The 72089-nt window shown below is 36.4% G+C and overlaps 1 long non-coding RNA gene across 1 annotated transcript; it reads left to right on the top strand.

The window, feature by feature from the left end:
* Window positions 1-25769: 25769 nt before the first annotated feature.
* LOC138170630 (uncharacterized) lies at window positions 25770-64911 on the top strand. Its single transcript, XR_011170692.1, has 3 exons — window positions 25770-25926; window positions 64380-64432; window positions 64634-64911. It is a non-coding gene; the product is annotated as an uncharacterized lncRNA (long non-coding RNA).
* Window positions 64912-72089: the final 7178 nt, after the last annotated feature.

Below are 72089 nucleotides of genomic sequence, written 5' to 3'. Positions count from 1 at the left end.
GCCAGGAAGAAACAATTTGAATATTGTGGAAACACAATCAGTATACCCCAGGATCTGGCAGCTTCTACACTGAGGGATCGAAGGGCTTGGAATATGATATTCCGGAGGGCAAGGGAGCTGGGATTAAAACCAAGAGTCATCTACCCAGCAAAACTGAATCTCATGTTTCAGGGGAAAATATGGTCATTCAGTGGAATAGAGGACTTTCAAGCATTCTTGCTAAAAAAATCCAGTTGAACAGAAAATTTGACATTCAGATATAAGAAGCAAGAGAAGCATGAGAAGGTAAACAGGGAAAAGAAATCATAAGGAACTTATCAAAGTTGAACTATTAACATTCCTACATGGAAAAACAATAATTGTAACTTATGAAACTTTTTTTCAGTAGTTGAAGGGAATAGAAATATATGTCTATATATGAGGGTATATGGACATATGAATACATATGTGAATGTGTGTATATATGTTTACAGGTATACATAGATAGAGGGCACAGGACCAATTTAACAGGAAGGAATGATACTTAAAAGGTGAAATTAAGAGGTGAGAGAGGAATATAATGAGAGGAGATGGGGAGAGACAGAATGGGGAAAACTGTCTCATACAAAATAGGTAAGGGGAAATGGTTACAATGGAGGGGAGGAGTGGGAGGGCAGGGGGGAATGGGTCAACCTTATTCCCATTGAATTTGGCTTGAGGAGGGAGTGAAATACACACTGAATAGGGTGTCTCATCCTAAAGGTGAATGGGGGGGAAGGGGATGAGAGGGGGGATGATGGAGGGGAGGGCAGGCTGGGGTGGGGAAGGAAGTTGGAAGCACCCACTTTTGAAGCAGGAGGGGATCAAGGTGGAGAGTGCAGCGGGTGGGAGGTGGGATGGGGGGGAGGGTGGTGTGTTCGGTCTTTTACAATGTATCTACTATGTTATTGTTTTGCATTAGCCGCACCTGTACATCCTATACTGAACTGCTTGTCTTCCCTGTGGGGGTGGGTGGTGGGTGGTGGGGTGGGGGGAGGGGAGTGAGTCTGGAATTTGGGGTTTTATAATCAAATGTTCAAATATGTTTGTATATACATATACATATATATGTGTGTGTGTGTATATGTGTATGTATGTATATACTATTGTCAATGCTGTTTTGCATGTAATTGGGAGGTGAGGTGTGCAGGCACTGCGGCATAGACAATCACTGGAAGAGTGGGGATGGTAAGGGATAGGGTGGGGGGGCATGGGAGAGGGTAGGGGGGCAGATTGGAGGAGAGGATGTCCTGTGGGACTGCTGTTTTGGGGATGGTGGGGGAGGGGCTGGGAGAAAATTTGCGGCTCAAGGGTTGGTGGAGATGGATGATGTGTATCGGGGGTTGATAAAGCATTTGAAAAAAGAAAAAACATAATAAATGTGGCTGTGTTAAAGAATTTCCAAAGTATTCACTCTACAAATCACTGTGTTAGAATCTTGAGCCCTTAGTCCAGTACCTGACACATAGTACACATTTCATAAATGCTTGAAAATTGTCTAACAGACCGCATAGGCTTTAGATCTGGAAGGAAATTTAGATGTCAGCTAGTCTAAGGTCCTCATATTATGGATGAGGATACTGAGACCCAGAGAAGTTTAGTGACTTTCTCAGTTTTACAAGTTAGTGACAAAGTAAGGATTTGAACACTGGTCCTAGGGATTCCAAACCTAGCACTCTTTCTACTACATGTATCATAGGCTTCATCATAATTTTATGCTTACAAATAGGTGTGAAGGCCAAATTAAGGTTTGTTTGTTTTTTTTTAAGTATTAAATGCCTGTTTGATGCTTTCTCAGGAATAGTTAAATAGGGTCGAGGCAGAAGGAAAAAAAAATATGCATGGAATGAGTCTATCTATAGTTATTCATTTATTTAAGTTTCTATGGAGTAAGTACTAGTAAAAAATCTTGGGACCTGAAGACTGGGTTTCCAGTTATTCCACAAGGTCTTTCGGAAAGTGTCAAATCTGCCAAGATAATTTACAGTTCGGGGGCAGTTCCCTCTCTACCAATTCCTGTTCCCCTGAAGCCCTCGTTTGATGCACTTCTTGTCTTATTTCTTACTCCATAGATTCCTCTCTGTTTGGTTTGAGGCACATTTCCAACTTCCTCCTCCTCTCTTCCTTCTACCCCAACTCTGACAGTTCTATCACACTTCTTTAGATTTTGTCATGGTTCTTATTACTAGAAATTGCAGAGGATTTGCCTGTTTTATGAAGCTGGATAGGCAGGAATTTTTTATTCATGGTTAAAATCTGTTTATCTTGAAAGAGAATTACAAATGGGCAATGAGCAGGGCCCTCAATTGAGAAGGGAGGGATAGATTAAAATGATGCCTATTTGGGGAACTGCATCTTGTTTTCAAAGATGCAAATCAATCTCCCTTGAAAAATTATTTCCTTTTACCAATTATATCTTCCCATTAATACTATATCATTTGTAAATCATAAAACATTCTGATCTCAAAGAAATAAAATTTTCAATTAGCCCTAAGTGCAGTGGAAAGACAAATGGGTAGTGATAATCAGGTTTCACTTTTTTTAAGCTTCTTTCTTGGCTATGTAATCTATCTGGAATGATAGAAAGGTAAATTTTTATTTGTGAAAGATACATATATTTGGTACTCCCCAAATGGCACCAAAATAACGTCAAAATAACTTTCAATGAATAAGGAAGTAGCTATGGGTGAATGAATATGTACAATCATACTCAAATTATAAAAATAGACATACACACTGAACCTGACTGGGGAATGGAACCATCAATTTAGAATGTTGATCCTCATTTTGAAGTCAGAAGGGACTTTAGATATCTTCTTGTCTTGTTCTACATTTAGACCATTTTTATGGTTCTATTCTATCCTCTCTTTAAAAGGTATAATAATAATACCTAAAGAGATGTTAAAACATAATGATTTTTGGAAGTATTATAAATTGTTAAGAATCAGAATAAATTATTCTTAGTTATATGTGTAAGAAATATATGGCTTATGTTTGTCTCTTCCTAAAAATCATATAATCCTTTCTTATACTCTCATTCTCAGAGAGAAATATCGATAAAAGTGGCATATTATTTATGTGGATGTAGATATATGCTTCTTTTTACATGGAATAAGGACAATAACTACAATATCTAATATTTATATAGTGCTTTAAGGTGTGCCAAATGTTTTCCTTATATTTTCTCATTTGAATTGACCCTTAAAACAACCATGGGAGGAAATAATTATTATTATCTCATTTCTACATATGAGGAAACTGAAGCTGAAAGGTTAAGTCACTTCCCCAGGATAATGAAATAAGTTAGTTAAGTCAGTATTTGAACTCAAGTCACACTGACTCCAAATCCAGCATGCCACTTACTATTTTAGCTATCTGCTTTGACCTAACAATAACATTGCTTCTACATTTTACCACATCTTTCTTCTCTAGAGCTCCAAGTGCTCACAGAAAGAAGTACAAGGAAGGACTTATTTGTCTAAAATCTAAAAATAGCTACTCTGAAAATAGGAATAAATAATGGCATCTCAGAGTGGAAGAGGAGTTTACCACTGACTTCTCTCATTCCTTTGAGAATTTCGTTCACTCTTGTCCATTTGAACCAGCAGGGTTGAGGGAAGAGAACAATGTTCGGTGATACTTCCCAACACTCATTCCTACCTTCTCTATACCTAAGAGCTCAACTGAGGTAGAAGAAACATAGCATTGTTAAGTATGGAGTATTTTCAGTTTGATAATTTGTTTTTTTTTTCTTTATAAAATGACATGAATAAGATGTAACTGAAGGAGAAAATTTTCTCCAGTAACTGAAGGAGAAAATTTTCATTATGGAATAAAATTAAAACAATATTGTAACTCTTCCTGTACTCATGGAAGAAATAAAAATTATGACATAATTTAGTCTTTCAAGTCCAAATTATTCTAGTGATTACTCAGAATATGGAATGTGACAAATTAATCATTTTCGCCTTAAAATTACATCTTTAGTTTCCATACCTATCCTCATTCTGAAAGCATATAGTGATGCTCCCATGGTTTATCAAGTAAAATGAAAATAACTTAGCCTGACAGCCTCGACAGTCTGACTAGAATATACCATTCCCGCTTGATTTCAAGAATTAAAAAAAAATTTAGGCAATTATTAAAACTTAAATATATAATGAGAAAAGAAAAATAAACATAAATTTAAAAATAAAATAGTAAAAGAAAAAAAACATGGCATGTGCACAGCAAAACATAGGAGAGGATTCATAATATATAGTAATAACTTAGCATTTCAAGAAAGCCTATATATTAAATACTGTGTGTAAGATTGAAAGCTATCCATCTTGTCTTTGCTTCTTAGTAGATTTTCTTTGTTCTCTGCTCTACACTTTTTACTTTTTTCTCCCCTCCTCCTTTTTCCCCCCTACCCACCACCCCAAGGCTACAATTGAGCATGGATATATTTATATATAGTTATTGATGTATAGATATAGATATACATGTATACATACACACACACATATATGTATATATATACATACATAAACATATACTTTCCTAAGAGATTCTACTCCTAATCATGTTTTTTATGTTTGTGTATATCTTTTTTATATCTTTTCTACTCCTCTACTTTACTTCTACCTGTTCCCTTCCCCTCATTACTTAACCTACCCCTCCTCCCTTACCCTCCAATTTCCCTGTCTAAACACAATTTACACCCCTTTTACCTATTCTGTGCTCCTCCTCTCTAAATATCCCTCCCATATGCAAGCATTCTCCTAACTTTAAACACCTTTCTATACCCCCTTTTAATTTGTTCCCTCACCCTCCTCTATAAAAATGCCTCCTTTATCCTCTCCCTCTCCCCGTAGAGTTTTATTTCTTTATTAAATTTAGAAGACCTTTATACTCTTCTAGATGTATATGTATTTTCCCAGTCTTAAACCCATTGCTGATGAAAGTAGATTTCCAGAACTAATAGCTCCCCTCCTCTAACTAATTCCCCTGTATCAGTCCTTCCTCTTGTACCTCTGTAATGGGAATGTAAATTTTTAAGATCTTCCCTGCCCCTAGGCTAAAGTGCACCTAGAGCCTGGGGCGGGAGGCTTGTTTTTCAGTAGATACTTTTTTGATTGGCCAATGGGTCCAGAAGGTTGTTACATTCTCTGACCCAGGAGAAGGCTATATAATCCCTGATGTGAGGCTTTGTTTTGGGATTCACTTTGAGAAATGTTCTGTGATATGATCAGATGAGACTCTGGGAAGCTGTTGTCCAGAGCACCCTGGCTTTGAAAAACCCAGATGTTGATTTGGTATGGATGTAATGGTTGGACAGTTTGGAAATCTGTCTACTTGATCTGTTTCTCTCTCTTGATAATTCTTTCTGTATATTCTGAATTTCGGGGTGCTGACCTTTTCCCCCTGAACTAGGTAAATGATACATATTTGACTGATTAAAGTAAGCTTGTTAACCCATTTTGAGTTGCTTTCTTTTAACAAAGCAGATCCAAGAACCTGTGTTGGCAGTCACCCTGGGGACACTGGGGTGCTTACTGCTACAACCCCATTTGTATAAATAATTCCTTTTTTAACTGTTCTTGAATGGTTTTACTTTTTTTTTTTTAAGCAATTGGGGTTAAGTAACTTGCTCAAGGTTACCTGGCCAGTTATTTCTGGGTGTGGTGCTGAGTGTCTGAGCCCGGGGATTCGATCTCCAGGTCGTCCCAACACTGGAGCCAGTGCTCTTACTCGCTGAGCCACCTGGCCACCCCTAAGCAATTGGGGTTAAGTAACTTGCTCAAGGTTACACAGCCAGGTGTTTCTGAGTGGGTGCTAAGTGTCTGAGCCCGGGATTCGATCTCCAGGTCGTCCCAACACTGGAGCCGGTGCTCTTACTCGCTGTGCTACCTGGCTGCCCCTGGTTTTACTTTTTAATGTCTTATCATACTCATGTCTACTCCAATTTTTCTTATAAACTACCTAATTTCTAGTAACAATATTAGACATAGGTTTTACATTTTCCATACATAAGAGGTTAACATTCTATCCTTAAGGAGACCTTTGTAATTGGTCATTGTTGTGTAACATATTTTTCTTGGCTCTTGTTGTAATGTCAAGCAAAGGCAACTTCCCAAGTTTCAAAATACCAGCATAGGTGCTCTCCATTTTATTCAGTGAAAAATTAAGAACAGAGAAGATCAAAATATGACATCATTCAAAATACAGCATTTACTAAATGTAATTCAATAATCTCCAAGTACTACACCCAAGCGTGATTTAATCAAGTACTACCCCACCCCTGGACATTACCTTCATTTAATCAATCACAAAGTCCCTCTTCTAAATACTACTCCACCCCTAGGCTGTACATTCATTTAGTCCATCACAAAGCCCCAGTTCTCAAATGGAGATTAGTTTCCAATCATAGGTAAAGTACATTCATTTGTTCAATCACAGAGCACATAAAATGTCAAAAGTTCCCCACCCTTGGATCACAATTGAATCTAACCCAGAGTTACAACAAGCTTAAGCACAGCATTTAATACCCAAATCAAGGTCTGTTCTTCATCTTCAAGGCAAGTTCTCAGCAATCTTTGTTCCTGGGGAGACAAAGCTTAGCAAGGTCACAAGATACATTGTCAGTGTCTTCATGAATTCATTCTCTGTCTGCAGAACAGTCCTAGGACCCCTGAAAACATTAGCAAAACCCCCTTCCAGGATTTCTGTAAACACACAACAAGAAAATCCATCTTCAGGGCTTCTGAACTAACAGCAAGGTTCCAAGAGCTCTGCAACAACAGCATTGTCCTTCACCAGCGGACAGAATTCACTCTCTGTCTGCAGAACAGTCTCAGTAGCTCTGAACCAACAGCAAGGTTCCAAAATCTCTGCAACAACAGGGCTATCTTTCACCAGTGGACAAATCCGGCAAAACAACATCAAAACGGACAGACAATGTACCAGCATAACAGGCATGTCGCCTCAGTCCTTGGCAGCTCTGGGTGGCAGCTCTCAAAAGTCCTGGGCAATTAAAAGTAGCCCTCAGCATGAGGGCTCTCCTCTCTGTCTCTCTCTTCCTCCAAGATGCTGCTTCCAAAAAGTTCTTCTGCCTCTCTCTTTTCTTGTGTCTCGCTAAATTTACATCACCAGCTCCTCCCAATTCAGCCCTCTCTTTTCACGTCAACAAGTCCATCCCACAAATGGGATTCACAAGCTCTGGGTTTTAACACAATCAATTTGAATATTTTCTCCTAAAACATGATACTCAGTGTTGCTGGGTAGGTGACTCTTGCTTTTAATCCCAGCTCTTTGACCTCCAGAATATCATATTCCAAGCCCTTAGATCCCTCAGTGTAGAAGCTGCCAGATCCTGGGTTGTCCTGATTGTATTTCCACAATATTCAAATGGTTTCTTCCTGGATGCTTGTAATATTTTCTCCTTAATCTGGGAATTCCCGAACCTGGCTATAAGATTCCTAGGAGTTTTTTTCTTTTGGGGATCTTTTTCAGGAAGTGATCAGTGGATTCTTTCAACCTCTATTTTGCCCTCTGCTTCTAAAACATCAGGGCAGTTTTTTTTTGAGAACTTCCTGGAGGATGATTTCTAGGTTCTTACTTTGATCATGGCTTTCAGGTAGTCCAATAATTTTTAAGTTATCTCTCCTGGATCTATTTTCCAGGTCAGTGGTTTTTCCCATGAAATATTTCACCTTGCCTTCTATTGTTTCATTATTTTGGATCTGTTTAATAGCATTTGATTTCTCATAAAGTCATTAGCTTTCATTTTCTCCAATCTAGTTCTGAAGAAATGATTCTCCTCATTGAGCTTTTGAGATTCTTTTTCCATCTGGCAAATTTGGCTCTTTAAGTCATTCTTCTCCTCATCACCTTTTTGATCCTTTTTTTCCATTTGAGTTATTCTATTTTTTAAGGTGTGATTTTTCCTCAGTCAGGCTGTTGACTCTCATTGTATAGTTTTCTTGCATTATTCCCATTTCTCTTCCCAATTTTTCCTCCATTTCTCTTATCTGCTTCCTAAGGTCCTCTATGGCCTGTAACCAGCTCGTATTTTCCTTTGAAGCTCTTGGTGCAGGAGTTCTGACTTCACTGTCTTCCTCCTGTTCCATGCTTTGCTCCTTTTTGTCCCCAAAATAGGAGTCCAATGTTGGAATCTATCTGCTTTGTTTCCTTTGCCTGGTCATGTTGCCCCTCAGTCACTTGATCCCTGGGCTTTTTGCCACAGTAGGACTCTGCCACCAGACAGGGGAGCTTTCATCCCAAAACCTAAGGTTTTCTCAGCTGCCAGAGGTGTTAGATGGGTGCCCTCTCTGAGGTCTCCACACACTCTGGCAGGCTGGACATACATCCCAGGACCTCCACCCTAGACTGCAATACAGATCCAAGAAGGTTAAAGCAAGAACAGTTACCTCTTAGACTGGTTCTTGATCCCCCTACACTCTGCAGGCCAGGAGCTGAAGCTGCCATGTGGCGCTGGCTGGCTTCCCTGGCTGGCTGCACTGGCATCTCAGCGGCTTCTCTCCCCAGGGGCAAAAGCCAGGCCCCTCCCACTTACTGGGTCCCAAAGTCCAGACTGCACTGGCCTCTCACTTTGTCCTTTGCATCTATGTGTTGACAAATCTGGAAAAGGCCACAGCTGCTGCTGATCTGGGGTCCCTTTGGGCAGGGGCTGGTCAGGCCTGGAGCTAAAGCCTCTGTGCTGGGCCTGGGCTCAGCGCCAAGATCGCTGTGCTGTCCGATTACTGCTGACCTCCCGGGCTGTCCTCAGCAGGAAGTTAGCTTCTCTGTTTCATTTTGTGGGTTCTGAAGCTCCAAAGGTTTTTAGAGTCCCCTTTTACATCGATTGGGGAAGGTGGAAGCAGGAGCCCAGCTGAGGTCCTGCTTCTACTCTGCCATCTTGACTCTGATCCTCAGATCCCCTTTGGCCAAATGGGGGAAATTTCAATTAGACACCCTGTTATCCAGAGCTTAGGCTCAGCAAGCAAGCTGTCCACTAAGCTTGGCATAACAACAATTCCTTGTTCTCACCCTCTGGATGATCTCAGCTACAGCAAAATCGCAGAATTGCTTCATGTAATTATTGTGTTGCTTTGATCAGTACCAGGTGTTCTCTGAGCTCTCAACTCTTGTATCAAAGTTCTCATATATATGCATATGTATTTATATGTGTATATACACATGTATGTACATGTGCATGTGTGAGTATGTGTGTATAATATACATGTATAGGAATAAAATTTGTTATATTGTTGCTGTTACCCCTCATCATCAGGGCTACAGCTCATTATGTAGCCAATGGTAAAAGTATTGATATCTCCTCACACTGTTCCTGCTCCCCCCATTAGGGGTGGGTCCCCAGAACATGTATGCTCACTTGCAAGTCATTTCCCTTTGAAATTTCACTTTGAAATTAAACTTGTGCTTGATCCCTGACTCTCATGTCTCTAGCCTGCTCTGTTTGGCTGCAGACATTCACAATTATAGGCCAGTTTGCATCCAGTTGACAATGGTCTCTATTTTTTTTCCCATCCAAAGGTCTTTCTTTATGTAAAGAAAATGAGGAAAACAAGAGTTGAATAATTTATATTTCTCACCAACATCCATTACCAACCCTGAACATTACTCTTATCCCCCTCTTGTTACCAAAATTAAAAAAAAAAATGAAAAAGCAATGTAAAATTCCACTATTTTATTGTGACTTAGCATTTATTTCCAGGCTTATCTCATTTAGCTTTCCTTGAAATTAACACTCTCAATATAATTCTTACAAGACCATCCTTCTCTATTTCTTAAAGTCTTCTTGAGATTCTTCCCCTGAATTCCATTTCTATTCTTATCTGGCTTTTACTAGTGCTGGTCAATGATTTTCCTGTGCATGTATTTCAATCTCTATTTAGTTCTCCCTCCCCTTTTTCCTCCTTACTTCATTCATTTCTGCTTGTTTTGAGAAATTCATCTTTGAGAGCTTCCCAAGTTAGGAGTCAATGTTCTTCCAAAAGAATGTTACTGTAGCATGTTAGATTGAAAACTATTATTACTCTCCAAGTGAAGGTTATTTATGCCACCTCTGAAAGAGTACAGTTGAACCTCTGCAACTTAACTGTGTAAGTAGTCAACCTTTTTAAAGTAGGGGAACCGCCCTTCCATAAAGAAATACACCAGGTAAAGGGGGACTGGGAAATGCAGGATATTGTCATTGTTGATGATTGATTTGGGGTATTCCCTGATCAGCTTGGTAGGTTACAGCTTTTGCATTATGAGTTTTGGATTGCTTCTCCTTATGGAAGTAGTGGGACTTGCCCACTAAGTTGCCCTTCACTAAAAGGATTAGTTACATGTCAGTTGAACTGAGTCTGATTTGACTGACCAGGATCCCTTGTAGATTAAAGCTATCTATTTGTTCTCAACCTATAAAGAGAGCCTTCACTGCCCAAAATTGAATGGAGAGGTAGACAAAAAAATTGCATTATAATTTCTCTTTTATAAGTATAGGATTACTTTTGATGTCATTGGTATAGAAAATTTTCAAGTAAAGAAATTTCATCTATCAATATAGGTTGACGACTTTTCAGTTTATTGTCTTGAAGAGTTCCATACAGTACTGAAAGGCTGAATGATTAGTACAGTGTTCCACAGCCAGCATTTTAACAGAGGCAAGACTTGAACCCAGATAATCCTGGGTTATAGGTAAGCACTTCATTTCTTCTGCCATGCTTCTTCACATGTGACATTAAGCATTGTTCAATGTTTGCAAATTGCTCACTCTATCCAAAGCCTATCTATTTAACAAAAATATTCTTCAGTAATTAAACATATTTGAAAATCATGGAATACCACAAACTCAGGAAAGTATAAAATTAAAGGTAGCCTAAAATAGCTAGTGACATGGTAAGCATAAATGGGCTGCAGAAAATTAGCTCATGAAGATTTGTTCCTGAGTACTGCTCTAAAGAATAGCGTGGGATATAATTTAATTTAGGATGCATTTATTAAGAAACTACTTTGTGTCAGGCATTATACTGGGCACTGGAGAAATAAGGCTAAGAAAAGCAGAAAATATGACTTGAAAAGAAAGTGGGATTAACAAAAAGCAAGAATGAGAGAAAAGGGATTTTCAACCTGACCAGTACACAGATTTGCCTGTGATATTAAAAGAACAAGGGAGGAGTTCTCTAGTCCTGGATAGGTCTTCTGTGGAAGTTGTATTAAAAAATATGAACATAAATTGCACAGCATGAGAAGGTATCTAGATGGGTTGCGGTCTTTATCAGTGAAGGAGATAATACCCATGTGGGTGAGATCATACAGTCATTGATGTACCAAATAAAGTTGCTAGCACAATATATTGAGTTATGTATCCATTGACTCAATTCAGATTTTAAGAGACTACAACAGTACAAAATTTTTCCTTTTATTGGGGCCTTTTTGAATAGCTTACAAATGTACTGTGAATAAAATACTTGCTCTAAAATATGTATTTACTAGTAATCATAACCAAATGTGATTTTTCCTAAAATATAAAAGATTGTGACATTGGCTGTTTCTTTACTATTTATGTTGGTGATAGCTCCAGTTACTCTCCTGAAGAAGAATGGTGTGACTCCTAGATGTGATTTTATGTAAGCATCTTTTTTGACACAAAGAAATAATTGGCTCAGTATTTAACAACATTCTGTCTTGGATGAGTGCATAGATATTCTGCAATTTTCCCCCAAAATGTGTATTAGATGAAATTGATATGTGAAAGATTAAAATGAGGGTACTGTGATTTTGCTAACATGAAAATGCTGCAAGTTTCCTATTGTGCCTCTCCATCTGCATTTCAAATCTACATCTGCACAAAATTCATTGTGCTCTTCCCTTGGTGGTCTTCAAAGTTGTTATTTACTGACTTTTGGAAGGCACAAACATAGCTATAACTTTGGCTGGACTTCAGTTCCTTAGTCTGTTCCTCCCCGTGGTAATAGCATTATGTCTTCAACCTCTGTTCAGACTCCCACTGCTACAATTAGATGTTAAATTTAGATCTACCAGATTGTAAAGTTATGCTACCTACTACTTGCCACCCAAGGGTAATTTACCCATTAATTTCTGGAACTGGATCAAACTCTTCTGCTACCCCTAGCAAATAAAATCTTCATAGCTCAGAAATTCTAGCTCACCTGGTAGAAAAGCTCTGTATTGCATGCCTGGTTCTTCTCAGCAAGTAATAATCAGTTGCCAAATCTTGTCATTTCTACTTTGACAAATTCCCTCACATTTGTCACCTTCTCTCCACTCAATAATCACTCCTCATCACATCTTCCTTGGATTATTTCAGTAGCCACCTAATTGGTTCAATCCATCCTTCATGTCAGATCACACCAGTGATTTCCCTAAAGTGGAGGTCTGTTGGGTCATTCAGCTAGTACTCTATCAACTCCAGTGACTACTTTACCTCTAGGATCAAATATAAACTGTCTTACATCTGAAGTTCAACAAAACCCAGTCTCTTCTTGTTTTCTTAGCCTCCTTATATAATACTTGCCTGCACACAATCCATGATCCAGGCAAACCAGACTTCTTTCTGTTCCTCTTATATGACACTCTATCTACCATCTCAGCCTTGGCATTGACTGAATGTTACCCATGCATTACATGTAATTTCACCTCACCTCTACCTATAAAATCTAGTTTTGCTATAAGAATTCCAATGTCACCTTTGGAATAAGACTTTTCTTCCATTTTGCCTCTCACCCTTACTCTGCTAATGCCTCCCAAGGTTACAATATAGTTATATCCATTTGTGTGTGTATGTGCATGTGTGTGTGCATGTGTATGTATATGTGTGTGCATGTGCATGTATGTGTATTTTCTCCATTTTTAGAATTTAAACTCCTTGAGGGCTGGGATTGTTTTTCTTTCTTTTTTCTTTTTTTGTTCAGTAGCTATAACTATGATTTGCATATAGAAGGAACTTGATGCAAACTTGTCAATTGGTTGAGTAATGAATAGCTTCTGTTTTCCTTAGAACTCACTACTTTTTGTTTATTTTACTGATGTCTTTTTTTATACTAAGATCATTTTCTCCTAACCACCTATCCATAAACTCATTTTTATTAATTAAATTATTGATTTTAATTTATGGAATAAAACAAGCATTTCTGTAACATAGTATAATAAAAATGATTGCACATGAAATTGCAAGTTTACTGTGCACAACTTGCTATTCCTTTTAAATACACAACAAAGTTATGTGAATTTCCTTTTCTCCTCCTTTTTTCTTTCCTTCACCCCAACCTGAGAGGTGGCTACCATTAGACACAAATATATAGATATAGATAGATTTGTGTGTGTGTGTGTGTGTGTGTGTGTAAAATTATTCTATACATACTTCTTTTTGTCAGTTCCTTTTCTTTATTGTAATATCTAAATATAAAATGACAGAAATCAAATGTGACAATGCAGACCTCTATTTAAATCCATATTTTCCCACCTCTCTATTAAGAAGAGAAAGGTTTATTATTAAAGCAATAGTAATGCTAAGGGAGAGACCAAAAGTCGTATGTGCTAGAGAGAAAAACCATTACTATCACCTCCAGCACCATCTATTTTTAGATAGAAGTAGAAGTCTTGGATGCTGGTACTGAGAGCCCTTGGCACAGTGGTGGCAAGAGAAGCAATTCCACCACCACCACCCTACCCAACTCCTAAAACCTCTGTCCATGTTAACAGTCCCTGTGGAGATGAACCCCACTCAACCCCTACCACTAATGCCAAATGCAAATCAGCTTCCACATGTAGGTGGACAAGCCAGTCTGCATCAATGCATCCTGAGGGAGCGACAGGAAGTGGGATACACCAGGCAGTTTAAACCACCACCCACACCTCAGTTCTGACCCTAATAGAGGCAGTCCAGTGCCCTGAGCTCAGAAGCCAAGCAATATTATGCCAGCTCCTGAAGGCATTGTCCAGGAGGGATTAACACCTGTGGAGATGAAGCAAGCAACTACCTCTGTTCTACAACTCCTTTCCTCCTCAATAGCCATAGTTACCAAAGACCTTAGCAACATCAAATGGTCTGACATCAGAAACTGATAAAGATTTATCAGTGGAAGTGACACCAAAGAAGATGCATTACCATCTGCCTTACAACTCGCTCGAGGACAGTTGGATTGACAAACCACCTACCCAGAAACTGAGCAGTCTTACACATATCTCTCTCTATTAGGACGTAAACTCCTTAACATAAGGGACGGTCTCATTGTCTATGTGAATGCTTAGCTCAGTGTTCTGCATATAGGGAAATTTTAACATTGGTATTCCCATCTAATTTCCACCATTGAACTGTGAATTCCCTGAGGGCAGAGAATATTTTTTCCCTTTTGTATTCCCAGTGCTTAACATAGTGCCCACTACAATGATTCCATCTTTTGGCATCTCTTAGGCAATTGTTTTTTTTACCAATTGTTCTGGTAAATGCCATTCTGGAGAGAGATTATAAGGAGACAATAAAGAACTATGAAATGGAACAGAACTCCTCACATTTCTAAAAATAATCTAATGTTATTATCTATGATAATGCTACAACCATTTTTGAACTCTAATACTAGTACTAGCTCTAATTTGCTTTATCAGACACTCACAGAAATTGAAGAACTCATGACCAAATGAAAAGTGGACATGAGAACAACTATAGTTGGAGACAACACAATTTTAGAGATGCACAGTCATCACTTTTCAAGATATTAATTAAATGAAAATGTTGAACTAAATTATTTCTATATCAATTTTCAACTATAAATTCTGTGATCTAATGACCTCAGAATAAGAGATATCAAATACATATGTGGGAGATTGGGGAAGAAAAATAGAGAGGGCTAGGTAAGTTGTAAATCAGAGAATCTTTCACAGAGAAGCAGCATCTCAAGGGAACTTTGAAGAAAGGAATAGATTCCAATATGGGGGAAATATGGGCAGAGATCAGTTTACAGATAGAAGACATGATGTATAAAAGGAAGAAGAAAAGGGAAGGCCAGAATGGTTTAATCTTTCACTTTCTGAAGGTCTGAAAGTATAATTTTGCCTAATTTGTCCATTAAATGGCTATTAGTTGTCACTTGTCACTTACTTAACTTTCAGGTGAAGTCTGTGAATAAAAAAGAACACTATTTTTTCCTTCATGATTTATCTGTCATGTACATTTTGCTCCTCTCCATAGTTAACAATATAAAACATGATGAAACTCCTAAGCAAATATTAGGAGAAATTCACAAATCTTTGGTGAATATTGTAAGTAAACAGCATCTAGATTTTAAGATCCCAATTTTGTCATCCCTCTGTTTAATTCTATTTTGTGAGCAAGATCAGCAGTTAAAACTGTTTTGTTTTTCTTAATAAATGCAATTATTTGCTCAGTAGTTGGGAAGTGCTAGAAAGCTATCAGAAACTTTTAAAGGTAAACAATGAAAATATTGATTAAATTAGTACTCAAATATTATACTTGCTAAAGAAATTGAACAGCCTAGTTATGGAGAAGACAAAAATAGAACCAAAATTCTTTAAATATATAAGATTTTGTAAAGAGTTATATTAAATATATTTTGGGGAGAAATGAAGTCAAGATGTGCAAGTTTCTTCTCTATAATTAAAGTCCTAATTATTTAGCACATTAGAACAAGCATAGAAGTGTCTTTGTTTTCAATGAAAATTACACTAGATTATTCAGAACTGGTGGAAAAGGAAATCTCAAGTACAGCTGAGAGTTAGGAAAAGAAATATGAAGTTGGACATAGTGTACCACATTACAAGTGAGAAAAGGACAATGGCAAGACAAACTGTCTCAATCAAAGAGATCAATACCACTCAACTATAAGTACTGAATACTTTAATATTGATGATTCAAAAATATGCCAATGTATCTGAGCCCCATAAATCTTAGCTATAACTGGGCCTTAGGATATTTTCCTCAGAGGTATGCAACAGGCTTATTTAACCAGGGGTGTTCCTGACCCTTTCCAGACAAAAGCCAAAAGCAATTCCCCTTCATTGCAGCCCATTTCTATTACAGTTTCATAAAAAAAAGGAAAGGAAGAAATGTCTATCAGAGCAGTATGAGCTAGTGGGAATGTTAAAATGAGAATTCTTTAAACATCTCTAAAAATCTAAGTACATATTTGCTCTATGTTCTGTGGTATGAAACAATTTCTTTTTCTTTTCTTTTTTTTTTCCTTTTGGAAGGCAATTGGGGTTAAGTAACTTGCACAAGGTTACAAGGCTAGTTTGTGTGTGTGTGTGTGTGTGTGTGTGTGTGTGTGTATGTGTATGGGTGTGGATGTGGGTGTGGGTGTTAAGTGTCTGGGGCCAGGACGGAACTCGGGCCAGTGCTTTACTCACTGCACCACCTAAATTCCCCAAAACAATTTCTTAACTAATACAAAAGATAAACTTTTTCTTCTGGACACCAAGATAGATAAATTCAAAGTTTGTATTTGTGCTGAATAACATAATATGTATTTATAAACAAATATGTACATTGGGGAATTGAGAAAATCAATGTGATTCTATTTTGTAATTATTTTCATTCTGTATCTCCAACATTGTGTATAGCTGCCTAAGTCATATTTCTTAGTGTTTGAACTAAGTTCAAATGGTCAGTCCTGCTGTAAAACACTGTTCTTTCTTTATGTCAAAGAAATCTGTTATCTGCATCACTAATGGTTGTTGCAGGATACCGATGGAAACAATCAAACAGCATTTCATGATGAAAAGGAAGAAACACTCATCCTTTCCACCAATAGAAGTTAGATGACTTGATCCTACATTTTGCCTATGTCTTGTTTATTTTTTTTTTATTTCCATAAGCTAAAAGAAGTCTTGCAAGCCCCACCTCTTGGTGTTTTGCTTACTGAGAGCAAAAGACCTCATTTGTATCAAATTGTAATACTTTTGCTAATAAATCAATTGGTTTGGAATTTGTTCCCGCAGTTTTTCTCAATTCTAGAGTGACAGTTGGAAACCATGTAGAGATGGAGAGAAGGAAATCAACCCCTGGAATAGCCTCTCAGAGAAACTTTCAAGAGCACTGCAAGTGGAGTTCTTTTCCTGAGGGACTTCTCTGCAGAGGACTACCTGGAGGTCAGAACCCTCCCTCAGACACAAATCTTCTAAGCCAAGGTAAAGCCCCTAAAATTGAGGAAATTGAAACTTTATTTTTCTGTCTTGGTGTATTGTTTTTGTTCAGTATGACTGTTTGGTTATTATTGGCAACAAACCCAGGAAATCACTCCAAGGGACAAAACCCTTAGAGAAAAATTTTTTTCAAGGGGGGGAGGGTCCCTGGTTCAGCGGGGGATGGGAGATCATAAGACATGTGCTATCAATCCCATTTCAAGTAAATTATTACTATACTGTTGAAGATTTTTTTTTCTCAAGGTGGGTTTCTGTTTCAAGTCATAAGGAATATTGAACAGAAAAACAAGGACATTTCTCATTCAAAAAAGGATTTTTCCCAATTGAATAGGAGCCTCACAAGTCTTCTTAATTGACTCCTACAAGACCCACACTGGAATGTCTCTGATATTGATGACTACACCAGGTTATGTCAGGTCAGAGAATCCTTAATTGGAGGCATAGAGACATGTGCTATCTGCCCAGAAAATTGGAGCAAATTCTAAGAGACATTACAAAAGCATGAAACACTTTTATGACAGATTATGCAAAGTGTGAAGCAGTTTGTATACCCAGTCCACTCAACCAATGAGATACTAGAAATCCAAATCCATACTTTATCAATAAATGTCTGCCAGTAATATGAAAGCATTTCCTTAAGAGGTGCCCTTGGATGGCATGAAAAGTCTATATGTGAATTTAGGTACATTGTCCTATATGTTTATGAAGCAAAGGACAAGGAAAAAGAGAAACTTATAGAAAAGAACAAGCCATTCTGACTTCTGTACGAGCTGTTTAGAAACTTGATTTACATGAAAGTTTCTACAGCCAAAAGAAGGGCCATATTGCCCAAGAAGATAGAAAGAAAATATGGGTCCTCAGAAATAGAAAGAAAAGGGTATCAGAGATCCTTAACTTATTCTTTTAAATTTTACAGCAGGATTTGGCTTCTATCACTTTTGAAGGTCCCCTTCAAAAACAAAGGATAAACACAAGAGCTTATTCACAGGGGTCATAAAGTCTGTAAGTCAAAAGTCCAGTTGTGCCTTCCACAAGTGTTGGGGGTTCATTTTGCCTGCCAGGACTTGTTTCCCCTAAACGTATTCAGGCAATGAAAACACTCTCTGAGCCCAGTACTAAGCAGCAGCTAGCTGCACTCCGTCATTGGAGTGACTAGAAATTGTATTCAATGGATTCCTTCATTTGGTGAGATTAGCAAACCTCTTTTTTTCTCTTACTAAAGATTGTTCCAGAACCTTTGAAGCTCAACTGTCAATACCTCTCCAACCTTGTGGACCTCAAAAGGTCTGCTCTGCTATTAGCACCCACCCTGGAGCGCCCAAATTACAGTAAGCTTTTCTCATTTTATCCATGAGCAAATGTCTAACCCAGACATTCAGGCCTGACCTGCATCCAGAAAAGTATTATTCTGTTCAACTCAATTCTGAGGCTGCTGGAGCCTCTCCTGTCCTATAGGCTATAAGTGCCATTCCCTTTTAATAGAGAATACTTGTGATTTTGTTTTGGGTGCCCCCTTAATTGTGCAATATCCCCATGAAGTTGAGGCCCTCTTACTTCACCAATGAACTCAGACCTGTCAGAGGTTTGCCAAATATGACTATATCGCTCTGAAGCACTGTGCCACTCTCAAACCTTCCAAATTGCTCCCGGATCTGCCAGTCCTCTCCATGACTGTGCCTTAGTAGTAGACATGGCTGAAAGACCTTGTTATGACCTCACGGACATCCCTTTACAAAATACTGATTATATTTTGTATACTTATGGGTCATCTTTTGTGCTCACTACATAGGCACTGCTGTGTTTTCTCTCCTCGACTCTGCCTAGCTGACTTCACTATCGCCTAATCTCGGCACCCAAGCTGCTGAGTTTGTGACACTTACTCAGGCATGTCATCTGCCCAAAAATAATAGCATCTCAATTTATACTGATTCAAAGTATGTATCTGGTGTCAGTCATGCTTTTGGACTGCCTTAGCTACAGAGCATTTTTAGATTTCTGTTGATAATATCCTTGCAAATGAGGAATTTATCAAAATTCATCAAAAATCTCTAAACTATTCCCTGAGACTTCCTGCCCACATTGGTAGTCTTATCTCTTTCTCAATTGTTCTGCCAGACTTACAGCTCTGGAAGACCTCATTTTTCATCTCTCTTGTTTTTGTGATGACAAAAATTTCTCTTTCCTGTGATCATTCTAAAACTGAGAAGTAGAAACAACCATTTAAGGCTAAACAGGGTACTGGGGTCTGGGTGACTATGGATGGCAAGCCACTCCTCCCTCAGAGTTTCTATCACCAGGTATGTGTGTTAAAAAGGGGAGCCATTTTAGTCCTCAAGGAATTGTGGATTCTTTAGGTGGCCCCTGGCATCATCTCCCATGGCTGCTCATATATGTGCCTCTTGCTCTACTTGCCAAAGATAGATCCAGCATGCCTTTTGTGACATTTATTCCTTATGGTGAGAGCCCCCTGATCTATAGACCTTTAATTCACAAATTTATTTCTTTTGCATACCTAAGTCTGGCCACTATAAAGTCTGCCTTTTTACTTTTGACAAGCTCATCTGATGGGTAGAGGACTTTCCCAGCCCTAGGGTGATAGCTGGATTTGTTGCAAAGATACTCTTGAAGGAAATAGTTCCCTGCTTGGGCCACTGACATGTATTGACTGATAAGGGGACCCACTTTATGGACTTTATTCTATCTCATATATACTCTTTTTTAGTTGTGGTCCTGAAATGTTTCAAATCTTACCACCCCTAGAGCTCAGGCCAGGTTGAGTGTAGGAATAAAGACCTCAAAACCATGATGGGAAAGTTATGTGTTGATACCCATCTGAAGTGGCCCGATGTTCTTCCTCTAACCTTGTTCTCTAACAGCAGTTCAAGGGGTAGGGGGAATTACATATAAGTCCCTTTGAAATCCTTTTGGGGTATGCTCCCCCACTCTAAGCAAGTTTCTTTTTCTCCAGTATATACATCATTACTGAGAAGAGATACCTCTGTTGATTCTTATATACAAGAAGTACAAACCCGGCTGTGTGAATTCCACAAAACGGGAGCAACAGTACAGAGTGAACCATTGGATTTTTCAAGACATGATTTTCACCCAAGATATAGGGTCTAAGTCAAGAACTTCCAACAGACCAATGGGACTCAACCTTTGTGTGTAGGAATATTCAAAGTGCTGCTGACCACTCCAACACCAATCAAGATTAGGGAAAAGGACTCCTGGAAATATTGTCCTCACATGAAGCCTGCCCCCCCATACTAAAGATTTTCATCAGTCATAACATTATCACCCTGATTTAACTCTCTGGCCCTGTACTGTCTACATTTGTTTGTCCAAGATAGCCCTGTTAATTATACTCACTATGAGGCCTGCAAAATATGAATGGCCAATGTGTAAATAGTGTATCTGGGAACAATCTAGCATCAGGTGTACCATTCATATGTGGTTATGCTATAGTATACAATGACTCTAGGCAGAATTCTATCAAAATTTCTGCTCTTCATAGTTTTCTAAAACAACATCTATATTTTGCTAACCTCACATATAACGACCTTTACTTTCAATAATAACTCTACTGAAAATACTAATGATCATCCTGACTCCTTTCCTCTTGGCTTAATTATGCCAGGACAACTTTTCATTTACAATAACAAGGCTTACTTATCTCTGTCTCCTTAGTGCATTTCTGTAGGCATGGAATCTATGGTACAGAATACTAGTTCTGTTAGTCTCTATTTAAAAATATACTACAGGATTGGTGGGGAGGAGGCCCAAGAGAAATTTATGCTCCTAGTAGCACACACATTAAACTAGGGACACTGACTCAGGGATCCCAGTAAATAAATAGGGGAATTTTGTAGAGTTCTTTTGGTCCTGCTTTACTTTCCTTGAAGTAACTGCTCTAGGGAAAAAAAAAACAGTTCAAAATCTTCCCCCCCAGAAACAAAAACTTTCTCAGGACAAAAATAAGTTCATTTCCTCCTTATTAATTAAATTAGATTCTTTAGCCCAAATGGCCTTACCAAGCTATATGATCTTGGATCTCCTTAATGCTGTTCAGGGAGGGGTCTGTACTTATTGTTCTTATATCAATAAAGTAGGGGAAACAATCACCAGGCTTCACAAAATTCCACAAGTTATAGCAAAAACATAATCACCCATTCCAAGTGACCCCTTGTGGAATACTTATTTTTGATTCACTTGATAATAGGAATATGGCCTGTTAGGCACCCTTGGTAAACAGACCTTCATTGCCTTATAATCCTGTTCAGGCTTTGGATTAGTTGCTGCGCTAAGACTGTTCAAGCCATACACCAAAAAGGCTTACACCAAAAAGTGTGCACTACTGATATTAGCTATATTAAAAATCTTACAGATTTAGTTTTTAGATAAGTGATCCATGGAGTACATGTCTTCCATTGATCAAAGGGGGAAATTGAGAAATCAAGAAAATCAAATTGGTTTTATTTTCATTCTATTGAGTCTATTCTTAATCAATTTCATTCTGTAGTCAACATTTTGTATAACTATGTCATGTTTTTTTCCTCTGAGTTAAGTTCAGAAGTTCAGTCCTCCTGTAAAACATTTTTCTAGTTTTATTTTAAGGAAACCTTTTCTCTAAGAACCACTAGCTGCCTTTGCAGGATCCAGGCAGCCACCAGGAAATATTATCTCTTTAATCTGCCATCCTTATAGGATGCAGGTGGACCAACCGATCTACATGATCTAGTCACAAGGAAGAAACTCTCATCATTTCCAGCAATAGAAATTCGAAGACTTGATTTTTTCTCCTGCCTATTTTTTGTTCTATTATTTTACTTCTCTAACACAGTCTAGTAAGCCCTACCTCTCGGTCTTTTTGCTTACTGAGGAGGTAAAGAACTGATTTCTGGCACATTGCATGCCTCTGACAATAAATCAATTTGCCACAAATTTGTTTCCTCTATTTTTAAATCTAGCACAATAATAGGATATGTAGAAACATTCATATTGGAAGTTAATTGCATATTGATTATGTAACAATGTACAAACTATAGTTTTAGAGATAGACGTGATGGAATATATACAATAATTGCAAAACAATATAGCATATGCTTAATAAATAGCTAATATTTGCATAGCACCTACTATGCACCAGTCACCATACTAAACACTTTACAAATACTATCTTATACAAATATAAGCACTTTACAAATATCATCTCATTATCTTTACAAATGTTATCTCATTATCCTTGACTATAACCCTCAGAGGTACCTGCTATCACAATCTTCATTTTACAGATAAGAGAACTTAGACAAACAGAGGTTATGTGAGTTGCCAGGGGTCATGCAACTGGGAAGTGTTTGAGGCTGGATTTGAAACCTGATCTTCCTGATTCCAAGCCAGGACTCTATACACTTTATCTCCTAGCTGCACACTTAAGACATAAAATACTATCAAAAGGATGAAGGGAACAAAAATATAATACACACAAATGCATGCATATATATGTATATATTCACATATACATACATACACATATGCACACACTCACATATAAACACACACTCACATACAAACACACACACTATATTCCTGACTCAGACACCTACTAGCTGGGTGACAGCACCATCGTTGTGAGGATCTGATGAGTTAACATGTAAAGTACTTGGCAAGTCTTAAACCACTATAGAAATCCACTATAGAAATCCATCATCATCCATCATTTTAGACCCCTTTGGCAATCTGGCAAAACCTCTGGCTTCTTCTCAGAAGAATGTTTTTAAATGCATGGGCTTGAGATAGAAATATATGATAAATGCATATGGTTATTTAAAAACAACAACCACCAAGTTCAGAGACACTAGGTCAAAAACAGTGTTTCAGGAAGAGACTCCTGGCCTCCAATGACTTTCAGTGCCTTTCTAGTCATACCAAATTCTTTATCCCTCCCTTAGTCTATGGCTCTGAGTGTACAGCCTGGCCTGATTTTTCTCTCCTTCCTCCATCTTTTGCTTCCAATAATTAGACAGAATCCGAATCTGCTGATTCTTGTAGGAAGCTGGGAGTATGGATAGGACTGCTCAGAGGCACTGTCCTCAAAAGTACACACTGAGTCCCAAATCTACCAGCTTATTTTGTTCACTGCTACAAACCCGTGGATGTGGTTAGGGCAAGATATTTTTTGGATGGGAGCAATAAGTATAGAAATTCAACAGTGAATTCATGGTAATATCACCTTTTTGAATGCTTCTCTCTTATTAGCTTGTGAATTTATCTCTTTAGTTCTTTAAACAGGGCTCATAATTCCTTTCTATTGATTGTTAGGATTTGGAAATATTTACAGCTGGCAACTTCTCAGCCATCTTACAGGTGCAGTGCTATACCCACCTTTTTCTTAGAGGTTTCTCTACATGTCATCATGTCAGAAACTTTGCCTAATAACATTTTATGCTTCAGTGATTTCTTTTGTCTTAGCAACAGCACATCTTTTTGCTATCCCTGTTCTAGCAATCAATAAGTCTTTCCATACCTAAGTTAAAAACACCAGGCTAGTGATTAATCCCATTTTGCTATTACCAAGATTTAATTGTAAATGTGTCTTCTGCATTTCAAACCCTGAACTTTTCTATATTTTTTTGTGGGGGATAAGAAAAGATAGGACTGTAAATATATATATATATATATATATATATATATATATATATATATCATGTTAGAAACTTATGAGCAACACGATATAACTCTACATTAACTTGCTGTCAGGACCACCTGAGTTTGAATCTTCCCCCACTCTCCTTAATTCTGAAGTAGGGAGACCATAAGTAAATCATTGCTACTCTCTAGGTTTTAGTCTTTGTTATAAAAATGAGAATAATTATACCTATAGATGTCACCTCATGGTGTTATTGTGAAACTAAATAAAGAATGCATGTGAAGTGCATACCATAAAGCACAGTATAAATGTCTACTATTATTGCCACTCCATCCATATTTCCTTTGATCTCTGTCATAATATAGGCTTAGTCTATGATTATATTAATTTAAGAGAATGAAAAGTAATAATCTGTGCATTGCAGAGTGCAATCACTTGCAAAGTAGTTCAAATAAGTACTATTCCCTTCAATCTTAGTACAATCTTCCAGATAAATCTATCTGCTTCTCATAAATTTGTATCAATCTCATTTCTTACTTGAATTTTAATTCTTGAAAAACATCTTCATTTACTTCCCATTGAAAGTATGATCAGGAATGACTCCCAACTTCCTCCTTTCTCCCAGTGCAGGGGTGGGAAATATGTGGCCTCAAGGTCACATGTGGCCCTCTAGGTCCTCTAGGAGCCCCCTGCCCCAGTGCAATGAAATATTCTCATTCTGGATCAGGTGAAATCATACTCTGTCTTCCCACAGCCCTCTCCTCTCTCAGAGGTAAGCTTCCTTAATTACTCTCAGTGACCTTAGGTAAGCCCCTTCAATTCTCTGGCCATTAATTGATTAGTTATAATAATAAAAGCTTACATTTACATAGCTTTTAGGGGTTTTTGTTATTGTTCAGTCATTTCAGTCATATCCAATTCTCTGTGACCCCATTTGGGGTTTTCTTGGCTAAGATACTGAAGTGGTGGTTTGCCATTTTCTTCTCCAGTTTATTTTGCAGATGAGGAAACTGAAGCAAATAGGATTAAATGACATGCCCAGAGTACTTTAAAGTTAGTGGAGTACTTTATATTCATTATCTCATTTTGACAATAATAACCCTGAAAGGAAAGCAGGGGAAAGCATTTTTGTTCTCATTTCATGGAGAAGGAAACAACCATCTTTAAAAATAATTCTTATGTGCCAAGTAGTGTACTGTGTTAGTGCTGGAGACACAAAGAAAGGCAAAAATAGCCCCTGACCTCATAAAGCTTCCACTCTTCTGGGGAGACAATACGCAAAAATTTGTACAGATGTGATATTTCAAAGGCAATGTACAAAACCTGTGTGCTCTGAGTTTGGAAAAAAACATCTCATGAGAAATAGTAGCCTTAGAGGTCAAAGAAATGTAACTAGCAAGGTTGTATCCCAGACTAATTCCATCTCAAAGGGAGGCCTCAGCTTTCTTAGACTTTTGGTCCAACATAGAAATTCAATACTCTACCAAGATTCACTACAGTACAGAGAAATACTTGTAAGCAGAATCCAGCTGACTCTTGGACAAGACCAAGGTTACTCCAAAATTAAGATATTCCCTCCTCTTCTCCCTCCCTTCCTAAATCACATGACAACCTTTCCCTATTACTTATCCTCTCAAATAAAGAGAGGCACTAAGTAGCTGTGCCAGATAGGTTACTTTTGCAGTCTGTTCTAAAGCAGTGTTAATCGCTATGTGAGTGTATTTCTTGCTGTTCCACAGAATAGCCAGTCACCTGGCAACTGCCAACAACTGTTAGTAATTAGACTACCTTCTAGCCTTGCCTCTTGATTTATTGACCTCTAGTAAAATGGACGTAGGTGGGAGGAATTACTCTCCAGGAATCTCTGGGCTGAGGAATTCCCCAACAACATACACAGTACAAATGGAAGGTAATCTGAGGAGGGAATAGTCATGAGGGGTGGAGTTGGGAAACAGAAAAAGAACACTTGGAGAATGTGGTATCTGAGCACAGTATTGAAGGAAGTCAGGGGAAGAGCCAGGAGAGGCTATTTCAGAAGCAATGGCACCGAGTCAGAAGTTGGAGTATCCTGTGAAAGAAGCAACAAGAAGGTCAGTGTGGCTGGATCTTAGAACATAGCAACCAGCAACATATAAGAAGAGTGTAATGAATGGACAGGCAAAGTTTGTGAAGGCTTTGAAAACTGAACCAAAATTAATCTAAAAAAAATGTTGGAGGCAAAATCTTTAGGAACAGCAAGGCAGATCTTTATGGACATCAAATTCTTCATTCTTATTACTACATCATACTGTTCCTCTTATAAAATGAAGGATTTACACATTATTTCAACTTCTTAAGAGTCTTCCAGGTTCAATTTGAATGACATTAGTGTCTTCTTCTTTCCTCTGTTTCTCTGTCTCTCTCTATATATAATAATAATAGTTAGACATTTATTTAGCACTTTAAGGTTTAAAATGCTTTATAAATATTATTTAATACATATGTATATACAAATAATTGTGTATGTATAGAAAAATCAGTGTAACTTATTTTCTTTTCTCTTTTTTTTTTTTTACCTGTTCTCACTTCAAGACAGGGCAGATGGTGGTTGAATGTATGCCTTAGTCAAAGGAGTGCAACTGTGAAGGGGGAACAGGGAGACTATTATTATTGGCCAGAATGGAAAGAGAAATTTTTTTGAAAGCCTAGGAAGGGGAAGAAATCTGAGACAGGATATGGACAATAGGTCAGTGGGATAACTGTAAAAATAACAGAAATTGGTAATTCTTAGAAAAAAAAATACCTTCTATAAGCTACAAATTGATGGTGTTAATATTTAAACTATCTAACTCTCAATATTCTATGAAAATTTCATTGTAACTTCATAGTACCATATAAGTATTAGTTATATTGCTGGATAGAAACATATAAAATTATTGAAGCATAAGCTTTGGGATCCAATTCATAGAGATATAAAACAGCTTTTCCCTGAATGATTTTTTTTTACCATTCCCTTGAAATCTTAGACTGCATTAAAAGAGAAAAAGTGTCCATGACTAGTGGAATACTAGGTGACTTGGTGCACAGACCACCAGACTTGGAGTCAAGAAAACTTGAATTTAAATCTGACTTTAGACACTATCTGACTCTGGACAAGACACTGAACTTCTGTTAGCCTCAGTTTCCTCAGCTATACATTGGGGATAATAATCACACCTTCCTCAGTGTTGTTGTGAGGATTAAATGAAATAATATGCTTCAAATCCTAAGTACAATATCTAGTGCATATTAAGCACTTAGTAAATGGTTTGTTCCCTTCCTTACTTTCTCCCTCCCCTTCTCCTCTCCTCTCTTTTTCCCCTCCCCTCCTCCTTTCCTCTTCTCCTCCCCCCTATACTCTGCCCATCTGTGACTACATAGCTCTAGCCTAGTATCTTGTTTAGTTAAGGGCTCCAACATGTTAAGAATTACATTAATTAGCTATATCGTGTTAGGGGGAGAAGGAACAGGACAGCCCCTCAAAGATAGGTATCATCCCCGCCCCCTCCCAAACACACACCTCTCAATATTTCTTTTAGCCCTAAAAGTGTCCAGTTCTCCAACCTTTTTTCACATGACTCACAAAACTGTTTGCACTCCACAGGCACTTCTAAAAATGTAGTGGATAACACTGAACACAATGCGATAAAGACAAGTAAGATTATCAAGTCCTATTATGTGAGATCTTCTCCCCCCCTCATTGGAGACATCATGGCTCTCTAGTGAGGAAACTTCAATACAAATCACCAACTGTTCAGAAACTTACAGTAAAAAAAAATTTGATTGGGATCCTGAGACATTAAGTGATTTGCTCAGGGTTACAATGTGTCAGAGACAGGACTTGACTTTGAGTCTTTTTGACTGCAGTTGACTCTTCAACCACTCCTCCCTAGATTTTGCCTCTCTCAATATCTCCCTTCTGTAAATTGAAGATAGACTTTTTGTTTTTGCTTTTTTTTTTGGAGGGTAGGGCAATTGAGGTTATGTGACTTGCCCAAGGTCACATGACTAGTGTTATGTGTCTGAGGCTGGATTTGAACTTTGGTCCTCCTGACTCCAGAGCAGGTAATCTGTTCACTGCACCACCTAGCCACCTCTAAATAGTGACTTTTTAAATGGTGTATGTATGTATGTGTGATGGGTGCTTAGTGATATTTCTGAAATTTTTAAATTACTTTATAAATGTTTGTTGAGTTGAATTGAATTGGCTAGGTTGATGGAGATCATTCCATATGATCAGTAGCTGAAATAACTAGCAATGTTTATCCTAGAGAAGAGAAAAGTCATGGGGGACAAAATAACCATTCTCACGTACTTATTTTTGTTGTTTGTCCTTCATTCTCGAAAGAGCACCATGTCGTCAGGAAGATGATGCCATGACTTGCAAGAGAATTGAATTTAAGTGAGTGAGGGCAGTGCAAGGTCACCAGTCTCATTTTCTCCTCCTGAACCAGTGGCATGATATAGGTCAGGACAACCAGGAATGGCCCCAGGTACTTCAAGGAATTTTCAGAAAGAGGAATTAGATTTGTTATTTCATAAATGGAAGTTGGGTCAAATAAAGCTGGCAAGGTTGGCTTAATCAAGTTTATGGAAGGTTTTGAAGGCAACTCTAAGAAGTTTGTGTTTTATTTGCCAAATCCAAATGCAAAGTATTGTTAATAATCAATATCCCTTTGCCTGACTCTATGATGCCATTATTAATATTGATAGTTTTGCTGACTCTGAGCAAAGAGATATGCATCTCTTCATTTCAGTAAATTAGATAGGTGAGGGGAAACTTTCCTAAGCAACTAGCAATAAAAAACTGATTTGTTACTTGTAACAAATATTGCTTCCTCATGCAGCTTTCGCCTTACTTTTATCCTTCTCCTCCACACCTCAGAAAAGAAAAGTAATTTCATAAGATATTACAAGATATAAAATAAAGGCTATTGTTGATTGCTCATTTTTTCTCATCTACACTGGATGTGGTACTTTATTTTCTATTTAACTCTGTTTATTAATGTTGACATTCTCCTCTATTGAGGCTTCTCTTTCCTCTCTGAATGTGATTTATAGAGTTGCAATAAGCTTGTGCAGTACTATTTATCTCCAGGAAAATGTTCTGCTTTATTTTGTAAGAGATCTAGAACTGACATTTGCTGACATTTTCTCTTACTATTGAGAGTTTTGTATTTCCTTAAGAGAGTGAACCACAATAGTATGGAGTTTAATTTGTTTTGTGCACACTTCTCTATGCCTTGTGTAAAACCCTATACAAAGATGTCACAGAATTGTAGAATTTCAGAGCTTAGGGAGCCGTGAAAGGTCATTTGTCCAGCTCTTTCCCTGATGCAAAAGTATTGTTTACAATATCCTGACAAATAGTTCCGCTTTATTCCCCATCCAAGAAAAGCATACCAGGAAGCCTTGCCCACAAAGAGGTTAGTTGCCTGCCAGAATAGGTCCAGGAGCTGAGTGATTACAGTGTCAAAGGGTATATATACATACATACATATATACATACAAACATACATTTATACATGCACCTTTGGTTTTCTTCTCAACAAATGAAAAATCTGAACATTGCTTTCAACCTGTGATGACAAAAAATAATAAATAGCCTGAGACAATAAGCCAGACTCATGAATTGAATGTTGATGAAATAAATGGTGATAAGCCCTGAACTGATTATACATTCTATGCATTATTTAGTGTATCAAAACTTTCTTTACTATGTAACTACTTTTTTTCCATAGCACCCAAAAATGAGGTTGAGAATGATAGGATGGGTATTGTAATAAAAATCATCTAGAGGTCCATTGATTAGGTACTGCTGTCAATCACCAAATCAATGATGCACATAGAGTTATCTGCATATTTTATTTATTCTCAGAATGTAGGCTCATAGGTATAATGGGAAAAAAAAGCAGACAGCCTATCATAGTCCCTATAGCATTAGTCCAGCAACCTTATGTAGGATGTGAATGGTGATAATGGAATTTAACAGAATATAGGAGTGAAATATTGGGGTATACATCTCAGAAAGGGGGGATATACGTTTTCTACATTGAAAAGGTCAGAACAGGAGCTGGTGCTTGTTTCTCTTGCATAGTTGGGGAAATGGAGGCAGTGCCCTTTTAATTATACTGGTGGTTAAAACTTCAAACTAGAATTTTTCCCGAATCATTTTTCCCTAATCATTTCCCTATCTTATCAGAGTGTCAGCAAGAGTCTTGAGTCAGAATTCTCTTACCCTAGTGTCTATATACTCCTGAACCAGGCAGGTATATATTTTTGGATCATATGAACCTCTTATGTATTTGATATTGATGATAAAAAGGACTTTTGCTTATTTACCATAATATAAAGATACAATGATTTCATTAACTCTGACTTTTTTGGTCATTAGGGCCTAGTCAGTATTTAGCTTTAAAACTACCTCTTTCAGGAATATTGATTCATCTTACCCTTTCTTATTTTTCCATTGCTTTATCCTAATATTCTTTTTTTTTTTAAAGCAATTGGGGTTAAGTAACTTGCTCAAGGTTATACGGCCAGTTATTATTTCTGGGTGTGGTATCGAGTATCTGAGCCCGGATTTGATCCAGGTCATCCCGACACTGGAGCCAGTGCTCTTACTCGCTGAGCCACCTGGCTGCCCCTAAGCAATTGGGGTTAAATAACTTGCTCAAGGTTACACGGCCAGGTGTTTCTGGGTGGGTGCTAAGTGTCTGAGCCCGGGATTCAATCTCCAGGTCTTCTCAATACTGGAGCCGGTGCTCTTACTTGCTGTGCTACCTGGCCGCCCCTATCCTAATATTCTTACAACACTTTTGGCCTCGATTCACACTATTTCATTTTTCACTAAAAATTATAGGCTCTTAGAAATAAATCTAGAATAAATAGAATCTTGGAAATAAAAGGGTCCTTTAGTTAATTTACCTCATCATCTCCAAAGGAAATTGAGGCACATTTTGGGGGAAGGGAATGACTTACTCCTAGTTATGTAATAGGTGAGAGTCAGAGACAGAATGTGAACCAAACTCTTCTGACTCTCAATTGAGGCCTTTGTCCCAATTTCATTATTTTGAAAGAAGTCAATTTCTTTGAATTCTTGAGCTAAAAATCTCCTTTCCCAGCCTCTGGATTCTGGTCTGCTATCTAAATCCACAGAGATGATGCCTAATCTGCCAATCCCATGATGACTCAAGACACTTATAAATAATTACCATATGCCCTAGATCTCTTCTCCAGGCTCAATGTCACACATCTCTTCCAGTGAAGATTACAAGGTATGGTAATGGCAGTTTGGACACTCTCTCCTGGATAAGACACTTTGCTAATGGTTTTGTCTACAGTACTGCAACTATGCTATACTACAGCTGTTGCCCATTTGTCACTAATTTGCTTTGTAACAAAGACATTTGTTTCCATTTCTGTGTAAGTATATGCCTGTCTCCCCAAAAGCCTTCAGGGAAAGAAATTGGATTTATTCCCAAGAGTGCTTGGAGGAGGAGAAAGAGAAAGAGGACAGAGCTTGTAAAATACTTTTCTAAGAACCATCCTGAGGTTTCAGGGATACAAGAATATCACCCATATATTACAAAAACAAGACAAAATAAAACAGAGCTCAGAACTTTATCCATTAAAAGCTCATTACGTGAGGCCTATGACTCATTTTTTTAAAAATGTGTGTTTTCCTTGGGATTGCATTTCTATGCCTTTGCTTAATCTGTCTCATATAATTGAATATATTCAAACTCCTACATGAAACCTTTTCCAGTCCTCCCACTCTCAACCCTCTATAATAATAATAATAACAATAACAATAATAAAAAAAATGAGTGGTAGAGCCAAGATGGCAGAATGGAAACTGTAGCTTTTCTAAACTCCTCCATGAATCCCATCACTAAACTCTAAAAAGTGAATCTGAACGGATTTTGGAGTGTCAGAAACCACTGGGAGACAGAGCGTGGTGGAATCCAGCCCAGGAAGGTGCCCATGTGGGTCTAGGCAGGGGAAGTGTGAAGCATGTTGGGGGCTGCAGGAGCTCGGACTAGAGAGCAGACTACAGCAGAGAGAGAGAAGGAGCCCCAGCCAGTGGACTCACCCACCCCATGGGCAATTCGCAGCTGTCTCACCAGCATCTCACCACTGGACAGAAGGATCCATTGGAGCTAGGCAAGAGAGCGCTTGGGGCCCCCAGCAGAGACTGCAGCTTCTCCTGGGGCTATCAACACACAGCCTGGAATTTTAGAAATCACCTGTCAGATTTTTCAGGGACCAGGATGGCAAAGTAAACTCTGACTGCTCTGATTCCCACTCCCTGACCTAGAAAACCCTGAGATAAGTGTCCCACTCAGAGTGAAACCTGAGATAGTGGAAATAGCCTTGGGCTTGGGAGACACTGAGAAGGGGTGTAACTGAGGCAGCAAGGAGTCTTAAGAGAAGAGGGGGAGGTGTCCTAACAAGCCCTACTTCCCCTGACCAGCAAAAGCCTGCCTGAGCAGTAGACCTGGGGCATAGAGGCAGAAATCTGAAGTGGCCAGACCACCCCTCCTCCACTGCGTACTCTGTGAGCATCAGCATAACTCAGGGGAAACTCTGAGACTCCTGGCCTTGGACTCAACCTAGACACCCAGGTGCTACAGCACACAAAGTCAAAAACAAGACCCCTAGCTCCAAGCCTGAGAAATTAGGAAATAGGAAATTACAATGGGAAAGAATGAAGCTGGGAAGGAGAAGGCAAGAAAATCCATTAGAGCTTATTATAGCGATCAAGAACAACCAAATACAGAGGACAACATGGACTCTATACTCACACCTGAGACCACAGAAAGAAATATGAACTGGTCTCAAGCCCAAAAAGCATTCTTGGAGGAGCTTAAGAAAGATTTTAAAGACCAAATTAGGGAAGTAAAAGACAAGTTTAAATCAACAGTAACGAAATTAGAAAAAAGTCTCACTGAAGAAAATATATCCTTAAAAATTTAAATGAGTGAACTAATTGGAAAAAATGCCTCCCTAAAAAAGGACCTTCAAAAATTAACTGAAGAGAATAATTCACTAAAAATTAGAATCAGTCAAATTGAAGCTGAGGACTAGGATGCACCAAGAGTCAGTCAAACAAAACATGAAGATTGAAAAACTGGAAGAAAGTGTAAAATATCTCACTGGAAAAACAACTGACCTAGAGAACAGATCCAGAAAAGAAAACTTAAGAATTATTGGTCTACCAGAAAGCCACGATGAAAAAAGCAGGCTGGACAACATCCTCCAAGTGACTGTCAAAGAAAACAGTCCTGAAATGCTAGAATCAGAAGGTGAAACAGTTATCAAAAGAATTCACTGGACTCCTCCTGAAAGAGATCCCAAATTGAAAACTCCAAGAAATATAGTAGCCAAATTCCAGAATTACAACATTAAGAGAAAATATTGTAAGCAGCCTAAAAGAAACAATTCAAACATCATGGAACTACAGTCAGGATCACACAGGACCTGGCAGCATCTACACATTAAAACATCAGAGGGATTGGAATTTGATTTTTCATAGGGCAAAAGAGCTAGGACTGCAATCAAGGATTTAACTACCCGGCAAAACTGAGCATAATATTTCAGGCAAGGAGATGGTCATTTAATGAAATCAGGGACTTCCAGACTTTCCTGATGAAAAAGCCAGAGCTCAGTGGAAAATTTGATCTCCAATTACAAGACTCAAGAAAGACATAAAAAGGTAAACAAGGAAAACACACACTCACACAGACACACATGCACACTTGCACATAACTTGGGATGCAATAAGAGCAAAATATTCACATCCCTATATGAGAAGCTTATGACTGTCAATATTGAAATTTATATGATTATCATGACCTTTAATAGGGTTATACATAGATACAGGGTGTGGGTATAAATGAACTAATCTGATGATAAAAGAAAGAAAAGCCTTAGTAAGGAGGTCAAAGGGACTGCAATGGTATAAAAGGAAAGGATGAGACAGAAAAAGTAAATTATGCCATAAAAGGGGGCATAAAAACACACTATAGTAGAGGGGAAGGAAAGAGGGAGAGGAAAATCATTTGAACATTATTCTCACTAATTCTGGTTCAAAGAGGAATCAACATAATCAGTTAAGTTTAAGATTCTAATGTGAAAAGACATGAATACTCATTAAATAGAGGGAAAGGAGGGAGGGAGAGGAGCACTGTATGAAATTTACTCTCATTAGTTTGGGGTCAAAGGTGGAATAACATACTCTGATAAGTATAAAAATCTATTGTGTCCTATAGGCAGTAGGAGTGGTAAGGGGTGATAAAAAGGGGTGGATTAGAGGGGAGGGAAATAATAGTGAGGGGAGAGGGTAGGTAAAGAAGGGGAAGTCACAGGGAGGGAACACTGAGGGAGGTGATCAAAAGGAAAACCCTTAAGGAGGTGAAGGGAGAATGAATAAACAAAAACATAAGCAGGGGAGGGAATTGGATGGAGGGAAAGAAACAGATAGTCATCATCACTGTGAATGTGAATGGGATGAACTCTCCCATAAAACAGAGGCAGATAGCAGAATGGATTAAAGACCATAATCCTACAATATGCTGTCCACAAGAAACACATTTGAAACAAAGGGATATCCACAGTGTAAAAGTAAAAGACTGGAGTGGAATATATCATGCCTCAGCCCACTAAAGTATAAAAAGCAGGGGTAGCAATCCTTATCACAGATAAAGCAAAAGCAAAAGTAGATCTAATTAAAAGAGATAAGGAAGGAAACTATATCCTGCTAAAAGGCACCATTGAGAATGAAGCAATATCATTTCTTAACATATATGCACCAAGGGGTATAGCATCCAGATTCCTAGAGGAGAAATTAAGGGAATTAGAGGAAGAAATAGATAGCAAAATGATACTAGTAGGGGACCTTAATCTCCCACTCTCTGAACCTGATAAATCCAACATCAAAATAAGCAAGAAAGAAGTTAAGGAGGTAAATAGAATTTTAGAGAAGCTAGATATGATAGATCTCTGGAGAAAATTGAATGGGGATAAAAAGGAATATACTTTCTTCTCAGCAGTTCATGGCACATATTCAAAAATCAACCATGTGTTAGGGCATAAAAAAGCTCAAAATTCAGTGCAGAAAGGCAGAAATATTAAATGCATCCTTCTCAGATCATGACACAATAAAAATTATATTCAATAAAGGGCCATGGAAAGATAGACTAAAAACCAATTGGAAATTAAACAATTTAATCCTAAAGAATGAGTGGGTCAAATAAGAAATTATAGAAACAATCAGTAATTTCATTGAAGAGAATGACAATAATGAGACAACATACCAAAATTAGTGGGATACATCAAAGTGGGATGCAGTTCTTAGGGGAAGTTTTATATCCCTCAGTGCATACATGAATAAATTAGACAAAAGAGAGGTCAATGAATTGAGCATGCAATTCAAAAAACTAGAAAGAGAACAAATTGAAACTCCCCAATTAAATACGAAATTAGAAATACTGAAGGGGTGGCAAGATGGTGCAGTGAAAAGAGTACCGCCCCCAAACTCAGGGGGACCTGACTTTGGATCCAGCCTCAGACACTTAACAAACACACACAGACACACACACACACACACACACACACACACACGCACAACTAGCCATGTGACCTTGGGTGAGTTACTTAACCCAAATTACCCTCCATAAAGCAAAAAAATATTTTAAAAAGGGCAGCTAGGTGGCACAATGAATAGAGCCCCTGCCCTGGAGTCAGAAAGATCTGAGTTCAAATCTGTCCTCAGCCACTTAACACATTTACTAGCCATGTGACTTTGGGCAAGTCCCTTAAGCCCAATTGCCCTCCAAAAAAAAAAAAAAGAAAAGAAAAGAAATACGGAAAATCAAACTAGAGATTAATAAAATTGAAATTAAGAAAACTATTGAATTAATAAATAAAACTAAGAGCTGGTTTTATGAAAAAAAAAACAATAAAATTGATAGACCCTTAGTCAATATGATAAAAAAGAAAGAAAGAAGAAAAACAAATTATGAGTATCAAAATGATAAGGGTGAATCTACCTCCAATGAAGAAGAAATCAAAACAATAATTAGGAATTATTTTTCCCAATTGTATGCACATAAATTTGACCATCTTAGGGAAATGGATGAATAATTTGAAAAATATAAGTTGCCCAGATTAACTGAAGAGGAAGTAAATTACTTAAATAACCCCATCTCAGAAAAAGAAATGAAACAAGCCATCAGTGAAACCCCTAGGAAAAAATCTCCAGGACCAGATGGATTTACTAGTGAATTCTATCAAACATTTAAAGAATAATTGATTCCAACTCTACAAACTATTTAGGAAAATTAATGAAGGAGTCCCACCAAATTCTTTTTATGACACAAATATGGTACTTATACTTAAATCAGGAAGAGATAATACAGAGAAAGAAAATTATAGACCAATTTCCATCATGAATATAGATGCAAAAATTTTAAATAAAATATTAGCTAAAAGATTACAGTAACTTTTCACAAGAATAATACACTTTCATCAGGTAGGATTTATTCCAAGAATGCAAGGATGGTTTAATATTAGGAAAACCATCAGTTTAATTGATCATATCAACAATAAAAGTAGCAGAAACTACATGATTATCTCAATAGATGCAGAAAAGGCTTTTTACAAAATAAAACATCCATTCCTATCAAAAACACTAGAAAGTATAGGAATAAATGGAGCCTTCTTTAAAATAATAGGTAGCATCTATATAAAGCCGTCAGTAAGTATTATATGTAATGGGGATAAGCTAGAAGCATTTCCAATAAGATCAGGGGTGAAACAAGGATGCCCACTATCACCCTTCCTTTCAATCTGGAACTAGAAATGTTAGCAGTAGCAATTAGAGAAGAAGAAGAAATCAAAAGAATCAAATTAGGCAAAGAAGTGACCAAGCTATCATTCTTTGCAGATGATATGATAATATACTTAGAGAATCCTATAGAATCAAGTAAAAAAACTACTTCAGACAAAAAATAAATTTAGCAAAGTTGCAGGATATAAAATAAACCCACATAAATCCTAGGCATTCCAGTATATTTCTAAGGTAATTCAATACCAAGAGATAGAAAGAGAAATCCAAAATTTAAAGTTATGGTAGACATTACAAAATATTTGGGAATCTACCTGCCAAAAATTACCCAGGACCTATATGATCACAACTACAAAACACTTTTCACACAAATAAAGTCAGATCTAACTAATTGGAAAAATATCAATTGCTCATGACTGGGTCGAGCTAATATAATTTTACCTAAATTAAATTATATATTTAGTGCCATACCAATCAATTTACCAAAAAACTACTTTGTAGAGCTAGAAAAAAATAGTAACAAAATTCATTTGGAAGAACAAAAGTTCTAGAATGTCAAGGGAACTGATGAAAAGAAATGCTAGGGAAGGTTTCCTCGCTCTTCCAGATTTTAATCTGTATTAAAAAGCAGCAGTATCCACACTACTTGGTACTGGCTGAGGAAGAGAGTAGTGGATCAATGGAATAGATTGGGAACAGGAGACTCAGCAGTAAATGACTATAGTAATCTCTTGTTTGATAAACCCAAAGACCCCAATTTTTGAGATGAGAACTCAGTATTTGACAAAAACTGCTGGGAAAACTGGAATATAGTATGGCAGAAACTGGGTATAGATCATTATCTAACACCATATATCAAAAACAAGTCTAAATAGGTGCATGATCTAGGTATAAAGGTTGATACTGTAAGCAATCTGGGAAAGAAAGGAATAGTTTAACTTTCAGATTTTTGGAGAGGGGAAGACTTTATGACCAAACAAGAAATAGAGAGCATTATAAAATGCAAAATGGATAATTTTAATTACATTAAATTGAAAAGCTTCTGTATAAACAAAACCAATGTAACCAATAGTAAGAGGTAGGTGGGAAATTGGGAAAGAATTATCGCAACCTATGTCTCTGATAAAGAACTCATTTCTAAAATATACAGAGAATTGTGTCAAATCTATAAGAATACAATTCATTACCCAATTGATAAATGGTCAAAGGATATGAACAGGCAGTTTTCAGAGGAAGAAATTAAAGATATCTATAAGCATGAGAAAAAATGCTCTAAATCACTATTGATTAGAGAAATGCAAATCAAAACAACTCTGAAGTACCACATCTCACCAGTCAGATTGGCTAAGATGACAAAACAGGAAAATGACAAATGCTGGACAGGATGTGGGCAAATTAGAACACTAATGCATTGCTGGTGGAGTTGTGAACTTATCCAACCTTTCTGGAGAGCAATCTGGAATTATAGCCCCAAAGGGCTATAAATAATTTCATACCCTTTGACCGAGCAATACCACTTCTAGGGTTATATCCCAAAGAGATCATGGAAGTGGGAGATAGACCCATATGTACAAAAATATTTACAGCACTTCTTTTTGTGGTGGCAAAGAATTTGAAATTAAGGGGGTGCCCATCAATTGGGGAATTGCTGACCAAGTTGTGTATATGCATGTAATGGAATACTATTGTACAATACGAAATGAGGAGCAGATGGACTTCATATTTACTTGGAGAGGCTTATAAGAACTGATGTTGAGTGAGAAGAGTAGAGCAAGGAGAAATTTGTACACAATTACAGACACAAAGTACATGTGATGACTGTGATAGTAATGGAATATAAAGATCCCCCTGTATTGGCTTGGTTTTTGGTTTGATTGTGTTAAAACCCAGAGCTTGTTAATCCCACATGTGGGATGAACTCGTTGACTTGAAAAGAGAGTCCTGAACTGGGAGGAGCTGGTGACGTAGATTTGGAGAGACACGAGAGAGAGGCAGAAGAACTTTTTGGAAGCAGCACCCTCGTGGAGGCAGAGAGAGACTGAGAGGATTGCTGAGGGCCACTTTGAATTGCCCTGGAATTTTGAGACCTGCCCCCTGAGCTGCCAAGGACTGAGGAGACATGGCTGTTTTGCTGGTACTTTGTCTGTTTTGATGTTGTTTTGCCAGATATGTCCACTGGTGAAAGACAGTCCTGTTGTTGAAGAAGTTCTGGAATCTGGCTGTTGGCTAAGAGCTCCTGAGACTGTCCTGCAGACAGAGAGTGAATTCTGTCCACTGGTGAAGGACAGTGCTGTTGTTGCAGGGTCTGGGAACCTTTCTGTTGGTTCAGAAGCTCTGAAGAAGGATTTTCTTGTTGTATGTTTACAGAAATCCTGGGAGAGGGTTTTGCTAATGTTTTAAGGGGTTCTAGTACTGTTCTGCAGACAGAGGATGAATTAATGAAGAGACTGGTAATATATCTTGTGGCCTTGCTAAGCCTTGTCTCCCCAGGAACAAAGATTGCTGAGAACTTGCCTCCTGTCAAGATGAAGAAAAGACCTCCATTTGGGTATTAAGTGCTGTGCCTAAACTTGATGTAACTCTGGGGTAGATTCAATTGTGATCCAGGGGTGGGGAACTTTTGACCTTTTTGTGTTCTATGGTTGAACAAATGAATGTACTTTACTTACAAAACCTCCATTTGAGAAGAGGGGTTTTGAGATGGACTAAATGAAGGTACAGCCTAGGGGTGGAGTAGTACTTAGAACAGGGACTTTGTAATTGATTGAATGAATGTAAGGTCCTGGGGTGGGGTAGTACTTGGAGATTATTTAATCACACTTAGTAAATGCTGTATGTGTCATGTTCTGACCTTCTCTGTTCTTAATTTGTCACTGAATAAAATGGAGAGCACCTATTCTGGTATTCTGAACCTTGGGAAGTTGCCTTTCCTTGGCATTACATTACAATGACCAACTTTGATAGACTGGATTCTAGTCTAGAACTAGATAGAACTAGAAAGAACTGAGTATGAATTCAGATTGAAGCAAACTACCTGATCTTTTTCTTTTTATTGTTTGGTTTTGTTTCCTCTTTACCATTTTTCATTCCATCTGATACAACCCATCTTTGCAACCTGACTAATATCTAATGTGAAAGTATTTGCAAATCCTATACTTGAATGTATGCTGTCATGTGGGTGGCGGGGGGAGTGGAGGGAGAGAGAGAAAATTTGAAACTCAAGGATTTGTGGAATTGAATCTTGTAAACTAAAAGTAAAAAAAAGCAAATTAAAGACAAAAAATAATAATAATAAAATAATAATAATAACACAATTTATGTGATATTCATTTCAACTTATTATATACATATATATGCTATTATTGTTGTTCATTATTCATTTTTGAAGAGGACCAAAGAAATCACAATATTGGGGTCAGTTTACAATATGTGTGACTATGGCTGATCAGTCCAGTATGAATTCAGAAGGTTCTACTACAGGTTTGGTACAAGTAGCATATTAGATTTGGAAAGGAGATGTCTCTGGATTTGCATAGCTCACATTTCCTTTGTGATACTGTGATTCTGTTTTGTTCATGGAGTACAGTGCTTTTTTGATACTGGCACACTAAGTTGGGAGGTCCTATGCCAACATCTCTCATGTCTCACAATCAATATTAAATTTCTTCAGAGAGACCTTGAGAGAATCCTTGTACAGCTTCTTCTGACCACCATGTGAGGACTTACCTTGTGCCAGTTATCCATGTAATAATCTTTTAGATAAACATGTATTTGACATTCCAGCCATGTAGCCAGCCCCATGGGTAGATGAAGTAGAGTTTGAATATTAGGCAGTTCAACTCAAGAGAGAACTTCAGAATCTGTTACTTTATCTTGCCAAGAAATCTTTAGAATCTTCCTAAGACAATTTGGATGGAAGCAATTCATTTTCTTGATATGGCACTGGTAGACTGTCCAGGTTTCACCGGCCTACAACAATGAAATTAGCACAATAGCTTTGCAGACCTTCAGTTTGTTAGGCAATCCATTACCTCTTCTCTCTCACACTTTCTTTTAGAACCTCCCAAAATCTCACCTAGCTCTGGCAATGCATGTATCAACCTTTTCACCTATAGGTACATACATCCCTGGAAAGTAAATTGCCAAGGTAAATGAACTTGTCCATAGTGTTAAAAATTTCTCCATTTGCTGTAACTGATGGTTCTACATATGGATGGTGTAATGCTGGCTAGTGGAGAATCTCTGTTTTCTTAATGTTGATTATCAAGTCAAAATTAGCATGATCAGTAAAGAATCTGCCATCTTTTGATGGCAGCAACAGTGTTTTGTTTTGTTTTTGTTTCTTTGTTTTCCCAGTGCTTAGCACAATGCCTGGCACATAGTAAGCATTTAATAAATGTCTTTTGATTTAGAAGATGGTGAGGGGGATTAAATGAATCCCTTTTTCCATTAGTCCCCTTTTCTGGACCCTGGTGGTCCCAGTGAGAGAGGAGGAGGAAGGAAAACTGAAAAGGATCAGAAGTATGTGAGAGTCTCTTAAATAAATTTGGATCAACACTAGAAAAAACATAGGCTTTCCTTTCTAATGTACCATGAGACATACTGCTGGCAGATTTCTAAGAGCTAAGGAGCCTCCCAACTCACTGATCCTCTAGCTAGATCAATGAAGGTGCTATATGGCAAGGAGGGTGGAGATTGCCGGGTCCTGTTAACAGAGGTTAGGATGGAAGACTACTATCCAAAGAAACTGAGTAACTCTGTGGAATAAAAAAGAGATAGTTACAGAGCTAAAATGTGAATGATTAAGTCTGGCCTTCACTGCTGGGGGTGGAAATTCTAGACACTAATTGGGGCACATTTTACATGGATTTATGCTGGATCTCACAAGAATTAATATAACTCCTGACAAAGCAAAAGTAGAATTACTCCCCATAGAGAGTCATGAGAATCTGTAGGCATAGCATTCTTATAAAACTTGAAAGCTTAAAACGTATAGCCAATTCATTATTCAAATACTTTCCCAAACTACAAATTTAGAAACTTCTGACTATTTGAACTAAAAGCAATCATGTATGACTTCCTTTCTTTAAGAGAAGAGCACAGACCATTAAGATATGTATAAACATACACACATGTGCATCAAATACAGATGTGATAAATAGAAATTTATCAAGAAACTAGAATCAGGATAAGTGAAGGAAAGATCAAATATATGCAAAAGAGATAAGGAGTACTTATGGTTGTTTGGTTAAATTTTCATTCTCATACTCTGTGGCCCACAATCTGTTTTTATGTATGTGCATTATCTTCCTCATATCCTAATAGTAAAGAAGTAAAAGTTCCTATTCCTCTACTATCCCCTAGGTTTATTTTTTTGTTTGCTTGTTTTATAAAAATTTGATTTGTCACTTGAAGTTAGGGATTAGTTTAAAGGCTATAGAAGCTCTATGTATTACTTACTTTTGGCATCTGTAGCTGTAATTCCATCAATTTAGAGAACTCAGTGAGGAAATTCCCCATTCCAAAATCTATTCTCAATTATTTTGAAAATTATTGTCTTAGAGGTACTGTGATGTTGAGTGCCTTATTCAAAGTCATACAGCCAGTACAGGTCAGAGGCAAGATTTATAATTCAATCTTTCTGAATGAAAGGATAGCTCTCTATTCACTAAGCCATTATGCTTCCTGTGTAAATATACACAGGCACATAATGTACACACATAAGGTTCAAGTATGCATGTGCACATGTAATTCTTAAAAAAATATATGGTAAATATCCACAAACAAATCACAGGAAATGCTAAAATTAATGCAAAAATACATATGCAACAGATTCAATAGTTCATAGGTTATAGCAGACAAATGGATATTTTAAAGAAAAAAGATTATAATTAAAACACTTTATTCATTACTCCCTATTTAAGTGTCATCACAAAGGAAAAATTAGGGAATATTTTAAAAGATTAACAGTGATATCACAATTGTTAATTAGTCAGCAGATTTTGTTTTTCAAATTGCCATAACACAGCTAAGTGTAAGTGGGTAGGAGGGATGTTCTTGAATGCTGGGCCTAAAGTTATTATTAACACAGATAACCTTAATAAGATTAGATTTTTCTTTCTCTTAGACTTTTTTAATTATTTCAAGATGTAAATTTCTTCCATTATTATTTTGTCACAAATTTTAATTCTGTGTTTTCAAAGAAATTAATTTTGAAAATAATTAATTTTGAAAGTCATATTTTACAGTCAACAAAATACCACTCCATGTTTTAAATCAAAATATTCATGTTGTATGTGTAATATAGATAGGTAGATGGATGGATAGATAGTTTTAGTCTCCCTGCTTCTGACCATCTTCATCCCACTAAAAACTTGAACTCATCCCTGGCTCACATTCTCTGCCCCCTCACCCCTTCCATAATCCTTTGTGTTCCTCTGTTACTGTGTAAGCTTCTTGAATTCAAAGACTGCCTTGTCTATTTATATTTGTACCACCTGCATTTATCACAGTCCCTGGTATATCATAGGAACTTACTGAACCTATCATTCTATCTATATCTATGAATTTATCAGTGTAGAGAACTTCCCATGTGAAAACTTCTAGTATTATAGATTGGCATCTTATCTGAAACTTATCATCTTTGAAAATTGTCTGGAAGGGCTAAGAAGTCAAATGACTTATTTATGGCCATATAACCATTTTTATGTGATACAGGTAGAACTTGAAATTGTCCTTCTGACTTAAAGGTAATCACATATACATTAGGAATGTGTGTGTTATAGTACATAACAATGGGATAAAAGTGAAAAAGAAGAAAATTCACCAAAATTTCTTCAGATAAAACTAACCAGTTTTTGATAGTCTCATTTTTTGACATTATGGTTTCCAATGATGTTTAATCTGCTATTTCATAAAGCATAGACTTCCTGATGCATTTCATGGGCAAACAGTAAGATAAAGGCATTTAAGCAGGTACAGCCACTCATTCAGAACATGATTCCTATTAGTATAGGACTGCTATATACTGTGTAAAGCTTGGCCTATTATGATTTTTCATTCTAAAACACCAATCCCTTATATTAGTATGGTTAGGAGTTTATTCTCTATGCAACTGGAGAATAAAGAACCAGAAACCAATAACCACTATAATTACAATATGGAAACAGACTTAAATGAATAAGACTTGAAGGCATATGTTAGGACCTAGCTAAGTATAATGGGAATGGGAATTTGAAGATCTTCCCTGCCCATTAATATACCTGGGGGGGAGTTTGAAGAGCTTCCCTGTTCTGAAGATAAACTCTGCCCCTTAGAGACCACAGGAAGCTTCCTGCTGGGAAGATAATCCCTGCCCCCAACAGGCTGAATGTAGTCACATGGAGCCTGTGGTAGGAGTTTGCTGAGGAGAAGCAGAGCCTACAAGACAAGCTGGTAGAGAGCTAGCCTGACAGTTGGAGACAGTTGGGGATAGAGGATGCTCAGGCAAGGAGATAGAGAGTTTTGTGAGTAAATATTGATCTTGTATTGGTGGAGATAGAGAGTTTTGTGAGTAAATATTGATCTTGTATTGGTTTGTGGGAAGGCTAAAGAATGCTGTGACTCTCAGCATTATTATGGCTTCTGAATATCTTTGGTACTATGATGACATCAGCTTACTGGTTTGGGGATTTGGTTTTCTGGTGTCTAAATAAATCCTTTCAACTTTATCTTCTATCTGGAAATTTTGACATATTTTACAATTGAACACCATGTGATAGTTATACCTATGTTCTCAATTGTGATCATGGGAGCTGCAAATATTGCATTGGTACTACAACTAGGAATATGAGAACTTTCCTTTCCTGTCTGACTTTCTGAATCATTCAACGTGTTTTAGTTTCAGAGGGAGTATGATACCACACACAAGGGATGGGAAGAGAAGGACCTTGGATCATCAGCCTATTATATAATTAGAGCTCCTTTCTCTTTCCTTACTTCTTCTTGAATACAATGATACTGAGAGGACTGAGTGGAGACTTTGTTATAATCCACAATCCTATTTCTTTAGTACATGGTAAGGCATGCTTAAAGCTGTAGAACGTACCTGGAGACTATTCCCTGGGACTGAATAAGAGAATTTAGTTGTTTTTTCTGTCCGACTAGGAAATACTCTTTCCATGGTTGTGTGCTTTCAGGCTTATGTCTACCATATCGTGAAAGAGGATTGATGTTTTCTATCAAAACTTATCAATTTATAGCTACAGTGTAGTCACAACTGGATGGTTTTTGTAAATGCTAAGTCTAAAGCAGAACGGGAAAGTATTATGAGGTTTTTTTCATTCCCTTCTATATACAAATCTGCCATGTGTTCCATGGCAAAAATGAAATTTAGGACTTTAAAATAATAATCAATTGATCAATCAGCTAGCATTTATGACATACCTACTGTGTTTCAGGCATTATATTAGATATTGGGGACATAAAGACAAATGATAAGGTGAAAAAATTATAACGTCAATGATGACAATAATAGTAAGAAGAAGAAAAGGAAGAAAAATGAGGAAGAGAAGGAATTTAAACTTGTGTCCACAAAAAAAGTACTCATTAAGTGAGCTAATTATCTCAAAAATTTAAGCCAACAGAAGACTTTTATCTCAATTATAATTTATAAAAAACTGATGTTCATCCGTATTTTGAACTATTTCAAAGAGCTTGACTCACAATAACTTTCTGAAAAAGATATTGCAAATACTAATTTTTCCATGATGGAATTTTTGATTCAATTTCTATACATGATAGAAATTTCCTAGGGAAATTTGCATATTTTTAAAATTACAAATCCCCCCAAAAATCAGTCAAGACCTTGGGAAAAGATTATTTTTAGTTTTCCAGCAAGAATAAAATGTTCAGTCAACAAAGAAACAATACTGTTTGAAGGAATCTACAGACATCAAATTAAAAGCAAGGCCAGAAAATGCTGACACTAGGAGTTAAAGGTAAGGGTCAACATTTCCAGGAATCAGAGTATATAAGGAAGAAGTGGTCAGTGCTAATCAATCACTCTTGTTTTTCACTGTTGCCATGTTAAAAGTATGTGTTCATATACATTTGACTCAATTCTCTGTATATTTTAGAGATGAGTCCTTTGTCAGAGACATAGGTTGTAAAGATTCTTTCCCAATTTCCCACCTCCCTCTTAATCTTGGTTACATTGGCTTTATTTGTACAGAAACTTTTCAATTTCATGTAGTCAAAATTATCCATTTTACATTTTATAATGTTCTCTAATTCCTGTTTCGTCATAAAGTCATTCCCTCTCCTCAAGTCTGATAGGTAAACTATTCCTTGTTTTAGCAGACTGCCTACAGTATCAACCTTTATACCTAGATCATGAACCCATTTAGACTTGATTTTGGTATATGATGTTAGATAATGGTCTATGTCCAGTTTCTGCCATACTATATTCCAGTTTTCCCAGCAGTTTTTGTCAAACAGTGAGTTCTTATCCCAAAAACCAGGGTCTGGGGGTTAATCAAACAATACATTACTGTAGTCATTGACTTCTGAATCTCATGTGCCTAATCTATTCCATTGATCCACTTCTCTTATTTCTAAGCCAGTGCCAGGTAATTTTGATGACTGCTGCTTTATAGTACAGATTGAAATCTGATAAAGCTAGTCCACCTTCCCTAGCATTTTTTTTCAATAATTCCCTTGATATTCTGGACTGTTTATTCTTCCAGATGAATTTTGTTACTATTTTTTCTAACTCTATAAAGTAGTTTTTTGGTAAATTAATTGGTATGTCACTAAATATATAATTTAATTTAGGTAAAATTGTCATTTTTATTATATTAGCTCGACCCAGCCATGAGCAATTGACATTTTTCCAATTAGTTAGATCTGACTTTATTTGTGTGAAAAGTGTTTTGTAGTTATGATCATACAGGTCCTGGGTTTGTTTTGGCAGGTAGATTCCCAAATATTTTATAATGTCTACAGTAACTTTAAATGGGATTTCTCTTTCTACTTCTTGCTGTTGAATTTCATTGGAAATATATAGGAATGCCGAGGATTTATGTGGGTGTATTTTATATCCTGCAACATTGCCAAATTTATTTATTGTCTCAAGCAGTTTTTTACTTGATTCTCTAGGATTCTCTAAGTATATCATCATATCATCTACGAAGAGTGATAGCTTGGTCTCTTCTTTGCCTAACTTGATTCCTTTGATTTCTTTTTCTTCTCTAATTGCTACTGCTAACATTTCTAGTACCAGATTGAATAAGAGGGGTGATAGTGGACACCCTTGTTTCACCCCTGATCCCCAATTGATAAATGGTCAAAGGATATGAACAGGCAGTTTTTGGAGAAAGAAATTAAAGCTATCTATAAGCACATGAAGAAATTCTCTAATTCACTATTGATTAGAGAAATGCAAATCAAAACAACTCTGAGGTACCACATCTCACCAGTCAGATTGGCTAAGATGACAAAACAGGAAAATGACAAATGCTGGAGAGGATGTGGGCAAACTGGAACACTAATGCATTGTTGGTGGAGTTGTGAACTGATCCAGCCTTTCTGGAGAGCAATCTGGAATTATGCCCAAAGGGCTATAAATACTTTCATACCCTTTGATCCAGCAATACCACTCCTAGGGTTATATCCCAAAGAGATTATAGAAATGGGAGAAAGACCCATATGTACAAAAATGTTTATAGCAGCTCTTTTTGTTGTGGCAAAGAATTGGAGATTAAGGGGGTGCCCATCAATTGGGGAATGGCTGAACAAGTTGTGGTATATGCATGTTATGGAATACTATTGCGCCATAAGAAACGGGGAGCAGGTAGTTTTCATATTTACCTGGAGAGGCTTAAAAGAACTGATGCTGAGTGAGAAGAGTAGAACCAGGAGGAATTTGTACACAATTACAGACACAATGTATGTGTGATGACCAATGTTGATATACTGGACTCTTCTCAACAATACAGGGATATAAGTCAATCCCAAAAGACGCATGATGGAGAGAAAAACATGCATCCAGAGAAAGAACTAGAAAGAACTAAATTTATATCCAGGTGGAAGTGAAATACCTGATCTTTTTCGTTCTCTTATTTGATTTTATGTCCTCTTTACCATTTTTATTCCAGCTGGTACAATCCATCCTTATAACCTGACCATTGTATAATGTGAAAGTATTTACAGATCCTATACTTGATAATAAGCCGCCATGGGGAGGGGGAGGGAGGGGGACAAAAATGTGAAATTCAAGGAATTGTGGAATTGAATCCTGTAAACTAAAAGGAAACAAACAAATTAATAAATTAAAGTTAAAAAAAAGTATGTGTTCATGGCCATAGCTTATGCAAATGATGAGTCATTCTTGACAATAAAACAAATCTTACTAAGTTCATATGCATAGTATAATCTGTTTTTCTATAAGTGGTGTTCCTAGAAATAAGTTTTGGGAGACAAGTAAGTCCTTAAACTTTGATTTTTAGATGTGTCATTCTGTATAGTGCTGTTAACACTGCTAGAGAATCTAGATGTTACATTATTTGAGTACCACCCAATTTGCTTGCTGGCATTTCCAGTGTTGAATATTCTCTATGGGATACATTTCTTTATAAATACTATTAATTTAATATATATTTTTTTAGTTATTGAATGATTCTAGTTCCATGATGATGAGTAAAGAATATGAAGAATGTTGGAAATTATTTTAAGAAAGACAAAAGAAAATCAGTTAGTAATTGACCAAATATGATTTAAATCATTTTAATAATATAGAGGTTAATAACAACAGCAACAATAAATTATGTGTTTATTATTATATATTTTTACAGAAAACATCTGAAACTTTGAATACAACCACATCACAGAAAATAAATTCAATTATAATAAATTATTATTATCAATAAATTCCTTATGATCACACATTATTAAAAACATAAAAATAAAACAATGAAAAATACAGAATATTTTATTATTTCAGAAATTCCTAAGAGTTCCCAGGAATTTTTATTGCTCTTAATCAAATGCAGAATATTATTATCTTTTGGGAATTTGGAAACACTAGGAGTGAGTACTGTTTAAATTCCATTTTGCAAATGGAGATACAGGGAGATTACAAGGCTTACTCATGGTCACGTGCCTAATAACTATTAGATGCAACATTTGAAATAAATTATTATTGTCCCAAACCCAGCATACTTTCCACTACATCACAACACTTTTCAAATTGTTGACCTGACAGGTAAAATTGGTTTTGAGTACTTGGAAAGGTGGGTGAATTATACAGAAATTTAGTTAATTCTTTTTACTATGTAGCTACAGTTAAATATCTGTCAAAGGATAAATTAATGTTTAGTGAAGGAAGGAAGCAGGAGATTATAATATCTTATATATCAACAGAATTAGAGTCTGTTTTATGGGGGATGGGCTTATTTAATTTTCTTTGAGTATGGTTTATTTCTTTCTTTGTTTTCTCCTGCCATGCTTCAGAGAATTTTCTCTATTGATGAGTTACTGACTGGAGAATCAAAAAGTCCTCCTTTGGGATTGTAAATGAGAGCAGTGTTTTGGTAAAACCAGTGTTTTTTTAAATGATAAAGCCTTATGATGTAGTTTGGGCTTGACAGTCATGGGAAACTGGTCAACTCTTTTTTGTGCACAAAAGAAACTGAAAAAGTCTGTCAGATGAACTCATAACTCTCCCTCATTTTCCCCTGTATTATCGTGTAATAGAAAAAGGATTAGATTTGGAGTCTCAGATTTTGGCTCAGATTTTTGCTTTGTTACTTATTACTTGAGCATTGGCAAGACACTTAACTTCTGGTAGAATGTAAACTCCTTGAGGGCAGGGCTATGTCTTCCTCATTGTAGATACTCAATAAATACTTGTTATATTAGATTAAATTTTCACATTTAACATCTGGAAAATGGGCAAAATAATACTTTAAATATATACCTTAGGTTCATTTTCAAATAAAAAAAATCAAAAGCTTTGTAACTTTAAATGATTTTTTACAGTGATTAATTTATTTTATTTTTGATTTATGGAATAGAACTAGCATTTCCATGACATATTACAATAAAAAGATGATTGCACATGAATGTGCAACTCTACTATGTGTGCTTACAGTTTGTAAAGGCAAGCATGAGCAGCTTTCCAAAGAACTGCTTCTGTGAACAGCTTTCAAGGTTCTGATTACACAGTATAGTGAACTCTCTATTTATTCAATAACAAACCAATATAAAACATTCATAGAAAACAAAGTACAGCATTAAGAATATTTTAACTTCACAACTTATCACTAAAATGGCCACATAGATTTCACCAAAGTAGTCACATAGTTTTAAGCAAAAAATAATATTCATTTAGTAAATGACATAAAGTACAAAGGTCAAAGTTCACCCACAGGGTGCAATTAACTTACAATATCATCAGTCACCACAAAGGACCCTCTGAAGGGGTAGTGGAAAGTAACAAGGCCATCCATCCCTAGGTCACAAGTAAGTTACAATCTCATCTGTCAGCATTATAAATATCCAAGGAGAGATCTTTTCATCTTAACTCAAGGCAGGTTCTCAGCTTCCATGGTTCCTCTTCCATGGTCCCAGCTCCTGACCAAATCTAACCAACTGCCACCTGAGTTCAAAGACAGACAATTCTCTGTTCCTTGTCTATCTTCTTGTGGAGTTTCTGTTCCATATTGAAGCTCACAGTATCTGGTCCACCTCAAGTCCTTCACAGTTTCTGTTCCTGGGAAGACAAAGCTTAACAAAGTCACAATAATATTCATTAACATTGCTGGCACCATCATCGATTCACTTTCTGCCTATGAAATCAACATGGACCAAACAACAAGGTCTGAAGGATCAACACAAATCATCAGTATAGTCCCTGGGCCTCTGAAAATTCTGGCAAGACACTCCTCCAGGATTTCTCTAAACATATAAAAAGAAAATCTTTCAAAGCTTCTGAATCAGCATCAAGGTCCCCGGGCTTCTGTAATAATAGCGCCATCCTCTATCAGCAGACAAATCTCACAAAGTAACATCAAAACAGACAGACAAAGTACTGACACCACAGCCATGCCTCCTCCCATTTCTCCTCTCTTCTCATTTCTCAGTTCTTCTTAATTCTCAGTTCAGTCCTAATTTCTCATTGCTCTTCTCAGTTCAGTTCTCGGTTCTCTTCTCTCTCTCCAGCAATAGCAACCCAGCCTCCAGATGCTCACTCCAAGAAGTTCTGACTCTCCAGCTTGTGCTTTTCCTTATATATGGTATTAGCTCTTCCCTGTTCCAGCCCCTTTCTGTTACATCAGGAAGTCCATCCCACTGTGGGATTCGAAAGTTCTGGGTCTTAACACTTGACAAAACCATGAGCTTGGAACTAAGTGCTAAGTACCTGTTAACTTGCCAATACAAGGGGATCTTCAAATTCCATTACTATTACACAATTGGACTAGGGAAAAGGATCTGCCACCTCTACCCTACCTACCCTTTGGTACCCAATATTAAACAATCCTATTTGATTATAATTAGAATAGAGGGGAGAGGTGATGAGGCAGGTTGCATCCTTTTCTTTCTCCATTGAGTTATCATCTCCAACACCTCTGTAGATAATAAGGTGACTACATCATCTCATAGTTGAAGTCCTTGAAAATAACTCACAAAAGGCCTCTTCCTCATCAAAACTTCCACTTGGGCATCCAGAGCTCATGTTGTAAGCTGGAAAAGGACCCTTAAAGGTTATTTAGCTCAACTTCTTCATTTCATAAATGAGATATTTGGTGCCCATAGAAGAAAATAACATGTTCAAAGACATATAGCTAGTGCATGGTAGAGCTAGAATCAAAGCTCAGTTTTTTTATTTTGTTTATTTTGTTATTTATTCCTTATATGAATCCATTTCCACATAAAATATAATGGATAATTTTAAGGAAAAAAATCATGACAGCTTTATTATGAAGGAGCAGGGTGGCATAGTTGATAGAGCCCTGGGATGGGAGTCAGAAGACCTGACTTCAAATCTTCTTTCAGTTACTTACTAGTTCTGTGACTCTAGGCAAGTCACTTAACTTCTGCCTCAGTTTCCTGGATTGTAAAATTATGGTAATAGCACCTGTCACCCAGAGTTGTTAAAATCAAAGGAGATATTTGTAAAATGCTTAACAAAGTACCTGGCCCATGGTAGGTACTTTATAAATGCTTGTGTTTTCCTTCCGGTACTAATTGAACAACAATATGATGTAAAACTGATTTCTCTAATAATAAGAAAGAACATATAGAGTAGAAGTAAAAGGTTGTCAGAGTAGGACAAACACTACGTCTAGGAGGGTACTCAAGTTACAATAGATATTTCTTCTTTATTCTCTTACTGTCCTCGGTATGAACAATAATATTAAACCTGAAAATGGTTATGTATGTGGACAAATGTGGCTACTAAGAGAATGACATGGCAACTAATGTAAGTTCTATCCACATGAGTTACTGAATTAGATTGTTCTTTGCTTCATGCTGCAGCTCCAAGTTATATAACATAGTTTTGTGTGTAGATTCCCTGCTGAGTTAGAAGATACTGAATTTTAAATTAATTGAGTTTCTGTACTTAAATCAACATCATGTCGATGATAGTGTCAGTCAATGTTTATGGTACTGAATATTAAACATGTCTTTATAAAGAATGCCATCAGGGCAAAGAATGCTTCAAAAGAAATAGCAAATTGAATCTATATTCTTTTCTTCAATTCATAAGAGCAGCTTGCCAGACTGACAGCCATGTCTTCTTTCCTTATGTAACAACTTTCTTTTTGAACTAACATGCTCAAAAATGTGTTTGAAAATTCAATTTTTCTCATGGCATTTTACCTAAAACCCCTTTCTTATCTGTGAACCCTCTCTCCTCCAAAGTCGACCACTTATGTTCCTGAAACTATTGATCACTGGAGGTAATGAATGTGCTGTTAGAATCTCTATGAAAAAAAATTTGGAATGTTCAAAAGTTCATATCACTATTTAATAGATACATGGAAATTTTTTTTCAAGAAACAATGTGGAAGGTTTACCTTTCCCTTATTCCTCTTTTAATTCTTGTAAGTTCAGAAACATTCATTACTTGGATCATAGTGTTATGCCCAAACCCAAATCACATGCCATCTGATTTGGAACCAACCATTAAGCCCCTTTATATTTGTCTTTGTCTCTATCTTACACCCTGTAATAGCTTGAAACAGCTTAAGGCATAATTTTGAGTATTGCCCAAGGTGTAGTCCCCTAACCCCCTACTTCCTGAATTAGCATTCTATGTATCATCACTATGTATGAGGATCAGTCACAGGGTCATGGTATAAGTTTATCTTAAGAAGAGACCACCCTGTTCTGTTCCTGCTGACCAAGCAGGGTCCCCATACCCTGTACTCAGAACATGACCCTAGCCTGTTCCCATCACCCAACACCCTCCACCCTTTACCCAGAACATGACCTCTAGCCTGTCCCCATTACCCAATGACCCTTCATCCCTTCACCCTCTACCCTCTACCCTGTTCTGGGAGGGACCACTTTCCAGGAAAAGTTGTACCCTTGTACCCTTGCACCTTTTTCCCAAATTAGCTCTGAGCTATAGATCTAACCAATGGCAATTGTTGGCTTCTGTGCGTCATTGCTTTAGCTAATTCCCCTCCACAATTGTGGTTTTTGTGGTTTTAGCCTTTATAAGCACTGTATATACGCCAGTTCGGGGCTACCTGATTTGAGTTTGTACTCCAAGCAGTTGCACAATTAATCAATAATCCACACCTAAATTTACCTTGAAACCAGGTCTCAGCTTACCCTTATTCTCTGCAAAATTTCAAGCTATAAGGGAATTTATAGGTCATTTAGCAAAAAAAAAAAAAAAACTGACCCTATATATGAGTAAACTCAAGCCCAGAGATGTTAATGACTTGCTTAAGACTACATAGCTAGTAAGTAGAAGATCTAGGGATGCAACTTATGACATTAGATGACAAATACTGTGTTCTTAACCCCTTATCATTCTGTCTTTAATCATAATGACTGAAGATCATGGATACTGTAAGATCTTTGATGCACTCTTGTCTGATTCCTTCTTGTATGTATGTTTCTCATTTATATGTATGATGTTATTAATACCTAATCTTTGATTCTTTAAGTTTTTACATCACAATATATACCTAGGCATAAACTGACTATATATGTTTATATCTATCTATCTAATCTACTTAACTGTGTTCATATGAACATACACATATATTTCCATATCATACATATATATACATATACATTCTACTATTATAGTACATTTCCATAATACATTACCTTTTATATTTTGCTTTTTTTGGAGGGGGAAGGCAGGGCAATTGGGGGTTAAGTGACTTGCCCAAGGTCACATGGCTAGTAAGAGCTAAGTGTCTGAGGCCATATTTGAACTCAGGTCCTCCTGATTCCAGGGCCGGTGCTCTATTCACTGCACCACCTAGCCTCCCCAATATATTATCTTTTAATTCAAAAAGTCTTCTTCCTTTAACATTTTTTAAATTCTTCTTACCCCCATATTTCATTTTTATGTATACCTTCCCTTCTTGGCATCTCAGTCTTTTCTTTACTTCCTTTTATTTTTGTCCCTGCCATATTAGTTTGCCAGTATTCTGTTGTTTGTAGACTAAGAACATGATAGTTTTCTAACACAACAGACGGAAGTAAAGGCTAGCTAAGGAATAAACTTGGCTGATTTTAAACACCACAGATGATACAGTCACAAAGGGGACATCTCTGTAGCAATAAATAAAGAAAATTTCTTTGAAAAAGCAAAGGAAACTTATACAAAGGTTGTCATTAAACTATTTTTTGTCAGTAAGTTTGAGGAGAGAATTGAGTGGGAGAAATGTCATTAAATATTTAACATTTAAATTGTTAGGCATGTCATGTGCCAGTGTATAGTTGGTCAGTTTTTAGCTAGATTATTGTGAATTGAGGAATTATAGTCTCAGCCCTTGGCTAAACACTGTGGTTTCCCCTCCCCCCCCAGTCAAATCAAAATGTTTTCCTAAGGATGAAATCTTTAATTCCTTTTTTTTGTTTGTTTTGAGTGTGTGTGTGTGTGGGGAGGGGGTGTTTAATGTCACTGAAGTTTTATTCTGTTGATATATCATGGGATGTAAGTAATCCTGGTTTCTCAAGGACTATACCAGTTTGGTACAAGCCCTGGCAAGTCCTAAAAACCTGGAAAATCTTTGAGCATGGTTCCCCTGATGAGCATCAATTGTCTGGGGATTAACTTCAAAGTGGAATATCACCAGAAGACTGACTGCTAGGTTACAAGATTTTCAGTTTTGTTGTGTTTTGTTTGCCATGGTTATCCTTCAAACTTTCCACAAAGGTGTAGAAGAGTTGAGAACTCAATTAATGAAAGCATTATCACCCTGGATTAATCATGAAAACTATAAACTTCAAATAATTTCTTTATTGTTTCTTTGTAGCTGAATATCAAAATACCTGACTTCATCGTTAAAAAAAGAAACAACAAATATTTTCTATTCAGTGTTTTAACTTTTATCAAAAGGGATAAAGTTTCATTTGAGGGATCATTACTATTAGTAGATAGACATCTAGTACTTTATGGCTTATATGGCTTATAAAGTATGTAGCATAAAGACCTTATTCTCTTGATCCTCATAACCACTCAGTGAGGTAGTGCAGATATTATTTCCATTTATATATAAGGTAACTGAGGTATACAAAGATTTTGTGGATTCTTAAAGTGAAATCTCACAGCATTGGTAAAGCCAGCATCTCAAACCTCGCCTTCTGATTCACAATCTTCCATACTTTTCAATGTCCATCCTTCAGGATCATGCACATCTGCCTAGAACCAGAATAATGAAATAGTGGGATTTTCAAGATATTCCTGTTATAGACCCATAGATCTATCTCTGGGTTTTCAAATTTATTAAGTATTTAAACTGGAACCATCTGAAAGTCACTTAGCTTCTTAGTGCCATGGGATATGATCTAATGCCATGCAGAACTAATACCAATGAGCATTGGTAGTAGGATATATTTCATCTGGAGTTCCCTATACCAAAAACTTCACAGATATTAACCAAGAAAAAATAAAAATCAACCAAGAATCATGTGGCACTTTGTTTTACAAAGTTTTACAAAGCACTTTGCCCACAATTACCTTCTAAGGGAATTTATGCAGTTTTAATGGTACTGTCCAATGAGAGCCCAGCCTTCATTGAAAAGATTCAGATCCAGGTTTCTTGCCGCCCAAATCTAGTGTTCTTTCCATTACCCTACATTAACTTCTCCAAAGGTAATGTTGGACTATTAATAAACCAGGAATTCATATATTAAGGGGAAAATATGATAAACTAGAAAAGAATATAGAAATAGAAAAAACAGTGTGTGTGTGACAGAACTACAAATCCTATACCATATGTATTTTAAAGATAAATATATCTCTACAAGTGTTTATCTTGTGTCCTAGATTTTTAAAGATAATAGCTGGAGACATTTATGTTGACTCAATAGATGTATTAAATATCTTAGGACTTAGAAAAAATGACTATAACATTGAATAGCAATATTATATAAAGAAGCATATTTTTTTTTCTTTTTAAATAAGGCTAGACTGTTTCATGGGTGTTGCTTGTAAAGAAAGAGGCTTCTCATATTTGAGTGTCTGATCTAAGAATACTTGTCCTAAATCATTTTTTAGAAGAAAATACTGCTTCTCCACACTAACGACCCTTTATCACACAGAAGGTATTCAGTATATTCTTGATGATTAAATATGACTATTACTTTTGTTTAATTGAGTCCTCCAAAAGATTGTCCTGGTCACATGAATGTTAGTTTCAAATACAATCATCCTCACTCCTATAAATACACACAAATGACAAAAATATTTAGATAAATTTGGATACTTAGTTTCTATATTTAGTTATATGACATTATTTGTTCAGATACATTAATCAATTCCCCCCAAATAACTACACTCTCCTGAGAGACAGAAAGAGAAACAAAAATGGAGAGTTAGAAGCACCTGACCGTGTAACCTTGAGCAAGTTACTTAACCCCAATGGCTTAGGGGCGGACAGGTGGCTCAGTGAGTAAGAGCACCGGTTCCAGTGTCGCCCCGATTGCTTTAAAAAATTTAAAAATAAAAAAAAGAAAGTTAAATGAAATGGCCTAATATAGTGATTTTGGCCTACTACCTATATTACCAGGGGCTTTCTTTTGCTGAACTTGATCTGATCCTAATTTGCTGTGAAGTTTCCCAATTCTGAAAAAATCAAATCTAGAATGGCTTCAACATCTACTAGGCCTAAGTTTAGAGGTTACCTGACCTTCCAGGAATCTGGGACTTAGAGCAATGGAGACCCTCCCCAGTGCTATCTCACCAAAAGATATGCCAAATAAGAATAATACTGCCTTCCTGGCCTTGCATTGCACACCCACATGTTTCACTGTCCTTTGTCTCCAAGTTAGATTCCCACACTTAGGTTGTGGGCCGACCTCCCCAACAATGGGAGAGAAGGCCAGTTGGGGTGTTGGGTTTCTGTATTAGAAGGTTATAAAACCATGGGCTTCCTTCTACCTGGTGCTTTCTCCCTGGCAGACACCATCTGAGTGACAAGGGCAGAGGGCCCTTTCTCATGACAAAGAATAAAGACCTTTTCTGATCTCAGATTTAGACTGTGAATTCTTTTATCCCACATACTAGCAACCACCTCGATTTAGTAAATGCCAGAGGCAGGTTTATTGTTTCCAAACAATGCTCTTTTCTATTGTTGTTTCTTTTGGTAATAAATGTGGTTGATTACTTAAATATGATTGTCTTTTATGTGACTAAGGATGAAATTGGTAGCAATTTTCAATGGACTTAGCCTTCTGAATTTTGCTAAGTTGTTCATCCTAAGTCTTTCAATTGTTTACAGAAAACATAAGGTACTCGTTGACCATGTCAATGGTTGCAGATATTCAAATAAATGTCCTGGCATTATAAAGAAAAAGACAATAACAGCTAAGAAATCATAAATCCAATAGTTACTAAACACAGCATTTAATAGTCATAAGCATTCTTACTCATATCCATGAAGAATACTCTCCTTGTCAGTCTACCTACATTTCAAATGTTAGAAAACCTAAAGCCAGATTATTCTATACTACTTTTATTATTTTTATTCTCTCTCTCTCTCTCTCTCTCTCTCTCTCTCTCTCTCTCTCTCTCTTTCTCTCTTTCTTTCTCTCTATTTCCATTCTCTGATGCATTATTTATGAGTATAAATCTATACATTTCCTTTTGTTCTGATAATATTGTACTCTAAGTTTTCTTGCATAATTTCCATCATTTTGCCATGATATGAAAAGGGCCTTTTTCCTGGTTTCTTTCATTTTGAAGGGTTGTATTTTTATGACTTCATGAATCTCTTTTTGATGGTGTCCTTTGAAACCTTTTGATAGTTACAGCATGGTTCAGAGGAAAGCTGACTGAAGGACTGCAGTAAAATCCAGCTGTGCCACTTTCTGCTTTTGGGACCACAGTCTTTCTCAGTAAATCAATCAACAAACATTGATCAAGTACTTGCATTTGCCACATAAAGTACTAAGTGCTAGGGACACAAAGAAAACATAGGATAAAAAGGTGTTCATCCTACAGTAACACAATCAACAAAATGCAAACAGAAAACTACAAAAAAGTGTTGGCTGCCCATCTTCTGTTCCCTAAGATACAACATTATAATTCAGTGCCAGTCCTTTAGAGGGCTGAGGTTGATGTTGAGCCTCTTGCTTCTTTATTCCCAGAATGTTTGCATACTTCTACTTCTCTTATTCTGGTATGAAAAGAAGCCCCAGAAACCCCTCCTACTAATATGCCCCATCAAACATCTATTGGCCCCAACTGCTGGCCCCATTATTTTGTTGTTGTTCAGCTTTTTTTCAGGAGACTTTCCAGTCTTCTAAGAGGACTAGTAACTATACTATACAAGGACTGTTTGAAATAACTAGAGAGATTCAACTTTGAAAACATATATGGAGAGCACTAAAACTATCTTTGAGTATTTTAAAAATCATTTCAGAGACAGTTTGGGAAGAAAAGTACAGTTACATTCCTAAGAGGAAAAAAAGGTCTTTCTACCAGTTACAGCTGTTTAAAGGGTGAATGGGCAAATTTGGGAGGTAGTGCTCTCCATTGTTAGAGGCCTTTGAGTGCTTTGTTAGAAAAGCTTTGGAGAGCATTACTGGTTAGGAGCAATTTGGATTATATGAACTTTGAAATCCATTCACTTTCTGAGATATGGTGCTTCTATGTAATCATACAACTGAGTGAAAGGTAGAAAAATATAATATCTTGTTTTATATGTTGTACATTTTTTAAAGAATTAGGCAGAACACAATAAATGAATGAATGAATAAGAAAATATTTCTTAATTACTAACTATTAGGTACTGACATGCAAAAATGAAACAGTCTGTTCTCAAGGAGCTTATATTCTAATACATGGTGATACCAGAAATCCAGTCTTGATTTTTTCATGTTATTGTGGTATTATAGGATCATCAATTGAGACACAGAATAATTAATTGTTAATCAAAATCCTTTAATTTATAGTTGAGGAAACAGTATGTAAACTGTATCAAACAATATAAATGCCACATGTGGGTTAAAATTAAATAATACATGATAAATGAAACCGTTTCGATAACTATGTCCAGCAGTTCTTTCTTACTGCATGTCAGTAAAGTACAGGGCATGAATGGCTGTCATGTGCATCCAAGCTTTTCACCTGTGTCTTAAAAGAAGTTTTGTTCAAAAGTAAAAAATAAAGTGGTTCTTACTGATGCTAAGGTTCTCCAAACAATACTACTTTCAGATATCAAAGTGTCCATATAACCTAACTTCAGAATTTTTTTCAAGACAGCCACAACAAATGTGAGTCTAAGCAATCCATTATTTTTTGAAGTAATACTTTATTTTTTGACAAATATATGTTAAAACAATTTTGAAATTTTTTTTAAGTTTTGAGTTCTGAATTCTATCCCTCCCTCCCCTCTCCCTGAGAGGGTTATCCATATGCAATCACATAAAAATAAATCCATTTTAGTCATTTTTTACAAGAAGAAAGAAAGAAAAGTGAAAATAGTATCAAGAAATTCATTCTTTAAAACAGTAGATGAAAAAAATATATGGCCAAGTTCTCCATGGTGCTCTAGCTATCCCTAGGAATTATCACTGTATATTAAGCATATAAGTGTCTAACAAATGAATGACTGACATATATACATACATGCATATGTGTTTGTATATCTTGAACAAATTTTGAAGTTCAGAAAAGAAGTAGGAACAAATTTAAATATAGTAGCTAAAGAATATATTGGGAAAGATGTTTTTTAAAAGAATCAATGCATGCAAATCAAAACAATCCTGAGGTACCACATCACACCTATCTGATTAGCTAACATGACAAAAGAGAAAAATTATAAATCCTGGAGAAGATGAGGGAAAATTGGAACACTAATGCATTGTTGGTGGAATTGTGAACTAGTCCAACCATTCTGGACAATAATTTGGAACTATGTCCAAAGGGCTATAAAAATATATATACCTTGGGCGCAGCTAGGTGGTGCAGTGAATAGAACATGTCAGGAGGACCCGAGTTCAATTCCACCCTCAGACACTTAACACTTAATAGCTGTGTGACCTTGGGCAAGTCATTTAACCCCAATTGCCCTACCTTCCCCCCTCCAAAAAGTAAAAAAAAAATGCATACACTTTGACCCAGCAATACAACTACTAGGTCTATATCCCAAAGAAATCATACAAATGGGAAAAGGATTCATGTGTATAATAATATTTACAGCAGCTCTTTTTGTGGTAGCAAATAAGTGGAAATTGAAAGGATGCCCATCAATTGGGGAATAACTAAATGAGTTGTGGTATATGAATGTAATGGAGTACTATTGTGCTATAAGAAATGATGAGCAAGCAGACCAGAAAAACCTGAAAAAACTTAAATGAACTGATGCTGAGTGAAGTAAGCAGAACCAGAGGAATATTGTAGACAGTAACAACTACAATGTGTGATGACTAACTTTTATAGACTCATCTCTTCTTAGTGATGCCAAGATCTAAGACAACTCCAAAGTAATCATGATGGAAAATGCTGTCCACATCCAGGAAAAAAACTATGGAGTCTGAATGTAGATAGAAGCATATTATTTGCTCTCTCTTTTTTCTGTTTTTATTTGTTTCTTCTTTTTCATGGTTTCTAATTGGTTCAAATATTTACAATGTGACTAATGTGAAAAAGGGTTCAATATGAATATATATGTAGAGCCAATATCAAATTACACACCATCTCTTGGGGTTGGAGGAGGGGAGAGATGGGGAGAAAATTTGGAATTCAAAATCTCATGAAAGTTAATTCTTAAAACTAAATATAAATATATAAGAAAAAAAGAACCAATGCTCTCAGTCTCACATTTCTTGCTTCCATAAAAGCCCATATCTTTAATGCCAACACTATCTTCTCAGAGATACTGAATGGCTTAGAATCATGGAAAATCACCACTGCAAAAAATTCAAAATTACAGGTAAACCAAAATATAATGGAAAATATACATGGTTTGGATAGCAGTTTGAAGCAGATTAAGAAAGACCACTTGTCCAAAGGAAGGGATAGAAAATATTTTTAAAGTTTATATGACATTATAAGAAGTATGACATAATAGAAAAAAATCTAAACAGACATGTATTAGTTACATGAGTATGGAGCAAGTTATTAAACTTCCTCATGCCCTACCAACTTTCTAACATTGTAAGTTCCAAAACAGTTTCTGATCAGTGATTATTAGAGGGTTCTTATTCTTCTTCTTCTTCCTTCTTCCTTCTTCTTTCTTCTTCTTCTTCTTCTTCTTCTTCTTCTTCTTCTTCTTCTTCTTCTTCTTCTTCTTCTTCTTCTTCTTCTTCTACTTCTTCTTCTTCTTCTTCCTTCTTCTTCTTCCTTCTTCTTCTTTTTGCCTTTTTGGAGGGCAGTTGGGGTTAAGTAACTTGCCCAAGGTTACACAACTAGATTTTTTGTGTGGATGTGAAGTGTCTGAGGCCGGAACAGAACTCCAGTCTTCCTGACTCTAGGGCCGGTGCTTTAGAGGGATTTCTTCTAAAGAGATTTCCTTACATTGAAGAAGTCAAAAGTTTAGACCAAAACGTGAACTAGAAAATAAGATGGGTGATTACATACTAAAAAGGTAAGACAAAAAGGGAATGACTTAGTTCTATATTGATAGTTTTTACATGACTTAAAATACAACAGAGAAAGTCTTGGGAACATAGATTTAAAAATAAAGAGACCTTGGAGTCCATCTAGACCAACCCCTTCATTTTGTGGATAAAGAGACAGAGTCCTAGATTTTTTCAACTGGAATCTTCTAACTTCTCTTCTGTCATAAGAAATTCTGTATCCATGAACTGGCAGTGTCTCACTTGTATCTGCCATGTATTGTTTCCTTAAGTCCAGTTCTCAGGTTCTTAAGATCGTTGTGCTCTTCTTCAAGGCTCAGTTAACTTGGAACCTCCTATTTGAAGTTTCCATTGATTCCCTCCTCCTCACTTTTGGTAGTGTCCTCTCCCACCTGTGTCCTTGGACTGTGTTTATTTATACATGCTCCATTTCCCCATTAAGCTACCTTAGTTAAGAACATGTTTCACTTTTGTCTTTCTATCTACAATGCTTAACAGCACTGAGTATGTACCTGGCACATAGTAGGGGCTTGATAAATGATTGTTTGATAAATTAATGAATCCTGGCACTCTGCTAACTACTGACTATTTGCCTGTTATCCTTAGCTCTTTTAAGAGCATTTTAAGTCCTGCCTTTCACAGCTGGAATTAAACTGAGGCCATGAAGTTGAATCCAGACATGAAAAAACATGTCTAAGGGGTCATCTAGCCATTCTTTGAAGATCTCCAGGGGGCAAGAACCTATTTGGCCTCAAGTAATGACTCTGAGTGATGCTGATACTCCTTCTAATACTTAATCCTGCAAACTGTGCATGTCCATAGGATTTATTACCAATATTTTAGGTATTACAACAGATGACATTTTTTTTAATGTCAGGTAGCACATATTTTATTTTTCTGATGGAGAGGCTAGAATGTTTCCATACCATGTTTCCTTAAAAGTCAACACTCTGATGGACAAATAATGTCATTTATATAAGGCATTCTATATTTTTACACAATTTAGCCATAATAACTCACATGTATTTAATAACTTACAATTTACAAAAAGAATTCCCTACAGTCACCACTGGGATAGGTTGAGCAAGTGTCATTTCTCCCATTAGACAGATGGATATGCTGAGGCTGTTAGAAATTGATTGATTGGTCCAATGTCATACCACTAGTAAGTAGTAAAAACAGGATTTATTAAACTGAATATGCATACACACACACACACCTTATCTCACAAGCTCACAAGTTCATACGTTTAGAGTTGGAAGGAACCTTAGAGGTTGTAAATTCAAACCCCATCATTTTGTAGATTGGAAGACAAAGGCTCACAAATGTTGAGCGACTTGTCTAGGGTGTCAGACATAGCTAATAAGTGTCCAAGCAGGATTTGAATCAATGGCTTCCTGACATGAGGTCCAATATTTACTCCACCTCCTGTGTTTTAAGTTAGTATCATTGAAATGATTCCTTCAAATTTAATAAGAAACTACTCAGGATCCCCAATGAGTGTTCCCATTCTAAATGTAGTAAGTAATGACAGTTTTTTTACTACATTAATAATTAGAAAGAAAACCTCTGTTGACTATAAAATTGGCTCATTTCCCTAAGTTTACCAGCAATCTTCCCACAAACAGTTCCTGAAGAGCTGGCATTGGAGAGTGAGAAAATGTCAACCTGGAAATTGGAAAAGATCATAATCACCAATAGGACTGAGCAAATAAAATCTCTGCTCTCAGAATACCCACTATCCTCTTGATTCTTTTTGTTTTTGTTGTTGGCTCATCTGATACAGGAAAAAAAAAGATCAAGATTAGCTGCATTTTTCTAAAGGAACTGTCAACCTGAAAATCCTATTCCATTTTTGAGATCACCTCTGATTTTGTTTTTGAAAAGCCTTCATGATGAAGCTATAGGGCTACCACTTGATGCTGATTAAATACCATAATCCCCTTATTTGTGCAGGTCCCCTGTGCTCCTCACGTTTATTAAACACAAGATCTAATGAAGCTCATGCAGTGTTTTTGCATAATTATTACTTACAGTCTGAGATGAAGCTCAGTTCCAAGCCATTTTCATTTATGTGCTGAAACTAAATGATTAATGTGGATTTTTACACATTTTAAGTTTAATTTTTCAGCTTAATGAAACTATAAATTTTCACCTCTCAGAATCTTCCTATCTCTTATTTAATTCAGTATATAATCGAGAACATGCTTTTACTACAAATGAGGAGGCCTTTCCAAATTTAAATTAATTAGATATTAAAACAGACTAGTAAATCAGATGCTAAAGATTGCATGGTGTTTACTTTGTAACATAAAACTGTAAAAAGTGAAATTTTCAAGTTTACAAAGGTGGTTTTCCATTCCAACTAAATCTAATATCAAGTTATTACTTTTTTTTTTCATTTTTTTTCAATGACAGTGATGTTCCAGCATAGAAACACTTCAAGATTTTAATTCTGTTATTTCATTTAGGTGAGTATTCTCTCTATCAGTGCAGACAGCAAATAGTCCATGCCCTAGTAGATCACTTTCATGAATTGCTGTGTATGGGGGTGGGGGGGGAATCCCCTCTGATGGCCAATCTTGGATTATGAATTTTGCCAAATTTAGCTTCATTGATTGCAAGTGATGGACAAATATTCATCATCAGGTCCATGCTTGAAACCTTTCCAGGTTTAGCTGAGTCTGGAATATGCTAACACCACCTTGAAGAATTCAAAGTTACATCTACACCAGAATGAATGCAGGTTACTTTCACACCACAAGAAATATTTTAGTGGATGAACTTGCCTAGAGAAAAGAAGGCTCGGGGGGACATTTTCATGTTCTTCAAACATTCAAAGGACTTTTCCTGTGAAACAGACACTGCTATGTTTTATTTAGTCCCATAAGGCACAACTGTTCTCCCAGATTTTTTGTCTTCAAATAAAACTTGTTATTACTTACCAAGTATGTTCTAGTCACTATTCATTTCAGGTATGTATTGGACTAGATGACCCCTCTAACTAAATTTGTCATCCTGTTCCTTATACATATAGTGTGATACTGCAATCCCCCAAGTCTTTCTATTCTTTATAGTCTTGCTTCTCTCAACTTGCATCCCCATATATACTAACAAGCTGGGGTTCTCCCAGAGGGGTTTAACTGTTACAATTACTTTTCAGAGTTCTAGGTATAACCACTGTGGTTATCTACACTCCTACACTTTATTTCCAAGTAGTTGAAGGGAATATATATATATATATATATATGTCTATATATTAGGGTATATGGATATATGAATACATATGTGTATATATGTTTACAGGTATACATAGATAGAGGGCACAGGACCAATTTAACAGGAAGGGATGATACTTAAAAGGTGAAATTAAGAGGCGAGAGAGGAATATAATGAGAGGAGATGGGGAGAGACAGAATGGGGTAAACTATCTCATATAGAAGAGGCAAGGGAAAATGGTTACAATTGGAGGGGAAAAATAGGAAGGCAAAAGAGAATCAGTCAACCTTATTCCCATTGAATTTAACTTGAGGAGGGAATGAAATACACACTAAATAGGGTATCTCACCCTCCAAGATTGGGGGTGGGGTGGGATGAGAGGGGGGTTGATGGAAGGGAGGGCAGGATCAGGGGGAGGGAAGTTGGAAGCACCCACTTTTGAAAAGGGATGGGATAAAAGTAGAGGATACAACAAGTGGGAGGTCGGATAGGAGGGAGGGAAATATAGTCAGTCTTTTACAATATATCTACAATGTTATTATTTTGCATTAGCCGCACATGTACAACCTATACTGAACGGCTTCTCTTCCCAGTAAGGGTGGGTGACAAGGGAGGAAGGGCATGAATCTGGAATTCAAAGTTTTCAAACCAAATATTCAAATATATATACTACTATTAATACTATTTTATATGTAATTGGGAAATAAGATACACAGGCATAGAGATCCAATGGAAAAGTCAAAATGGATATGGGAGAAAATATGGGAGAGAACAGATTGGAGGAGGGGATATCCTGTGGGACTGCTATTTTGGGGCAGTGGGTAGGGGAATAATTGGGGAAAAAGTTGTAACTCAAAATCTGATGGAAATGAATGATGTAAATCAGAAGTTAATAAAACATTTGAAATATAAAAAAATAAAATAAAAAAATAAAAGTATGAACAATGATTTTACATACACACATACACATGTATACACACATGTCTAATGGTAGCTATATTTGGTTGGGGGAATGAAAAAAATTTGCATAAGAAATTTCCTATATATTTAAAGAAATTGCAAGTTGCACATAATAGATTTGTAGTTTCATGTGCAATCATCTTTTTATTATTCTGCTCTTATGGGAATGCTTGCGTTATTTCAAAAATTTTAATAATAAAAATAAACATGCCCACTGTTTTTAGGTTTTAAAATCACTAAATATATGACTCAAGTATTTAGCAAAATAATAAATATGTTGATACATATATATTACCTACAGAGAATGCAGTCACATGTAATATTTTGGCTATAACAATTTTCACCACTAAAATGAGCTCAAACCCCTAAAATTTCAGTAACTCACTCAATTTACAAGGTACTAACCTCTATATACTGCTTTAGTGACTCTTAAAATATAAGAATCTTTATTAAAATCAAATTGAAAACTGCTTCCTCAGGAAATATCTATTCATCCTTTTACTCTGTGTTTACCTCAGCTTCTCTCAAGTTAACCCTTTAAAGGCTCTCATCACATTTTATCAAGTAGATTCTTGTAGGTAAAAAGTAGAATACATTCTCTGACTATATGGGGAAAGCCATATATAGTACAAGTTCTTCATAGATCCTCATGGATCAGAGATTAACACTCCTCTGACCCCAAAGGAAGTGGTGCTTCACATCAAGGCAGTTAGGTGGCATATTGTCATAATAAGAGTCATAGAAGTTTGATCAAAAACTACATTCCCATTTAACTAACTCTAAAGAGATTTATTAATTTTGTGAGTTTGACAGGATTGTTTTTTATTACATTCAACATACATTCTTCAATTACAGGGTTGTAAATATGTCTTCCCATTAACCATATTTGGATCAAAGACTGATGAAACAGCTGCTTCATCCAATGATGATACATCAAATATTTCCAATAAAATCATTTTTATTTCTATACTAGGGTAAAATTCACTTCAGTCTGCATTAATTGTTCACATACTTTGTGCTAAGCACTATACAGTGCATAAGGAAAATAATGCAGTATCATGGAAAGAAATTTGGATTTACCCTTTGAAGACCAGGATTTGATTCCTAGTTCTGACAGTCACTAATTTGAGAGTCTCTCAGCAGGTAATTTAACCTTTCTCTGTTTAAATTTCCTTTTCTATAAAATGGGGATAATAAAAAGTGATTGCCTTCCTCATAGGGTTACTGTGAAAAAAAAATTGCAAACCTTGATGTACTAAAAAATATTATTGTTGTTGTTATGCTTTTACTATTTTGTCATTGTGCTTGCTAAAACACCATGTTATTCATTCACTTGTGTTTAAAATGAAATGTAGCTTTTCTTTGTACAGTATTAAAAATATATGCCCCATCTCAAAGAAGGTATATGCTAAAACTGTTGAGTGTGGAGGACATTTTAGACATAAATCACACAGGTGTTAAGTGATAATATTAAGACTTGAATTGAGGTCTTCTAACTCCAGGTTTGTGGCTTTGAAGATTACAAAGTATCCAGGGAAATATGAGAGAGAGTTCCCTTGAGCAAACAAGTGAAAGTTTAAAGTGATCCATTTACTATGCCTTCGTGATCTACTGGTTACTCAGTATAGATGGTCTGGAATGAAATATATCCCATTCTTAATGCCATCTCAATGAGTATAAATTAAATATTTTCTTTATTGACAAAATAATATTGCTATCAGGACATTTAATGTCATTTTTACTTGTATATAGGCCTGCCAAAATAGCTCACTTTACCGAAATATAACAACAAAGATAAAATAAATAAAAATTTGTTTACTACCACAAGGACAAATAGATGCAGTACAAATACACGTGAAGCATGATAGATTTTGATTTTTGCTTTTTTCCTCCACACAAAATCAGGGTGTTTTATAAGATATGTTTTTTCTCTAAATAATAACTAATAAGAGGGGCAGCCACATGGCTCAGCCAGTAAGAGAACAGGCCCCAGAGTCAGGATGACCTAGGGATCCAATCCAGGCTCAGACACTTAGCACCCACCCAGAAATAACTGGCCGTGTAAACTTAAGCAAGTTACTTAACCCCAATTTCTTAAAAAAATAATAATAATAACTAATAGTAAATTGTGTTAAGTAGAATATAGACAAAGGGACACTACAAAATATGATTTAGAGGGAAAGAAAATACATGATTTAGAGATATGAATAGAAATCTTCTTGAGGTTCTGAGGGAAAGGGCTAATGATTGCACTTCATATCTGTCTCAAATCAACTTCCCCTACCTTGATTCCTAGTCTTTATTTGACCTACATTGGCCAGCTCTCTTAGACTTAGAAGCTGTCTACATGAGGCACTCCCTGAACTCCTATATTGACGTAGATATTGGGGGAAAGAAAAAAAATAACATCTTCCTAGTTCAGCTGAGATAAGGTTGATATTTTCTAAAGGTATTTTACTAATAAACTAAGGGAAAAGAAATGGATATAGAAACAAAAAGGACTACTGACCAGTAAGTAAACAAAAAGTATGATCAGAATTTTTGAGAAGTGGAGTAGTCCAACCTCCTCATTTTATAGAAGAAGAAAGAAAAGCTTGAAGAGTTTCGGTAAATTTTCCAAGGTCACAGAATTAATAGAAAATCAAGTATCAGAAACTGGGCCTCCTGAATACCAAATCAGCGTTATGTTGCATGAGACAAGGATTTCCAATGTTAACTTTAATGCCTAGTCAAAGATTGTTTTGGTAGGCACAGTATGTGGATCATGTAGTCCATCATTCCTTTTCCTTGCCTCATTCCAATCTGAGGAATATCAACCTTACCACCTTCTTGAGACTGATATTTCTCTCTCCTACTTTCACCTTTGACTTCCTTTCCCCAGAGGGATCATTAATTGATAAATAGGTCCCTCCTGGTGCAGTGCATAATAGGTGTTATGACAGCATTCAGCTCAGTTGAATATTTTCAAATTATTAATAATGTTTGAGAGACTGGGGCTACAGTAACAAGTGCAAAACAGGTTCTGTCCTCAAGGGACATTGGTTCTATTGGTGGGTTACAACTTGTATTTGAGTACATATAGTACAAAGTCAGTTGAACAATTAAGCAGACTAAACTCATCTCTTTTTCTGATATGGTTAGTAGAGGAGGAGGTCAAGGAAATAGGGTACAAATAGTTTCCACAGCTATCAGCAATCATTTGGCAAAGATTCTCAGAGACAGAGAGAGACAGGCAGACAGAGAGAGAGACAGAGACAGAGACACAGAGATAGAGAACAAAGATATATCTAAAATTTATGGTAAAGTGCCTTCACAGTACATGTAAAAGCACATTTGCCAACCCAACAGTGATGTCTATCACCTCCATTAAATGATTTTAATGGAAACAAAAATTCAGCTTTGAAAGATCTTTAAATATAAGTTTGTCATTAAATACTCTGTACTCCAGAATGATTTGCATGCCACCTGAAACAATAAAGGGAATACTATCAAAACTTTTGTCTAGGTTTCAAATTTAATGATCATTTTTCAATAACTTAGAGAAAAAATATACAAAATGAAGGCATAGTCTACTATGAGAAATTCACAGGAATCTTATTGTCATTAGTGGCTGATGACAGCTGCCATTATTTTGATACAATCCAGGGCTACTCGCATTTCATCAGTGCTTCAAAATACTTCAGAATTAATTTATTAATGGACTACATTTGAGAATACTGACATTCTTATGACAGAAATACATGTTAGCTGATTTCATACTGCCACTCTTCGGGTGCTCTGAATTTGACATCTTTACAGCTACTTCAAATAGAAAATAATTGTGAAAAGGCATGATAAAACAAGAAATTGGCATCCTCAAAGACTCTTGTATTTACTTATGTTTAATGTGTAACAATGTTGATTTGCAAATTGAATAGAATAAGCAATAAATTTTCAAGGACTCTTTCTGCATGCACATCCTTTAGCTAGACTGCTCAATAATAGGATGGATTATTCAAGAAAAATGCAAAAGAAAATATCAAATAGCAAGTCTGTTAATGACCTTGAAATACTATAATTTGTCTTCATGTTGATTACCTCCTACTTATCTTTTACGTGTCATATTTGTACCTAGTTTGCATGTTGTCTCCTCCATTGGACTTTGAGCTCCTTGAGATCAGGGATTGCTTATCTGGTTTTGTTATTTGTTTTGCCTTTCTTTGTATTTCCAGTACTGAGCAAAATGTCTGACAATTAGCAGAAGCTTAATAAAGTATTTTTGACATAATTTGTTGATTAGATGGAGTGAGGAAATGGTTGATGTCATTCAAACGTTATGAGATGTTAAAATGCAAGAAGTATGGGGAGAGCGAGAGAGAGAGAGAGAGAGAGAGAGAGAGATGTAGTCCATTTAAAGGGAAATTAGGTAGAATATACTGAGCTAAATTTATCAAAAGTGGAGATATATTTAAGAAAATAGTTACTACAAGTAGATCTCTGAAAAGTAGTGCAAAAAATTGTTTTTATACTGACTAGTGGTTTATGGCCTTCCCAAGACAGAGCTTGTATAGTGTTTTCTTTTTGTAATTCTCTCATTCATTTCTTACATGTAAAACCAGTAAACTATGTAACACTTTACACATAGGTAAAGCTGTGGAGATTGTTATTGGTCAGTACTCATTGTTACCACTCTCCCTTCCCTACCAATTCTGTTTCTGAGTATTTTAATCAACCACAACCCATTATAACTTCTAGGTTGACGTGGTCCTTTCCTCTGCTCCTTTATGGAATTTATATTAAATTAAATATTAGTAGTATAATAAAAATAATTCAGTTAAGAAAATTCCTGAGGAATCAATTAGACTGCCATTTGATTGTCTAATTTAAATTTATGTTTCTCTTTAGGTAATGGCTACTTCATATTTGAGGCAAAAATAATTCAGGTTAATTGCAACGTCACAGAATCTGTTAATGTATATATACTAGACTAGGAAGTTGGGGGGAAGCATAAACCTTCTTTTCTTGAGTACTTCAAGAAGAGAATACAAACTGAAGCTTCACCTTGAATCTTCATGTCTGTAGGGACTTAAGGTTTTCTTCAATTTCTCCCTTCTATACCACAGCTCAAAGCCTTTTTTCTTTTTCTTTTTGCCTGTTCTTATGTTCTTTCTAACTGGCCTCTTGATATTTATCTTCTTCCTCTTGAAAATTTTGTGCCTGTCTTCTGGTGGCATGACTCAATTTTACCTTCCTTATGGCTCAAAGACAAAAGGAATATCACATTGTCTTTAAGTCTTAAAAGGAATGTGTTTTCCCTTGCCATTCAATCAATACTCAAACCCCAATTGCACATATTTATTATGGTAGTTTTTGAGGGAAGTATCTTACTATTTATTCAATGTGTCTTACCCAATACACCAAGCACAGTTATTTAAATATCATAGTGTATTTATTCTATTAAAAATAAAAAGAAGCAAAAAATCCAGGTATGAATAATAAAGTTAGAAAATAGCAGAAAAGGAAGATTGAAGTACTGTTTTTTTAACTATAAGAATGATTATTTTTTAAAGCAATAAGTGAGCTAGAAAATGTATGAACCTCAAAACTGAGCCATGTGTTCCATGAGTCAAAGTGGCTGAGATTTTTAACCTACATTTGACATTTGAATCTTATTAAGAACCTGGACTATATCCTCCTCCTCCTTCTCCCACCACCCCCAAGAATTGAAAGCCCATGTACCCTACAAATGGCATCCTCAAAAAACAAGCACATTTAAAGGAGAATATTTATTTAGAATATTAAATAATTTCAATATGTCACTATATAGCTGATCTCTTTGATGAAGGTATCCCCTCTTACAGGTGCTGATCATAACATGCCAATATTTCCTCACCTTATGGTTTTGTCGTTCGTGTGCTTTCACAGGGTTTCCATAGAACAGCGGTGTTAAAACTCAAATAGAAATTGACC

The sequence above is a fragment of the Petaurus breviceps genome, unplaced genomic scaffold, assembly GCF_028583685.1.
Source record: "Petaurus breviceps papuanus isolate PSGF00001 unplaced genomic scaffold, PetGlider_PUasm1.0 126, whole genome shotgun sequence".
Taxonomy (NCBI): Eukaryota; Metazoa; Chordata; class Mammalia; order Diprotodontia; family Petauridae; genus Petaurus; species Petaurus breviceps.
Note: the sequence above shows the minus strand (reverse complement) of the source record. Positions and strands in the feature narration are given on the sequence as shown.